The sequence below is a fragment of the Hirundo rustica genome, chromosome 5, assembly GCF_015227805.2.
Source record: "Hirundo rustica isolate bHirRus1 chromosome 5, bHirRus1.pri.v3, whole genome shotgun sequence".
In the NCBI taxonomy this organism is placed as follows: Eukaryota; Metazoa; Chordata; class Aves; order Passeriformes; family Hirundinidae; genus Hirundo; species Hirundo rustica.
Window position 1 is genome coordinate 42,159,522 of NC_053454.1, and position 60,948 is coordinate 42,220,469.

At 37.1% G+C, this 60,948-nt stretch overlaps 1 protein-coding gene across 3 annotated transcripts; it reads left to right on the forward strand.

Moving 5' to 3' along the window:
* The first annotated feature begins 25,053 nt into the window (after positions 1–25,053).
* On the forward strand, positions 25,054–59,862 carry GUCY1A1 (guanylate cyclase 1 soluble subunit alpha 1). 3 transcript variants are annotated; one of them, XM_058420818.1, is made up of 10 exons: positions 26,683–26,789; positions 26,877–27,035; positions 46,769–47,185; positions 49,843–49,904; positions 51,477–51,535; positions 52,323–53,032; positions 54,476–54,961; positions 55,445–55,588; positions 57,500–57,654; positions 58,812–59,862. In XM_058420818.1, the coding sequence occupies exons 3-10, from the start codon at positions 46,937–46,939 to the stop codon at positions 59,011–59,013; spliced, it is 2,067 nt and encodes a 688-aa protein (XP_058276801.1). In that variant the 5' UTR covers positions 26,683–26,789; positions 26,877–27,035; positions 46,769–46,936; the 3' UTR covers positions 59,014–59,862. The 3 variants fall into 3 exon arrangements, with proteins under 3 accessions (XP_039921675.1, XP_058276801.1, XP_039921676.1); XM_040065741.1 differs by lacking the exons at positions 26,683–26,789; positions 26,877–27,035 and adding an exon at positions 25,054–25,121; XM_040065742.2 differs by lacking the exons at positions 26,683–26,789; positions 26,877–27,035 and adding an exon at positions 36,229–36,317.
* The last annotated feature ends 1,086 nt before the right edge of the window (positions 59,863–60,948 follow it).

Below are 60,948 nucleotides of genomic sequence, written 5' to 3' on the forward strand. Positions count from 1 at the left end.
TAAAAAATCCAGTTGTAATCAAGAAACAATGTTTGCAAATCTTGAATAAACCATTTATACAGTTTAAACAAAAGTGGAAATCAACTCTGGCATTTTAGTGCCTTGCAGGATGATTTTTCTTTTTTAAGACAAATTATGGTTTCATAACTTCCCATAGTCCAGAGTACAGCAAGTATGTAAAATAAAATACACTTTCTGTTATTATTTTCAAGTTTATTCCACTGCAGACATGAACAAAAGACCAAAATACTGACATTGGGTTTAGAGGATGGCAGTGCAGGTAGCCATGGCAACAGAGAACTCTGTGTACTCCCTCTGAGGTACTTCCTGAATTTGACAGGTGATGTCAACATGCACCAAGTGACTGCTGCCATAGACACATTTTGTCAGTACCAAAGATGGTGAGATGAGTACTGACTCAGCTACAGCCCCCTGAGCAGCCCAGATGTACCAAAATCAAGGTGTTCTTCCAGGATTCACAGTCAGCTGTGCTGACTCTCCTGTGCACTCTGATGTTCAGGCAGAGAGTAATTTGCCCTAGCTTTACTGAAGGCAGTAGTTCATCCAGGAATGACAGTATAGAGGAAATAAATTAGACATTTTCTTCCATAACATGATACCTGTGGCACCACTGCAGATCTCCCCGTCACCCCTGAAAGTATTGAAGTGACAAATGTTAAACATTTGGAGGCAGTCAAATGAAATACAGTATTCCAATTCAAGTCAAACAATATGAAAATAGCTGCAGTGTTTTGATATTCTTGATGAAAAATGAAAAAAAACCACAGAAAAAGTAGTCTTCCTGAGCACAATTTTAATGCTGTGTTCTCTGGGTTTCATTAGGAAGGGCTATTTTTAACTGGTTAATATTATTTTAAATTTTTTTAAGTTGCATTGTTTGTGTACCTGACTGAATGGAAATTTATGTGAATATAAATTTGTCCTTGCTTAGACAAAGATTTTCTTGTATTTTGCCCTCATACAAAGACTTTATTTTGCATTTGTCCCTTCTCAGTGAATCACTGAATGGGTGATGTTGGAAAGGACCTCTGGAGATCATCTAGTCCAACTGTCCTGCTAAAGCAGGTTCACCAGGTTGTACAAGATTGCATCCAAACGGTATTCGAGTATCTCCACGGAAGAAGAGTCCACAGCCTTTCTGGGCAGCCTGCTCCAGTGCTGTCACCCTCAAAGGAAGGAATTTTTTCCTCATTTTCAGATGTAACATCCTCTGTTTCAGACTGTGCTCATCATCCCTTATCCTGCCACTGGGCACCCCTGGGAAGACTCTGGCCCCAATCTCTGAATAGCTGCCCTTAAAGTATTTGTATGCCTTGATAAAATCCCTTCTTCTTCAGTCAACTCTTTTGAAGGCTGAACAGGCCCAGCTCCCTCAGCTTTTCCTCCTAAGAAATGTGCTCCAGTCCCCTCATCTTCTTTGTGTTATGGTTAAACTTTCATGGTAAGACTTTTTCAGTGATCAGTCTGAGGGCGACTCCTTTCCCTTTCTGAGTTGTGTCCACTTAAAACAGTTTTGAGAAGGGGCAGGGAAGAGAAGTGCTGCAAGATTGAACTCTTATGTTAATACTTAAAATCATCCTGCACTCCAGTAAACTCTAACACATAAATTCTAAAAATTTGACAAATAGGAATGTTGTTTACTTGATACCAGGTGGTTTCCCAGGGGCACTGTGGAGTAGTTCTTATATTAATGATCTTTGAAGAAGGAAGATCTTCAGGTCAGTCATAGCTGTCAGTGTAAACAATGACCAATTTATTTTTAGGTCAGGGTTATTCTGACATGAGCCATATACTGATAGAAAATCACGTGATAGAAACAGAATACCAGGTTGGAAGATACCTCAAGGATCATTTGGTCCAATGCTTCTTGGCAAATTAAGAATAAGACCCAAGAACTGCCCTTGAACTTGCAACCCTAGATGAATACTAACACATTCAGAATTCCTTGCCCAGCCATATTTTCCTGATTTAAATTTAGTATATAAGAAAATGAAAATAATCGTAGTTCTATTTCTTAATGCTTGTGCATGTCATCTATTAGCAATATTACCAGGGGACCTGCCAATATTTTTTTTTTTCATTTTGCTATCTCTGAGGCCTGCTGTGAAATTACTCAATGTAAATAAAAGCTACGAATCACAAGAAAAAAGATTCAGAATGTACATAATTCAATATGTCTCATAGCCACAAATGTGCTATAGTGTTTCCCTTGCAGATTTTTAGCAATCACCATGAAATTTTCTACAGATTTATTAAGCAGATTGTTTCAGACAACTCAGTGTGTGTGTGTATTCCAGCTAATTGGGTGATAGTCCATAATTGTGATCAAATTCTGTTATCAGTATCCACTACAGACTCAGCAATAGTATATAATAGATATGATATAGTTATTTAGCTGTTAGTAGCTAAATATTTATTATATTTATTAGCTAATATATATTATTATATAGCTACTTAGCTATTATATTATTAGCTATTTATACAGCTATAGGCACAGAAATGTACTTGGCAATATTAAAATGTTAAAAAATATATGTGTATTACATGGAAATAAGTAAGTACACAGTTTTCTTAACCAAGTGACTTAAGGTGGGTTCTTGGAATTTTGTTTTATTTTCTTTCTAATCATTTTATGGACAAGTCATTTATTTTAAACAGTGGTCATTATCCTAAGCTGTAGCAGAACTGCAAGAGTTAAAAAAAAACAAAAATAGAAATGTTAAGTTCATTGTTATTTTCAGTTATTTGTCAAACTATATGAAGGATTTCAAAAGTTTGACCCTTTGGATCCCCTTCCATCTACACAAACTTCTAACCCAGTTTTTCAGTTCACAAAAAACATTTTTCTCTTCTGTTTTACTTGGCTTGAATTTCAATTGGAACTTCTCTTTCCCACAGTGTACTCTGAAATGTCAGATGAGAGAGAGAGAGATCAAGCATTTTCTTAATGGATGATGGAGTCAGCAGCAAAGGTCTGTGACTTGCTAACTTAGAGTCAGCACCCTCTTCTGTAGTGTATATCCTAATTCATCACCATGCTCTTCAGATTTGAAAGTACGTTTATAATGCACCCTCAGGAAGCATGCCTTGGCCAATGTGCTAAAGGAGGAGCGTGCACAGCAACCCTCACCCTTACTGTAGGACCTCCAGCCAGCCCTTGCAGGATAGCACAGAAAGGCACCCTGTACTGCAGCAAGTCACATAACCTATTTCTCATCAGATACATGGATTTCAAAAATACCAGCAAAATATTCTAAATCTTTGCACTGCCTGTTGGAAACACCTGATGAAAGAGCAGGCTTTGCATATTCTTTCAGTGTCATTGTATGTGAAGTTGAGGTTGGTTTATAATATAAACTGCTGAAAAGTAATGATGTGGTTCACTTTTAAAACTTGCAATAAAAGCAGCAAGTAATATGACAGAGTAAAATACTTTATGTTACTTTAGCCCAAGTAGTTTGTTTTGGTCTGATGCAAAGTTGTGCATCTTCTAAACAAAAGACAAAACTGAGGAAAAACAAGTTGCAGCTCTGTAAAAGCACCAAAATTATGGCTTGTATATATATTCCAGGAAAAGAGGATCTGACTACATCTTCACTGAACAGTAGTCTTCACTCTTTGGCTGCGAGAGAGTATTCAACCACACAGTTTCTGTTTTCAAGCATTGCTCTGGATGGCATGCATTTCTAGTGCTGTAGCTGCAACACTATCAAACTTGCTTTATCTTTCTCACTATAACTGTAAATGGGCTTGGACTATCAGCTAGCTGTTAATCTGCAGGAAATACCCTCTGACTTGGTCTGTGCTGTATGAATCTACAATACAGACAATTGATAATGCTTGCACATCTGTATCAACTGTGCCTATGACCTCTTTCGTTTTCTTGGCAAACAATAACACAAATTCTTGACACGTATCATAACTCATATTTCCCAAGCTGCTGTCAGCCAGTCTGCTAAGACTAAAACTGTGGTTTGGTAGAGTAGCTGACAAGTTGATGCCCATGCATAAGCACACAAAGTATGAAAGTAGAAAGCCAGTCCTGCGGGATGATGTGTGCTGTGCTCAGAGAGACGTTTTAGCATGTGTTTATCTCTGAATGCAAGTGCACCCTCATTATTTTTCTGAGCTGACTCAGATGTTTAATATCATGTATATGTTGACCAAGTTGGCAGAACTGAAGCCAGAATACTATGCATTTTGCAAGGCTGAGCCCAAGGGGCCTTTTATCTCAAAAAACAATGGTTGCTGATCATACTGCCAAGTCAGCCGTTCATTACTGCTACATGCTGAGTACCAGTCAGCTGCTGATATAAAGCACCGATAAAAAGCAGTGAGAATACAGATTTGCATTGAGATTATTTAATTTGTTGAAAAATTCTAGGCAGCAGTGCTAAGAACTTTGAACCAAATTATAACATTATAAGTTTATAAACTTTCAGTGACTTCATATATGCTGACTCCAGTGTTGCCACATGCTTCACTCTGAAAGCAAAATCTGGCTCTATGACAACTTAAAAAAGAAAAGAAAAAAAAAAAGGCTTTCAAACCAGTTTGTGGATAAATACTTTGTACCAAAGACACTTGTATTTCAAAAGAAATGAACTGCCACACTTTCTGTTTAGACAATATTTTTTCATATCAAGTCATCCTTAGGAAAACACCACATATTAGTATTAAAACATGGGAGTTTTTTTAAGATAAGAATTCTAAATAATCATGGCATACATAGCTATTTTCAGCCACTTGTTATGCTTATGGGGCACTTAACTAATTCGTCTTTACATTCTGATAGGAGAAAGTCTGTTAATGGAACTGAGACACTATAGCAACTGTTCAAATGGTTTATGTATAAAACATGCAGATGGGATGAACTCACCTAGATGATCACATCTGATTTTAAACTATGTTATTTACTCTCATTAGCATGATTATGCACAAGGTAATAGCTAAAGGGGGAAATCATACCACAGTGTTGACCAAAGGCTGATCAACTTTCATAGTTCTAAATGTTACTAACATCCCTGGTGTACTTTGGACCTGCTCCAGCTACCCTTTTCCCAAATGGTTCAGTTGACAGCACGAGCCAGGAACTGTCTCAGTGTTTGGTGTGCCTGTGATCACTTTCTGAGGGTAAAAGAGTTTAGATGCATGGATATGAATATGTATATCTCAAGGCCAGGTAAAATTCCATAGTCCATTAAAAATCACAGACACAGAGAATAATTTCAGTATGAATGGGCTTGTGGTAGTTACCTGGTCCAGACCCTTGCTCATGGTGGGGCTAATTTCAGCTAGATCATTGCTGAAGTCCCCTCTCACTGGAGTTTTCAATATCTCCAAAGATGGACACCCTGCTGCATCTCTTGACCACCTGCTGCACTGTTTGACCACACTCACTGGGAAGAGCTTTTTCCTTTCACTATCCTGTGTTTGATGATCTTGGTGAAGTTTGTGTTTGTTATCTTGATACTTTTTGCAGTCTGCACTGTGAAGATTCTGGCTCCATCTCCTGTATAAACTTCCATGAAATAATAAACCAGTGAGACCCTCATGAGCCTCCTCTTCTCCAGACTGAACAAACTTGGGTCTATCAGCTTTTCGCACTATGTGCTCCAGCCTGTCAAATGTTCTGGTGGCTTTACACTCCAGTTTTTCAATATCTATGGAAGCACTAAAGTGTGCTTTTCCCACTTTTTTTTTTTTTTTTTCACTTTTTTTTTTTTTTTTTTTTCCTTGCGAGCTGGAAAGGCTAATAGTTCCCATAAGATGGTGCCTGGGCAATTCCTCTGCAACATCCTCAGTCTAGGTTTGTGACAAGCAACAGACTTCCAGTTACTAGTGTGTAGGTAAATTAGCTCTAACATAACTGCAGTAGCACACACTCAAGATGATGATCAGCATCAATTTTCCCTATGAAATCACATTCAGGATATCCCAGCACAGAGCCATGCTGGCACTAGACTGGAAACTAGAAACACTATAGCAACCTTACCATTGAAGATAATCCAATAGGAATTTTAATGCACAAACCCTATGATGAAAAGGAGTATGTATTAATCCAAGCAGAAATCTTAACTAATGTGGCTTATTCCTCCCAGTATTCAGCATCCTCTTATACATAACTGGCAATTCTACATTGTACTACAATGTGCAGTGTTGACAGTCTTCAGCAGAGCCAACTGCCTTCACTGTGACTAGAGCCTGAAAATCTTCCTTGTCCTACCAGATGGCATAGTTTTTGCTCCTGACACAGAAATGAACTTATAGTTGGTCTTTAATATTTTAAAAGAAAAAGCATTTAACTTCCATTTTGAAATCTGTTTATCTTCTTTTTCGGTGCAGATAGTACCTTTGACAGCCCACTTCATATTAATCCTGACATCTTTGATGGTCTGATGGTCTGTTTCTACATGAAGAAATAGTATTTTTCTGCTATGCTGGCATTTCACATCCCACTGAGTTCAGAACAAAGGTGGTTTTGCTGTGTTGCTTGAATGTTAAGTTTAGAATAAGAGCTGACAATTTAAGACATGATTGATATACAGAATCTGCATCAGATTATTCAAAGAAAAAAGTTCTGTCCTGTTCAAATCCACAGTGTTTTCTAGACTGGTGCATTAAAAGATAAAGGTACTGCTGTCAATAAATCAAGATTGCGTGCTAGATAACACTAGTGTTAATTCTCTTATAACATTTAAAGGATGGTTATTAGGATTCTTTCTACTTCATCCACATCTGAAGCATGTAATTTTACTTCAAGGAGACAAAATCAATCTCAGGAGGTGGTAAATACAGGAAACTTGGAAGCTTTCTTTGTGCCCTCTTCTAACTCTGCATGGTCTCTACATGATGGCATCAGAAGGTTGTAGGATATGTCTGCCTGTACTTATTGGGATGGAGGACCAGGAGAGATGTAAAGCTGTAAAACCTGTTTTCTTGCTGTTACTCCAGCCAAAGACAATTCAACACCAGCTGAATTGCCAGTTCAAAGCTCATGCTTTAAAGCTTCTCTGCTCTACCATGTTATACAAAAGGAATATTATATTGTCTGCCTCACAACATATCTCACTGAGCTATTTTCTAATCCATTTCCCACAGCTTTGCTGGAGTAGTCATAGGGATTTGGTAGGTTTAATTTTTATTCCGTTGAAGCTATGCTTATTTGTTTATTTTTTTACTGTAATCAGCTAAGGCAGGTGTTGGGATTCAACGGTAACTATAATGACGGTTCATGTAAATGATACTGACGCGTGGTTTAGCATCATGCACTGGTAGGATCAGCTTTATTCCAGAAACTCAGTGCCTTTACTAAAGATAGGAAGTCTAATAGTTTATGTGAAAGGTATAATAATCATAAATGTTCCTAAATAGTATTAAAGATCATCCTCAATCAATTTTATGATATTAGTGCAATATTTACACATGTAAAAATTCTGCGTGTCAACAGTAACAAATACTGGTGCATCAGCCTTGAAACTACTATTAATTTTTTATTGTGTTCTATTGACTTAGTATTGTGTCACAGCATAAAAATCAAGTTCATCTTTAAGCTGTAAGTGGAAATGGAACAATGCTAGATTCAAGCCTCTTATGAAAAATCCTGCATATTCTGTTTCTTACTGTGCTGTCTCTATCAATGAGACATATCAGCATACAGCACTTGTAAACAGATCTGCTCAAAGCAACTATAAACAAACCAGACTGGGCATCTTCACCCTCACTGTATTGTGCAAATTTAATTTTGGTAGTGGGGTGTGGGGTTTTTTTGTTTGTTTTTTTTGTTTGTTTGTTTGTTTGGTTTTTTTTTTAAACTTTTTGAAGATATTTTCTCATATTGCAGGTTTACACTAAGCAGCAGGCTGAAAGAGCTATGTAAAGATAAAAACTCCATAAAAAGACATCGATGCAAATATTTTTATAATCTCCTGAGCGCTATGTCTCATGCTGGTGGCCCAAAAATACATGGCAAGAGTACACCACCCACATTGCAGCACTTCTCATGCACCAGGGTGGGGAACAGAGAATTATCCTTTAGTCATTCTGCCCATTTTGAGCAACTGACATTTGTGCCGTTGTAAAAAGAGAGAGCTTTCCTCTGCTGTGGGATAATGGATACTTTAATTTGCTGAAAACAGAGTTCATTTATAACCTGGCCTAAATGAGTTAGATAATGTTCTATACATAAACACATATACAGATATTTATAAACTATATACATAAATAGGAAAATATTTTAAGCTTCTATGTGTCTTCCCTGGTTTACAAGACCAAGTTAATTATGAAGCAACTATCAAAGACAACACTGATCCTGCAGCACTGCAAAAGCAAGAGAAACAGCTCCTAACCCTGTATGTTTATTTTGACAAGAATTGTGCTTGCCTCCTGTCCTCTCTTAAATCACTAGGCTAGTTCCCATAGAAAAGTTGTATCTGATTTTGGGAGTAAGTACCTTGCAAAACACATGCCCAATGTATTTGTATACATAGATTGTCACACTATGGATGAACAACAGGAAAACTGAATGATGTTACTGCAACAGATCCATCCAGCAGTATTTAGTGATTTAATGATTTGAATGCATTGCAGCCTAAAAAGGAATGCTCTATGTGTTCTTCTGCTGCACCCAAGAAGGGATATCAAGGCCCAGCTTTAATATGGTAAAGACAGGAGTTTGTGATGAAGCAGTTTTCCATTCTGATTACAAAAATCATCATTCATAACCTGCTGTTTTCCATTCCAGAAACTTTGTGGAAAGAAGAGATTTTCTGCTTAAAAGCAAGACATATAGAATGCTCCACTTTATTGTTTGTGTGAGATATACTCAGTATTTCAGAGAGCTTAGCCTAAAGCTTACAAAAGACTGCAGAAGGGTGATGTTCTTTCTATTCTTCTATTTTGCTCAACTGGCTTATCCTGCTTTTTGTTATGGGATGAAAAAACTTTCAGACAGACACATAAAAATCTAGCCATTCAAAACTGGGTCCTTAAAATGTATGTATAAACCCTATTTATAGATATATGGATCTACTCTAATGATATACTATTTCTGAACACTTGAAAAAATGGAAACAGACTTATATATGTATTTATGGAGTGTGAAAGTCAAAAATTTAAATTTTATCTAGCACACATGATTAAAAAAAAAAAAAAAAGTATATTCACATGGCTTTTAATCATCTTGATAGTTACCAAGACTTATCATCCAGGTAGTTTCTTAAATGAGTAAATTAAAAGATTTCCAAGAGCTGCAAAGCATTAAAGGAAAAGAAGGAAAGAAAACCTTGGAAAGCTACCAAGAGAAACAAAGAACACATGAAGAAAGACAGAATGGGTTCAAATTCATCTAGCAATTCATTAATCCCATATCTGAGTGGTGGGAAATACTCAGAAATAAAAAAATTCAAGTGGTTAACAAAGGAAAACAGCAGCTAAAAGGCTTAGTCCAATGTCATACAACCTGGGAATTTACCCTAATCTCTCTCTGATTTTGGAAAGTTTTCTCCCTTAAATAAATTGCATGATATATTTTGCAATAAATTTGTTTGTTTTTAAATGGCATGGAAAATTATTTTCTAACGCACATGCTTATTCAGTGGAGATTATGTGGTATTTGCTGAAACTTCATGTACTTTATTTCCCACTACTCTGAACCTTGATGTAAGTCAGAAGTCCAAAAATACAATTTTTTCATAAGTTCTTCTATTTCAGTTTTTATCATAAGTTTACTGTGCTGCAATTTCTAGCCTTCCTTCCTCTCTTTTATGCAGCTGTATTCAACAAGGCTCGACTTGTACATATATTATACTTAGTTATAACAATTGCTTCCTATAATCAGAGCAAATTACTTTTGCTGTAATTTTTCTTTTGAATCCGTACTAAGCTGCTGAACTTTTGTGTGTTAATCCATAGCAGGAAAGCATGAACATTTCTGACAGGTTTTCAGACTGAAGCAAACATTACCAAAACAAGCACAACACAATGTGTTCACAATTAATGAGTTTAACCAGGGCACTTTAATTTCTTATAGACAGAAATTTGAATGAATGCAAAGAAAAATAATTTAATTATAAATATACATGCAGTTGAGCATAATGGTGCCATCAATTTTTTAGTGGACTCCACATTACAGTCCGTGGGGGATCTGTTAAAATATTGATAGCAGGATATGGCCCATTATGGGGACACACATTGTGTTCTATTTCAAACAGAGAATTAATAAAGATTTGTTTCAGGAGGATGTAAGAAGGATAAACAGTAAGGCTTATTTCAGTATGTCACTGGACCATAGAAGGAAATCTGACCTATTGCCTTCCACTTTCTACTTTGCCTTGTAGCATGAAGTTTAGACATAGGAAAAGAAAAAAAAGAACAGTGTGAACTAAAATATTTGTGTTACAATATATATATTTTTCCCCCCTCCATTATATAATAAAAATTAGAGTCACCAGATGGACCCAGGTAGTCAAGGAAGTTAAATTCTTTTATTTCTTGCTTGCTTTTTTTCTCATACAGGTTCACCAGAATGGCAAAAGATTTCTCCATTGTTCTGAGAGAAGGAAATAAAAGCCTCCATTTTTTAACTCAACCTCCTCAAAGCCTTACAGAATGCATAACAGACACAAACACAGTATTTCCTATCTTTTGTCCTTTTCTTTCTTCCTTAGAAATAAATACCTTTTATAAATGCCCTCTAGTTAATACTTTGCAATGCTCAAAAGAGGAGGAGAATATAACACTGGTGGCAACTTACTATTTTGAATTTTTATGTGATACTCTGTTCTTATTTTTCACTGTGTTCTCACATAAAACATTCACTTCTCCCCCTAATTCATTTCCTCTACCTGGGAAAGGGAGAGAAACACAAATGTAATGAGGAGGCAGAGGATAATACAGACTGTCAAGCTGGCATAGTTCTTAGGACCAAACAATTCAGACTGACAGTCTCCTTCTGTTCGTTGTACACTTGGTTCAGCTGCCATTTTGAGGCAGCCAAAACAACCTTCTTGAGAGAAAAAGGAAATTTATCACCTTCTAGACAGGGATCTTAAAAACTTAGGAACAAATCCTTTATCTTCAGGTTTCATAGTTTTAGTAAAGTGGAAGCTTACATAACTTACTGTTACTTATTTTAGCAAGCACAGCCATATAGGAAGATACAGAGACAGGCAGCTGACAATGACGACATTTTGGCCGAAGGAAGTTTTTGGCTTTCCCTGTTAACAGGGCAGGGATATCTCTCAGAGCACTGATTTGGGGGCTTATAGCTCCCCTTACCCCCCAGAAGGGATAGAAATTTGGAGTGTATGTCCCAGGTGCCAAGCCTGATTTGAAGCTGAAAACAGTTTATGTCAGATCCCCTATGCAAGGGCAATTAGAATTGATAGGTCTTGGAAACATGTAGCACGTGTACAAATGCCAAAACAGCTCAAAATTGGGGAAATTATGCTAAACAATGATTAAAATAATCAGATTTAACTGAGCTATCAAAAAAAGGAAAGTAAGTTTATTGTTTTCTTTTTCTCCATCTTTCACCTGTGTTGTCCAAGTCCATACTACTACAGAAGTCTCATCCTGTCTCACTGATCTCTGTTTCATCAGGGCAGGAGTTGCAACCTTGAACCTGTTCAAGCATGGCAAATGAAGAAGCTCCAGCTGACTGCAGCTTTGTACAGAACTGAAGCCAGCAGTCTCAGGGTCATTGAGTGCCTGACAGAGCTGCATTAACACTTGGTGCAAGCAGGATGTCCCCTCCTTTTGCTAAACAGGTCAAGAAGTCAAGGGTTTTTTGGTGTTTTTTTTCTTTTTTTCTTTTTTTCTTTTCTTTTCTGTTCTTTTCTTTTCTTTTCTTTTCTTTTCTTTTCTTTTCTTTTCTTTTCTTTTCTTTTCTTTTCTTTTCTTTTCTTTTCTTTTCTTTTCTTTTCTTTTTTCTTTTCTTTTCTTTTCTTTCAATACAAGCCTTGACATAGTACTTAATCTTTGTTTACATGGAAAGATGGAAAGGTCTTTATATGAAGCTCTAGAGCTTTGCATCAGGCAATACTCCTTCAATGTCAGGTCATGTTTTGTGGACAGCATGAAAGAGTTCCAGCACTGAGATAGGGAATAAGGGAGAAGACTACCTGAAGGAGAAAGAGTTAATCTCAGAAATCCTTAACTTCAACTCCTAATAAGATCTATGGAAACTGGAGACTAATATTTCGTTCTACTCTCATCAACATTTTTACAGACATTAAAATGCATGTTAACTAACATAACAATAAATCAGTAAACAAACAAACAAACAAAAATTTGGATGGCAGAAATTTGTTTTCAAAAGTTTGTCTTCACAGAGAATATATCAAATAGCCAAAATAATTAATTTTGATTTTGGTTTGTAAAAAAAGCTAATTTCTCTAGCATTTTTAAACTTTTTTCCTTAATACTTACAGTAAAAAAAATAAAAAAAGCTATTGAATAAATACATATTTATTATCAAAGAGACAATCTTTCTTGTGTACCATTCATCTATCCCAGGAGTAGCACTACTGAAGTGAATGAAGAATGGTGTCCAGCAGAAATCAAATAGTGGGAGTAGATATTGAATTTACATGTTGCCTTACATCTGCCTTATCTGTGTATGTCATGACTGCCCTTGAAGCCAGCATGTCAGGATTGTGAAGAGAGTTTTGCACCTCAGCTTTCTACACTTCTTGCTTTCAGATAGAGTGATAATGGTAGTTGAGTGTGAAGCTAGGCTACTAACATGAGCTTAGTCCATAAGCTGCAGCCTTTTTCATGTACCAGAAATTTCTTTTTTTTTTTCCCCCCAAAAAGACAGATGGAAGTTATATATACACTGCATTTCATGTGCCTGCAATGCCCAGAACAGCTGCCCGAGAGAGATTAACACAAATGAATGGTCAGTCTTTATTACTTTCAGTATGTGGTGTCATTATCTGAGTTGAGGGCAGAAGAACAGATGCAAAGTTTTTAAGTAAGGATGTAAAGCTGCAGAAATGAAACAACAGCCAGGGTGAGCATTTAGTTGTGATTCGGCTCATTCTGTGTTATAGCTCTCAATACCCACTCCTACACATCACATCAGGAATATTAAAACACTTTGTGTATGCAATTCATTTAACAAAATACTGAGCAGTATCAGCATATGTACTTCAAATATGTTTCAAGTAATGCCACTTCATATGATAAATGCAAGTGTTTATCTACATTAGGGCCTGCAGAAATAAAAATATTTTCTTTGAAGTAACAAATAAATTAATTGTTCTGATATCATCTAGGGACAGGAAAGTTAAATTGTTTTAGACAATACCTGTCAACTCATTGCATAAAATAAGCTACATTCAATCCTGTGAAGTATTCCTGCGCATAGAAAAAAGCACATTACAATGTGCATATTTATTCTCATGCATAAAAGAAATGTAAACATTGCTCCAAGTCTGTCTCTGCATAGGAGAGTAAGACACAGTGAATCACCTTTTGGAAAACAGAATTCATAGGGAAAAATTGTTTTACTTGGAACCTAAGACACAATGTGCTGCACGATATTGCAATACATGATACTGTTGTCATGTTGTATCCTACTTCTTTGGAGGAAACAAGGGAGGAGACAAGAGTCTTTCACCTGGATAAGATGAGAAGAGAGATGTCTGTGAAGATGTGGATTGGAGGAGGAGAACGTTCGTCTGGTGGGTAGAAGCATTGAGAGGTCCAGGGCAAGGCAGGGCAAGGGAAACAGAGCAGCCAGGGATGAGGCCATCACAATCAGATTATCAATCCACTGCATTGTAAAAAAACCCCAGGATTTGTCCCAAATACACATCTGCATTTACTAAATTTTCACGACACAACTGAGTGTATTTCCCTAATCATGTTTAAAAAGTAGCTGCCTATGTGCCATTCCCTCAGGAAGTTAGAGATGGAGCTTTTCTAATATGTAAGAAGTTCAGTGACCATAAAAATGTATTAAGCAGCCATTTCTCAAAAACGTTTCAAAATGTCTATCCGTGTGTTAAACTACAGCAGGAAACAAAAATTACAATAAATACCCTTTATACATTGTATCTATATTTAATCTTTGCTTTCTTTTTTCTTTCTATGAAATTTTTTACATAGTTTCTCTGTGATATTCTCTGTGCTGGTGATATTTGACAGAGTCAATAGAGGAGACCAATGAGTAGAACTAAAAATAATCAGAATTATTTCTTGTCCTCCCTCCTTTTCACACTTCCCATTTTCTGTCAGTTGTGTTCAATTTCTACTTTTTCTGCTTCTAGTAAACCTGTGTCCTTTTAAATTCAGCCAAAGATCTGACAATGATACTTTTTTAATTTTTGTTTGTTTGTTTGTTTGTTTGTTTGTTTTTTGTTCTGGTATAACAGTGATAATAAGGATTCTACTGGATAAAAATTTCTGTTACCTAACAGAAACCAAAGCTATGACTCACACATTAGGTAATCAGTATTTTCCATAAAACCTAGTATTCTCTATAGGTAACACACAAAATTTTTAAATTTCAGAGATCAGGAGGCACATTCCTTATAAACAGCACTTATTTCTAAACTTTCTATGGTTTGTGATTTGATTGTTTTTCTTTTAGCCTGCAATATGGGCAACAAGAATTGCCACTAAAAGGCAATATGAATCATTTCAGAAAATTTATTTAAAATAAATTTCTTGTTGATTTAATATAGTAACTATTTGAAATGCAAAGTTCTGCTATTAATGCATGGCATTACTAAGAGATAATATATTTGGTGGCTACAATAATTAGCTCTTTTAATCCTACAGAAGCTTCAATGTAGAGCTTTGCAGTAGTCTGGCTTGGTGAAAGAGACTTGTATTGATCTCCTTCACTAACAAACCTTGTAATGCTACATTAAACCCGGTGTTTGTGGATAGACCTGAGAGAAATCCCTGGTATTACTGAGAATGAGTACATCAGTGCCACGCTTGGACCCAGGGCAGGAAGGTCCATTTGGATACTTTGAGATTCCTCCTGAAACCAATGAGTCATGTCAGCTGCTGCTCTACAGACCCTCAAAGAGAGGCTGGTACACAACTGCACACCACAGCCTAGTCTAGTAACCAATTTTAGAATTCTCCCATGTATTTCTACAACAGGACACCAACACCTGTTTTTCTAATATTAAGAAGAGGCTCTTTTGCATCACAAATGGTAAAAAAAACCACCTGCGGGATAGCAGCAGTTTATGCATAGAGGTGATTCATAAAACTGAAATAGAATTAAAGTAGATGGAGGGAAGTCGACCCCTGCCTAGAATTCCTATGCATATGAGTGGTGTGACCTTCAGATCTTTTTGTTATTGTCAGCTCTTTGATAACATTAAGATTAAAAGAAAGGAAAAAATGCAACAACATCTCAGTTTTGGCAATGCTAAAGGTGTGGCTGCTAGGAAAAAAGGATCATTATGGTAAATGTTCAGATTTTCAGCTCATTCATGAATGCAGCAAGTAGATAATTTTTTATCCATGAACATTTAGAAGCTGTTATAAATAATCCATCCATTATGGACTTGTCCAGAAACTGGATTGTCTATCTGTACATGTGGGTAAAGGAAGAAGAGCTTAGCTAAGTGTATGCTATACAAACAGGAAGGGCAGATTTTATCAGGCTTTTTCCTGAGTATAGGTAAGTATTGGGAATATACTATTTAAATGATAATCTGACTGTAGACATGTTTCCATCACACACAAGTCAGCTGGCTTGTAAAGTTGCCTAGTTCAATTTATATGCTTTTTTGTCAGAACAATCCCTTTTAGAAAGTCCAGATTCTTTTTTTTTTTTTTAATTATTTTGACTAATATCATTCAAGACATATGCATTTTTAGATTTCAATACAATGAAACATTTATGGCTTAATTCAATTTGCAATTCAATTACATATTAAAACCAGAAAAATTAAAATTAAATCACTGACAAGTTTATGTTGCTGCAGCTATTCAAACAGATGTACCATCACCTCCAGAACCTGTGAAGTTATGTTTCATTCTAAAGCTTACTAAAATAAGCAATTTTTTTTTTTTTTTTTTTTTTTTTTTTGGAAAGAATGGCAGGTAAGCAATCTTTTGAATCTTTACTCCCTGGTCCTAAAAAGTCTTCCTTATTTGGATGCATGTTGGAAAGGCTTATTAACAAGGTCTATTTTAGTCTTTTGAATGAAAAATCAAACTGAAGGAGACCAGGACAGAAAGACCAGGACCATAAAATGATCTTGATCTTTTTTTGTTTCTTTGTTTTTCCCTTAGCTTTTGATAGTTTGTTTTGTGGGGTATATTTGTGCTTTTCTTAATCATGAAAAATTTAAAAATTCACTTCTGAGGTTAGAAAAGCTTTTATAAAGAGAAAACCTTTAACATACCACCTACAAGTGATACTAGTTAAGCTACGGTGATATTTATAATTCCTTTCTAACTGAAAAATCCATAGCTTTGTAAATAACTCAGTCCACAGTGATGCTGCCCATGATAGCTATGAAGCATGCTCATTTCTTTAGAGGGAATATTAACCAACTTCCCAGACTTATTTATGTACCCAGACACCTAAACCAACTGGAAACAGCACAAACTCCTCCTGAATATCCAACAGAGGGTATTTCCATAATCCACATTTTCACTTTTAAAACAGATTTTAAAGTAATTTTTTGTTTGTTTGTTTCTTTACTTTTAATTCAGACTCATGGTAAAGGAGTTGTGGTTCTATTACAGGAAAAGTCATGGCGATGCTGATGGCAGCATGTGGGTGTGTAGGTTCACACAAAACCATGTATGTACTTTGTGGGGTTTTGGTTGCTAGTATAAAGTAAGTAATTTGAAATTATTCCAAAATATTAAAATGTACTTTTGACTCTGTTTCTCATTATCTTTCCACCTAAGGAGTTGCCTCAAGAAAATCATGTTAAACTTAGCGATACCAAATTAGTCCTTGGGGAAGTGATGAGGCTAACAGGTGCATATGATCTTTAGTGTTTGGGGAAGCATGCCTTTTACTCTGCTGGATGAAGGATATTTTTACTTCAGTTTTAAGGATTCATGATCCAGCTGTGCAAAACTCCTCTATCACAGTGCTCTAACTTTCAAGGCCTTTTTCATAAACTAGTTATTATAAGAATAGCAAAATCAAAAAGCACTTTAGAAGCTTTTTAATTTCTCCCCATCAACTTTAAGAGTATTATTTTGGACAGAACAAGTCTAGGCAGAGCAGGCACATACCTACTAATGTCTATCTTGAAGCAAGAGGAGTGGCACTTGGTGTAATCTAGCAATGAAAATTTTGATAGAACAGCTAGTATGTATGGACTTGGAAATTTGGGGGCAAAAGAATAAAATCACTCAGTGGTGCTGCTCTTTTATTAAATTCACTTTTTTAAAAAAATTATTCTTATATATATTTTCATCTTTTGCCAGGTAGGTTTTTAGCTACCTTTCAGAACTTGGCTTCTTTTCTCTTTTTCTTATTCTGTTTCTAGTCATTGTATTAAGTCAATTTCAGATTTCATTCTTTTGTTGTCTTATTATCATATTTAGTCATTCAAAACTGAGAGCATGCTACTTTGTACTGACTTAATACAAAGAATCTACTCATAGACATATTCCATGGAAAGGTCTACAGAACAAAAGGAGTGTCAGGCTCATTATAGGACAATATGCTCTGCAAGGAACTAATTCTGTGTTATGAATACAAGCGAGAGGCGAAGGGATAATGACAAATGCTCACATTAACATAAAATAGACGGTTTCTGCCAAGATGTGGAAAAAATTACTTTAGGAAGTTTTAGAATGAGGAAAAGACACCCATATTTTTGGGGGGAGGCAGTGAGAAATCAACATTTTATTTTGCAGGAAGTCAATGCAAAATATGCTTAATATGTCAAATTCAGGTGATACACTTTCATCTATAGTCAGTCTTGAGCTAGTTAATATGTGACTGTTCTTACACCATCAGTGCTCAGCTGACACAATGCACTGGATTTCACAAAGATTATTGGAATACCTCTTTCCTGGTGTTATTTCATAAAAAGTCCTCTACTTTTGCTGTGGAGAGAGACATGAGGGGCAGTTCCTTTGTCTGTAAGTCAGTCCATTTCTATCTATAAATGTTTTATTCCTTCCCATGGAAGGCAGAAGGAAATAAGAAGCAATAAAAGAAGAGGAAAGCTACCTGACAGTAGCCTTCACTATTTCTGGGAAAAAGGAATGAGGGATGAGGAGCAGGAAAGTAAAAAGGAAAAAAAGAAAGATATGACAGGCAGGAGGGATAAAAAAAAATACAGGAAGCACCTTGATAGTGCAGTTTCTATTTGTTTGAGTGCTTCCAGAGAAGAAAATAGGGCTGCCTGCATGTGTGTAATCCTGTAAATCCTGTAAGAAAGAGGTTCCTCCTTCGGTATTTTTCTATTTTTTTTTCCTAAAAAAACCCACAAACAAACACAAAAATCCAAACCAAACCAACAAAACAAAACAAAATCCCAACATGAAAAAGACTGATTTTTTTTTTTTTTTCTCCCAGTGAATTTTGAGCTAGGTTTGCATTATCTAATCATGATTTTTCTGACTAGATAACTGGAGGTTAATGATGTCACTGTAGCTTTGTATTTATTTGCATTTACTAATATCAAACACGGTTTAATAGGGTGGTGGAGGGGAGGGGTTGTGGGCTTTTTTATGACTAATTAGAAAGCCAGCTCCAATCAGTTCTTAGCAGTAGGATGAGCCTATTCAAAATTTCTAGAATTCAGTAGCAACTGCTGAGAGCTAGATTCTGATGATTATAATACCTTGGCTCTGTAAGGAGCCCATTATATTTTAACTCTGTGAGAACCATGCTAAGATGTTGCAAACCAAAATGATCCAGGAATAAAAACTGATAAGAAAAACCCATACCTACAGTAAAGTCAGTAAGCATTTGCCACAGTGAGTAATTAGAATAATAGAGAAATATTTAGCTATACAAACCAACATTTGCAAAACAGAGGTCAAACAAATTTTATTTTCAAATTATGTTCTTGCTTTTCCAGTGATGACAATTCAGTACTGTATTCCATTTTCTTTGGACACAGTAGGATTTGCGGAAGTGTCCCTTTAATTACTCACAATAGTTCCCCACAAAATCAAGGACAGATACAGATGTTTGCATCTAAACAAAGTATCTAAAGGAAACTTCATTAACTTATTCAAGAATATTTTCATGAGCAATTATTTCTATAGAAAATTGAGAATGTGTATAGGAACTAGGATGTTAGCATATATTTGTCCTCTCACAGCACGCAAACAAGTAAAAAATGGCTGGAATCCATAATACTTAACACAATGCAAACAGAACCTTCTTAACAAAAAGCAAATGAGCAATTTTTATAATTACATAATTACAATATCTAATTTAGAAGATCAGAGACCAAAACATTGAATTAGAACTACTTTTATGCACAAAAATTATACTTGAGCTTATTTTCAATATTGCTAAAACGGCATATCATTTGAATGCCTCAAATGGGATTGCCAATTTGTGCACAGGTTTTTTTCTTCTCACATCATTTTAACAGCTGAATTAAGCTCATATTCAGCGACTGTGAGGAAAGCGTAGCAGAGAAAGTCCACAGCAGTGAACTACAGTATATAAATCAAACATTCCCTGAAACGGAGCTTATTGATGAATAAATACCAAAACTTTTGCTAGATTTGAATTCTAACGCTTACAGGAATCAATTTGCTAATGTGATTATAAAATGTGAAAAAGGCTAAAACATGTTGCAGCACACATGCACGGGTTGGCTCCCCACACTCCTAATTCTCTGAGCTCCGTGCTCCCTTTCAAAGCACTCTGCAGCTGCTTTCCTGCTGCCAGCCTGCCCGCCTGCCTGCCTAGCTTCCTTTAATGGAAGGCAAGCCACGGTGGGAAAGAAGCCATTTGCAGTGCTTGTCCATGACAAAGTTAGGGTGTTGCCAGGCCACATACCTGCAGCAGGGAACTGAAGAGTTATTCAGGATCATACATCATAAGCACAGACAATGTTTAGTACAACACAGGACAAAGATTTCATAACAACTCACTTAGGACAGGAAGGATGCCATAACAATTTAAATTAGAGGAGGATGCAAAGATTTTTCAATTGCCCAAGATAGAGCTTGAATTTAAAGCTGATAGTTTCCTAAATGAGAATTCATAAATGAAATAATTTTATTATCTGGCCAAATATCACTGCTTCCTTGCCTAAAAAGAGGTGACTTGATCAGTACAAACAAGCATTACACCCATCTATCAACTAAAAATAAGAATGTTGGGCAAGAAAGCAAATCCAGCTGGAAGATGTTTCCACAGGAAGTGTGACTGCCTCTATCTTCCAATGAAAATGAAAACCGAGAATCCTATTTATCTGTCGGTGCTGTTACAAGTTTTGTAACATCCCTGTGACTTTTCGTGGTAATTTACGATGGGAACTTCACAAAATTGTATTTCTGTACACAAGATACACACATACTGTTAGAGCACATGTAGTAAATCTAATCTGCCCTCCAGGAAACAGCAGTTTACCAAGAAAGCTTGCAACAGAAACAAAAATCCTTTTGATCCTCAGAAAGCTTGTGCTCCGGGACAGCTTGCTTGCAGGTGTATGAAGTCCATGAAAGAAGAGGGAACCTGTACTTTTATTAATTCACTGAAAAAACTCTTCTTCAAGGCAGACTTGAAACTGCACAGAACTTTCTTTGTTGAAAATACAGACATTAATCCTGATAAATACTCAGATCTGACTGATCATAGCTAAGTAACTGTAGAGAAATTATGTGTACTATTCAAAAAATGAGTCTTTCAGTGAAAAAGACTGAAGGTAAAACATCTAACACTGGTACCCTTTTGATGTGTTTTCAAACATGAGCATGAGACACCTTCCTGAAGAAGGAATTTATGAGCCTTAAGTAAGAGTCATTTCTACCTGAGAGGGTTTAATATTGACCAGAAAGGGACATATTGAGTTAGATGTGGATAAATCACTGAAACCTCTTCTGAATTTGATGTAATTTGGTGAGATGCCTTTAGACACATCAGTGGTAGCATGTCTTCCACAGTGTTTTCAACTTCCTATAGCAAGAACAAGGGAATCCATAAAAGAGGACTAACCAGGTGGCAGAGATATCAAAACCACACAATTAGTCTCAGTTCAGATGTTTTTAATGTAGTACAAGACTAAATTAACTCTTCAACTAGCATCACACCTTTTGGCACCTAGATTGATCTTAGGAGGCTCTTGAAATGGCAGAGTGAATGATACAGAGTTTTTAAAGTTTTTCAAATTTTCATCCATCTTCAAGCTTAATTCTCATTTCCTATTGTGTAAACCCCAATTTGATTACTAGTGCCATGGATTAGGTGACTGTCATCTTTCTGTGATGTGTGCACCTCCTCTGCACTGGAGTGGAAAGGTGATGTGCTTCTCATGGGAGACTCCAACAAATTGGAGTGCCTTTACATGGCAATCCTGAAAATACATCATTACACAGTGGGGTAGAAATTACAATTACAAACAAGAAGCATGGTGCAAAAAGGAAACAAACAAACAAACAAACACACAAGCAAACAAGCTATAAAGCCAAGCATTATAGTTAAGGCAAGAATCAAGTTTGTCCATGCCTTGGAAGAAGATGCACAGCAAAGCAACATCACCCCTGGGTTCAATAATCCACCAATCCACCAGTAAGCCAGGGAATCCACGAGAACTCTGACCAGATTGACTTCATTTGTGAAAACATAAATGAGCACTACAGCCAGTCAGACTTCTACCTGGAGCACTGCACATTTGCAGCAGTGCTATTTCTGGTGTCAGTGATAAGTGCAAATAGGATCATTTTAGGCTGTCATAAACGTTATATGGCCTGCATTAGGGAGAGCACAGCCAGCAGGTAGAGCAAGGTAATGCTCCCCTGCTACTCAGTACTGGTGAAGCTCATCTGAATTTCTGAGTCTAAGCCTGAGCTCCCCAGTACGAGGGAGGGACATGGACTTACTGCAGCAAGTGCAGCAAAGGGCTGCTAAAATGGTTAAGGGACAGCAGCATCTGATGTACAAGGAGAGGAGGAGAGACAGCTGTGACTGTTTGGACTGAAGAAGGGGAGGTTCCTGGAGATCTTATCCACATGTATAAATATCTAATGGAAGAGAAAAGAATAGGGAGCTGAACTCTTCCCAGTGGCATCTTGTGTAAAGACAGGAGGATGTGTATTTCACAAATTGAAATACAGGAAATTCCTTTTTAATATAGGAAAATAACTTTCCTTCTTTTTTTTCTTTTTCTGTGAAGTTTGTCAAACACTGCAATGTGATGTTTAAAGATATTGTGCAGTCTTCATCTTTGAAGACACTAGAAATTTGGCTGGACATCATAGTGAACAATGTGTTCTAGTTGACTCTGCTGTGAGCAGCAGGGTTGGATTAGCTCAAGTCCAGAGGTAACTTCCAACCTTGTTCTTTCTGCCATTCTGTTATCTGCCAGCATCTCCAGCCCCATGGTGCTGGTGCCTGAAGCCATCCAGGCTGAGCCATCAGCTGCTCAGCACTACAGCTCGGAGCTCAGCTTTCTGTATTTTCAGACATTTCAGTTGCCATGGGGGAGATGATACATTTGAGAGGTGCTTCTTTGAAGACATCTGATTTGAGAACTTGAATTAAATACAGCAGATGCCAGTAAATGGCAGTTTAGGAGTGTTAATTATGCTCTGAATTATGATGCCCTTATATTTGATTATACAGATATCTTAGCACCATTATATATAATACAATCTTTCAATCTTACTGGTCAAAAATATGGACTTCATTTTATGGGAGAAAAATAAAAAAAATATTGCCATCTTTAAGTGTGACATAAGTGTTCCTTAAATAAAACTTGATATCTTTTTTGGTATTTGTAGGATCTTACAGATCTTATGGAAGGAATTTATCTAATCTAATTTTGTTTGGAGAACTAACTTTTCAATGACTAAAGTAAAATGAATACTGCCTTGTATTAATACTCCAATTAATATAACATGAAATACTATTCTCTTCTTTCAATTACTCACTGCAAAGATCCTATTCATAAACATGTTCTATGTTTTTATTTGGTGCAAGTTTGCAAGTCATTACTAGTACATGCATAACAATTGTTGTGAACAGTGGCTTTCCAAGAACTATAGGAGACTTTTGTGTGCTGATGATTCAGTTCCTCACCAAAAGTCCAAATTTGCATTCTTCACCCTGGTCACAGCAGATTTACACTGTCGTGATCATCGTATGTAAATCTGGACGGCACATCCTGGAATAGGAATTCTCTGTGCAACAGAAGCTCTTACTCCTTATGGTACAGAAACCTGATAATGGAATTCACTTATATCAATTGCTCAGAAGCTGTTTCGATTTTTTTTTTTTCCCCCCCTCAGAAATGTCTGGTTCTCAGAGGCAAGAAAAGTGAGACTGAAAAGCAAGAATTAGGGTAGTTTGCAAATCAGGGCAAACATTAGCAGGGCAACACCTTGCCTTGAGATTATTTTTTGTTTTTGAAGGCAAGATCTTCAATGCATTATATATTAATACAGTAAATTTATGATGTACACAATGCCCTACGCTACTTATCACACAAGTTTCATATTGCTTGTCAACAACTTCAGACAACTTCAAGTTGGGCTTTGGCAGATTATTTTCATTAGACTAACTGGCGGCTGAAGGAATTAATCACTTCTTTAGCTGACATTTCTCTTAACATGCAGGCAGGGAAGCATAGTGTGAAGTAGTTATATTTATTAAACCATCTTTCAGTTCTCATGGTCAGGGAAGCAACAAAACATTCACACATTAAGTTTGATACCTTCTCTTGCATGAAGTTGGTCTGTTCAAAACCACTTGGAGATGTGCTCCTTTTGTTTTGGTTGATTTTGTCACTTGATTCCACACAAGCTTATTAAGATACAACAGTCAGTGAGCCACAAGAAATAATACCCCTCTTCTCTTGCTCCTCCAAACTCATCCTTCAGCTTCCAACAGTTGTTTTTCCTGGTGAAATTTTCTGTTTGCTTCCATGTGACTTGATAAGGCAACTGTTCCTACTGTAAACTCAGTCACTGTTAGTAGTCCAAGACCAACAAAATTATTTATCATCCTGGGCTTCCAAAAACTATCCATTGATTCCATCCAGTGAAAATACCATGAAAATGCTTTGGTAATGATTTAAAAATTGTTACCTTATCATTCTGGTCTCATGCAAGAATTAAGAGCACGATTTCAGACCTGGGCAACTCTACAAGGAGTGTTCTATGAATTTGTGTTCTAAATCGAAGTTCGCCATCTGACACGCTAATGTTGTGTAAATGATTCTTCTTTTTTTTTTTTTTTTTTTTTTTTTTTGTGTGCTTATTTGGAAAAGCGTTTCCCTTCTTTCACTGCTGAGGTATTAGCTGAAATAGTAGCACTCCAAGGCTACAGTAAAAATGGTATATAACACACATTACAAGGAATATTACTAGCAACAAGTAAATATAAGCCGTGGTAGAGAAAAATCGAGTAAGACAAATATGGCAGCACACGTTTTCAAACAGAAGGGTGTGTGGAAGTGTACCGGTGTGGCAAAGACGTCAGTAACCACAGCGCCTTGCCCCCCCACGACACAGGTTCCTACAGGCGCGGAAGCCGCAGACAGAAGCTCCCGACCGCGCAGACTGACATTTCTCGAAGCCCAAACCCGCGGGGGCCGCAAGGCGAGGGGTCACTGGCGAGGGCAGCGAGGAGCCCGTGCCCTGCTCAGAGCCACTGGCCATCCCCGCGCGGGGGCCGCTCCGCTCCGCTCCGCTCGGCGGGACGGGCACGGCTCTGCCCGGCCCGGCCCATCCCAGCCCGGCCCGACCCGGCCCGGCCCGGCGGGGCCATCGCACCGCCCCCGGCCGCCGCCCCCGCCCCGCCGCCGCCCTGATTGGGCCCGCGGGGAGGCCCCTCCCGCCGGGCCCCGCCGCCGCCGCGCCGCGCCCGCTCCCCAAATACACCTTGGCGGCGCCGGGGAGCGGCAGCGGCGCCTGCCCAGAGCCCCGCGGCGGGGCTGCGGCCGCGGGCACCCCGCGCCATGGTGAGTGACGGAGCAGGCAGGGAGGGAGGCACGGAGGGAGCGAGCTGCGCCCCGGGCGCGGAGAGGGGCGGCGGGGACCCTGGACAGCGCTGGGACGGGGCGCCCGGCCGTGACCGCGGGGCGCTCGGGGCGCGGCCGGGGCCGGGGCTGGGGCTCTCCGGCCCGGCGGTGATCGGTGCCGAGCCCCAGGAGGGGGAAGCTCTGTCCCCTCAGCGCCCCGAGCCAGATACGGGCGTGAGCGGAACAGGCATCGATTCGGGGCTGGAAGCGCTCGGGGAGCCCGCTGAGAGCTCCTGCCGCGAGGGGTACTCCGGCCGCCTTTGTGCATTGTGAGGCTTTCTAAGAATTCGCGAACTGCTGATGCTCGTCAAGCTAATTAAACCCATTCAAGCTGGTGGTACTGCGTTATGCTTAGGTAAGGTTTCTTATCCGGTTTTCAGAGCAATTTTTATCATTCCACCTCGTGAATTAGACACAAACCTGATATTTCATCACATATTTGATGTTCTAACAATAACTTCATCTCTGCGTCTGCTATTCCAATAATTTCTTTTTCCTAGGAAGAATAAATGAACCCCGTGTGTTGCATTCATGAGGATTAGCAGTTTTCCAGTCATTTTTCTCCCCTTCTTTCCATTTCCCAAGACTTTAGGCTCGTAATCCCTTTTCTAAGTGAATAGGTTTGTTTCTGTGGCTAAAGATCAATGACCGTTACTAGCCTACACTTAGTATTCTCTTTATAAAATCATTACTATCTATAATCATGAGACACTTGAAAAGTTTATCTTTCATATATAAAGGAGTGCTTTTATACATCCTTTATACATCTTTTATGCATTTTATGTCCTGTCTCAAGCTTGACCTATTGCTGCTTCTAAAATGGCTCTATTTTCAGAGCATGTCACTTATTCTGTGGATGTAGTAAGGTAGCTTTCTAAGTTTGAAGGATGATTAAACAGTGAAAAAGTCATAAGCAAGGATTCAGTGTGTCTGTAATGCTGTATTTGTGCTTTTCACTTCCACTGGACTACAGGTTACACTGTGCTGCATGTAGGTTGCCCAAAGAGTGATGGTCAGGCATTTGCTGTTTGGAATACTAGTAGGAAAACCAAAATCTTAATTCACTCAGATTTTCCATTATGAAGTCTGATAATACAGAGCTACAGAAAAATGTAGCAGAGGAATTTTTCATAGCAAGTGTAAGAGTTTAATTATATTTGTATGAATAGAACAAAGTGTTTTACTTATTTGGAAGTGGTCTAATCTTAGAAATTTTCCTAAGACAAAAGTCCCAGTGGAGCCACTCCCTTTTCTTGTAGTTAGAATTAAGATGATTTGTTTCCAACCTACAAAAAATAGTCATAAGGAAACATACACTTTAAATCATATAAATGGGTTTACTACTTTTCTAGGGTCAGGAACAAAAGGTGGTGACAGTCTGTACTGGAAAGAGATTCCTGTAACAGACTATTTTACATAATTAATCAGAGAAGATAAGCAATTCAGGCATCCAGAGAATGTGTGCAAATGTGTTACAGATGTTCTTTTTGTAGGGAAGAGAATCATAGAGAAGTTTCTTGCTCGGATTGTGTTGCTCTGGGGTGCTACATACGGCCATACGTTCTGATGACTGCTCTTTGCCAGTAGCAAGAGCCTCGCATGAACCAGGTGATTCAGCACGAGGAGTACTGTAGCAGTGAAATAAAAATTTGTGCTCCCATTCTCAAAAAAACCCAAAAACCTTTTCTGAAATAGTGCTCATCCAAAGCAGACAGGAAAAGTTTGGAAGAAAAGAGAAGGAAAGCACATATTGAGGTTTCCTGGTTGTACTTCCTTTTTCTGTGGAAATATGTAGCTTGCAGCTATTGTGAGTCATGACAATGCAAGATCATCAGGCAAACATTGGAGGACAAGGTAAGGAATTTACTTCTACAGTGTTTTTTGACTCTCTTTGACATCAATAAAATGTCTCACCAAGGCCTCCTCATCCTCTCTTCCACTGGTTCACTTGCTGAGTACTCACCTAAATTAATCACATTTTTGGTGAAACACTAAAAATGAGAAGTCAGGGTCTGTAAAAGCAAGTACACAAGTTGAGTATATTTGTCTTAGTGGGATTAATGCTTTATTTTAAAAAAAAAATCTATCCTTAGCCTACTATGACAGTATGTTTCAAAACAGATCCCATACTGAAATCAAAACATAAGTAAGAGTTGATAATAAAATCTAATATGCCAAATATCAGTGGTAGTCAGAACCTGGTTATGTCATGCCATAAAAGATAAAATATCAGTGCTATTATGAGTGTGAATGCCATCTGTTTAAAATAAAAAAAAAAAAAATACCAAGACTCAAAATAAGTAATCCAAGAAGGCAAGATAGAGTTTGTAGCAAACACAGCTATTTAAATAAATATTTCTTTTTAAATTGAATGAGTTGTTAACAAAAAATACTGTAACTTGTATCGTACTTTAAAAAAAAACAAACCCAAAACTAAAAATCAAGCACCTCAGTAATCTAAGCAAACATGTTCTAAATTACTGACAAGGCAATATGCGTAACGAGGCTGATTTTGTATCTATATTTTGTACCTACTCTGTAGACTAGCATCGGGTTTTAATTTTTCTTTATAAAAGTAATCACTTAAGGAAAGTTCTGTATAGGTAAAAAGAAATCTTATTTTAAAAAAATTACTGGAAACTACAGGACATGATTTAAAATATTTTGTTGTAATGTTATTTAGAAGTCATTACATTTCAGATTGCACACTTTATTAGCAAATGATATTTGGGCTATTGGAGAGCTGCCATTAGAGTTTCTTTGCTGGAATTTTCCTTGCACGTTTTTTATTATTTAGTTTTTAAAGACCTTTATTGCCTACATGTCTTTTAAAATTTACTGCATTTACGTAGATGTTTGCCATTGCAGTTAAGATTTTTAACATTTGAAATTAAATTAGGTCCAAATCTCATATTTGACATTACTTTGAATATTCTTTCTAGGATGTCTTCACCATTTTAGGTATGGCTGTGTGATGTTTGTATATTGTATGGCTGGCTGTATGTGTGATGTATGTTCAGTGTGTCTTGCGTCAATAGGTGTATGACAAGTAGAAATTCAAGATTATCATTAAACATATTATATTTTTAAGTCAGTTCAAGGTGTTGGTTTTTGTTCAACAAACCCACACTGTTCAGGGCAGAATGTTAGTATCTGTTTAATTTTAAAATTACAATAGGGGTGGAAGCATGTGCTTAAATGGACTAGGGCTTCTAGCTATGATGTAAACAACAAATTAAATTTTTCTAATAAAGGCAGCAAAATTTGCTAGAAACAGCAGATGTTTAAAAGTTTTTTTGTTTATAGATTCACATGCTTTGGAACAATTGAAAAAAAAGTTAATATTTATAATGAAGCCTTCTACTTGTACCATAGGTACTGACTGCAGCTCATTTGGTAACACACTGTTCTTCCATTTTTTCGGTTGTCCTACTTGGATGATAGCAGTTGTAGGTCAGTGCTAGGAAGTGGCTCACCACACAGGATATTTGTTTTTGTAGATATGGTGTCTAGAGCAAGCTGACATCTACTCCCTTTTTGTAGGAGTTCACGTTTCACTGCTCTCCGTTGTTCTGCTGCTTCGTGGCCTAAGCCAGAGCAAATACAATCCGTCCGGATTAATTTTACTTCACCACAGAGCGGCCTCACCACGTCCTGTCCATTGTTCCAGACCCCAAGCACCTCTATGAGCTTCAGGCCCTCCACAGTCCTTAAGAGGATCCCACCCTATTCAAAGTATAGAATTTTGTGATATTCACTTCCACTTGTTTTTAGTTCATGTTTCGTATTACACGAAATAGTTTTGTATAATAGATAAATTATAGTTTTGTTAAGTGGAATAGATGCCCTTGCTGAGAATATTACTGCTTTCAGATTTAATTGTATTTTAACTGACATTCTCATTTGATTCAAATGCCTCCTTCCACAGTTCAGACCTTCACTGCTACTTTTAAGCACTCTCCCAGCTACTTGAACTTGGCAGTATTGTGGTACACATTATTCTTGATTTTACTGCTCTGACTCTTTAAATTAGTTCCTTTGTATTACTTAAAGTCAATTTGTGAATTGATTTTCTTCTTGCATATTCAATATTCACACTCAAAGTAGCTGTTCCAAGAGAATGGTGCCCTGCTAGCAGAAGCATTCAAACGAGCCTCATCGTGCAAGTCAGCCCCAGGAGCGTTATTCTTTACAGGGAGCACACTAAGCCCAGATGATAACCAAGCTGTGCCTTTACAAGTCATTCCTGAGAGGGTATTTCTTTCATGAGAGCCCCTGTCTGTACTTTCTCTGCATAAGTATCTGCTTGTGAACAGAATGCTGTGCTGTCCCTGCTTGAGTGACAAGGCCATTTTTCTCCACCCTGAGGCAAGGGGGAAAATGCCTGGAGTGTTGCACAACTGCTGGGGGGCTGTGGGCACAGAGCTGTCTGGAACTGTCCCTTGGGATGGTTTGGCTGTGCCTTGCACTTCACGCATGGCTATGCCCATTGATTGTTTCAGCTAAGTCCATATAGAAAATAGGTCAGCCATGCAGTGGCTCTGGAAGAGAGCTTTAATTGTGTGGTTGTAGTCTAGTAACAGGATGTGTGTATCATCTTGGAGGAGACTGGAACCACTTCCAAAGATGTTATCAAGCATCATGGAATCAAGCCCTTAGACAGCTATTTGTATTAGAGAGCTGCAGGGAATATCCCATGCAAGTCATCCAATTGCCTCCCTGTGAATAAAGTTAAATTTCCTGTTAGAAAACAGCGTGCTAAAATTCTTTGATTATTTTCCCCTACACAAATGAAAATTGAAAGAAACACGCATTTATGAAGTGAATCTGTTCCTCATCCCAGTTCTGAGTTATTCAGAACAAAAATATATCATGATTTTGTGGAAAATATATTTTGTGGGAATCCTCCTGGTGTAATTCTAGAATGTTACTGATTCCAGAGAGAGCAGTAAAACATAGTTTCTGTGATGCCATGTACAGTAGTTGCTGCTAAAATCTCCACTTTCAATGAATAATTACGCAGAAACAAGTTTCTCAATAGTATATTAGTCAGAAGTGTGTTGTACAATGATGACTGCCTTTCTAATGCTGACCAAGGGAAAAGAGGGTTCAATTTCGTTTTAACCTTGCATTTCACTTGGCACTTGATACAGATGCAGACTGACAAAAATTGTTCAGGGAAAGCTGATTGCCCTCCTCGGCAAATACAGAAACTCTTCACACACAAAAGAGCATTAGTAAAAGCCTGAATACAGCAGAGGAACACCTCAGAAATATTTCTTGTTTGTTATTGGGAAAAATTGGGATTTTATGTTTGCTCATAATGATTTCTATGATTTGAAAACACAAATACAATATACTCAGGTGCTGCCTTCTGGTTAATAGGGAGTGGCATCTGCTTACAAGAGTAGCTGTGTTTCTCCCTAGCCCTGACTGCAGGCATCCAGGAGCCTAAAATACTCATTGCAGTTCCTGTTTTAAATAGAACTGCTAAAAATGGCAAAATTTCCATGTCTTTGGAGAAAGCATGTATCAATCTAACTTTAAATTTCCTTTTTTGTTGTTTTTGCCAAAATTGTCTTAGTTGTCTCTTGTCTCTTTGTACTGGCAAGCTGAAAGTGCAAAACCATTTGCCTTCGTCATGAGAAAAGTCTTTGGTGGACTGATAAATTTTTGAAATTTTAGTGAAAATAGAGCCTTTAGTCCATAGAACTCACAAGGCATATTTAGAGATAGGGTTTTAGAATTTCCCCATGGAAAGAATGGTATAAAGAGAGAGTCTTGTGGCTTAAGTAACTTAGCAAGGCTTTTGGTCAATGGGGAACTGATTTTTTTTTTCCTCAAAACTTTCAGAAAATCATGACAGAAATAATTACAGTTAATTAGAGGTTGAGTTAAATGGTTATTCTGATCCAGTTAAAGGTTCCCAAACAAGTTACATGATATTAAAAACCAGTCAAGGGGCAATGTGTTTCCTTTAAGGAATTATGAAGCCTTCAGAAATAACAGAATGACATTATACCTGCTGTGTGTTAGCCATGAAGATTTAGTGTGAGGATACCTTCCTTGTTCTGCTTGTACGTTTAGCATCTGAACCCTTTTATGAATCCTGTCTGCAAAATCTATTAGAATTTTACTGTGTAAAGTGTTTTCATCTCATTGTTGCTTTTAAAATCTGGCTGCCAATTTTTATAAGGTCAAACATGACTTTTCTAAATCACTCAGAACTACTAAACTGCCCAACAAACTTGTGCAATCTCTTCACTTGTGCTAAGACATCTGGGTTCACTTCTTAACTCGGCTGCAGTCTTTCCTTTGTGACCTCCTTATTTCCCCACTTATAAAGGAGGCATTGTTATGCTCCTTTCATATCCCATTTTTCTGTCTTAGCTGTTCAGAGGGCAAACCCTTCAGGTCAGACATCATCTTTTGCTCTATATTTCAGTATGGCCCTGCTCCTAATTGGAGTCTTCTGGGTTAAAATAATCCAGTGATTGGCCTACCAGCAGCAATAGAGAGAGAGCAGAATGCAGTGTATCAGTGGCACTATTTCTCTGCTAAGCAACCTGCCCAAGGATGAACTCACAGAGGGTTAAATACCAGCATTTAGGTGTAAACAAAAGTTCTGTAAGAATTTTCACATGCTGTGATCTTGCTGACTAAATTGTGAAACCTTCATGAATGTTAGAAGATAACGAAATACTTCCCTTTGCAGACAAAACCATTTGGTTGTGTGGTGGCAATGAAATAACAGAGATCAGTCTTCATCTCAAGTTAGGCACAGTTTGCAAAACCTTTTGATGTGCTCATGAGGCAGATACCACATTTGTAGTGCGACACTGAAAATCTGTCCCTGATCTGAAAGTTAGTATCAGCTTCGATCAGGTTCACACTTCGCCCTATATGTCACATGCTCCAGATCTGTGGGAGAGGCATCATGATTGTCAAGTATATGTGGAAAAAGTCATTGACCATAACAATAGTAAATCTTACAACCAACAGAGGCATGGCTAGTCACAGTTTGAAGTGTGCAGCTATACCATGGATGAGATGGAGGTAGGCATCGTGTCACTGACTGTTCTCATAGCAGATTAGAGACTGGCACTCAGAAATGCCAGTAAAAACTGGCTGTAATGGTCACTTAATATAGGAAATGTGGTTTCATGATATCTTCCTTTGAGTTGCTCTTTGAAAATTATTTGCAGTTCTAAGTAGTAGTAAGTTCTAAGCAAAAATGGGTTCAAATGATAGAAGGGAATTAAAAGGAAAAAGTATCTTTTCAAATAGTCTTTGAAGCAGTGAAGAGCAAGGAGTACTGATAAGGTACAGGGTTATGATTTACCCATAGCAAAAACTAAAATAGAACATCTATCCCTGCCTGCGTTGTGGGCAGAATTTTGTTAGCAATAAATTGATATATAGAAATATAATAGGATGAACTGAAATAACAGAATGGTAGTGGCAGAAAAGCATCGAATGGAGTTAATGTGTTAAAGAAAACCATGCCAGATTTTATTGCCATTGTTGTAAATCACTGATCTATTTAATGCTGGAATAAATATGCAAAAAATAAAAGGCAGTTATATGGGTTTATGTAACAAATACTCAGTGTTTTCTTTCCCAACTGTTACACTATAGTAATGGAAAACACTCATAATCTTTAGTAAAATATTAATAACTGCTTTCCAATTTTTAAACTCTAGGTTTGGCACTCCGTCTTTTAGCAATGAAGCTGTTTTACTTAGGAATGCAAACCTAATGTCAGTTCAACATAGTGTGGGCATCATGGGATTTAGATGCCTGTTATAAACAGAGTTGAAAACCCAGAGCAAAGGTTTACAAGATGAATATGCTGCAAAGATACTTGTGATACTGTGAGAACTTAATTTCTACATTGTCACAAGATACTTGTAAAAGTTAGTGCTTGTGTCTCATTAAAGCTTGTCAGGTACAAGTATTTAAAATAAGTGTTTTGTATTTTCCACATCATGAAAGTGTAAGCAGAAATGTCAAATATCTCTGACCCCATATAATGGAAGACTATACACAGTGCAGCAGACTTTCTTTCCTCCCTGAGTTATTTTTACCTGTTGAGAGTGCACTCTGCAAGATTTGTGGTGCTTCAAAATGCTCTAGAATGCCAAAATGCTTAAAAAATGTTGTCTTCATCTTGGCAGGAAATTCCTTGTGAAGGAGATACTACTTTTCTTTATCCTTAAACGTAGGTCTCTGCTTTACATCCTCTAGGAACTCATGTATCTCATTCCCTCTCTCTGCCCCAGCTATTCTCACGGCTTTTCAGCCTTCACTTCCTCGGGAAAGGGTGAAATTGCTATGTAGTATCCTTTTCCTGTGCATGTGAAAAAGTACAGAGGTGGAACCTATTATCTGTTACATGATTTCTTTTTTCAAGGGTCCACTGAACAATAATTTTAACTGTCCAGTCAAAGGAGGATATCTCTTCAAGATAATATTCAAATGACATTCCAAACCTATTTGAAGTACTCCTCTGAATACATATGCACTCGCTATGGCCGGAACATGATTTTGATTCACTTTTAGGTTTTCTGCCCCAGTTCACTGGCCAGTTGCTCTTCTCTTTCCCCTCTGAAACAGCTGAACTGTGTTCTTTGCTGCTTGGAGCGATTAGTCATAGCACTAGTATGCAACACAGCAAGTTGGAGACATCCTGTTATATGGCTCCATATTTGAAATTAACTTAGTTTCCTAATATAATGAAAGAAAACAGGTGTTCAGTGGTGGATTTCCATTTTACAGATTTTAAAAAACCAGCACATACAGAATGGTTATTTGTTAACATTTTGGTGGGAAATTGTACTTTGAAGGATCTTTGGTGTGGTACATCCCCTACACTTAAAGTGAGCCTTAGGTCTCTTAGTGTTGAGACAAAGATGTTTATCAATACAATTTAATTTTAGTTAGGATTCTCAACAAAGTAAATCTGAGATTACTCTGTTGCTACTTTTCTTTGTCTGTTGCTCCTGTTTGGGAGCTCCTCCAGACCAAGATGCTCAGCTGTGTTCTGTACTCATTTTGCCTTGAGGATTGAAGCCCAAAGCCTCCTAGCACTGAACCATAAATTGCCACACCTTGAACTAAGAACTGGATGCCTGTACAGTTCCTTACTTTCTGTGGTGGCAGTGGGAGGAAGGTCTGCTTGTGGTTATTGCTTACAGCTTACAGCTTACTTATTGCTTACTGTCCATTCCATTACAAATAGTTTTGCTCTATTGCTCTGTATTTACTTATTTCTTATGGATTATTTGATCCTCATGTTCTTCTTTGGGTTTCCTTCTGTTCTTTCCTCTTTGATCCTTTATTCTGTCTGTATCTCCCTTTGTTTTATCTTTCACATAATAAAAAACAGCACACACTCAGCACATACTACAAAATAAATTAGAAAAAATAGAAAAACTTCAATCTGAGAAATGGAGACAAACTCTGATATTTCAGACTTCAGTAAGAATACTGCGAGGTTAACATCGTTGCAGCCATCGCAGTTAGACAGGTTGTGAAGTGAAGAAATGTGGGTGATTCTAGGTACCCTGCCTAGAATAACTCCAGGAGGATTACCCTGTGATTCATGCAATGCACAATATCTGTATTTAACCAGTGAGAGAAAAACCTGAGGACCTTGCACAAGAAGTCACAAAAAAAGCAGCAGAAAAATTACAGTTAAAATACGTTTAATTTGCCTCAATAATCAAACCCTGAATTTGTACCTTGAATTAGAGGCTGGCGATTGATACATCTGATCAAAGTTTCTGCATTGTTCTTTGTTAACCTTTTCTTGGATTCATCAGTATCTCTTAATCTTTTTCATCTCTGATCATCTGAAACACTGCCACAGAAATTGGTGAATTTCAGTGGAGTTTGCAAGCATTGCAAGCTAAGCATCTCTTTCTGTGCCAGTCTGTAACCAGCACTCTGGAACAAAAATATCCAGAACTGAAACAGAGTTTCAAAAAGCTGGATATTATTTTTGTTCTATTTGCATATTCAACTTTGATATTGTTACAAGAGCCTGAAATTCATTAGCTAATGTCCTTTAATCTGTATAATGCATAGCTTGAAACATACTAAATCTTTCTAAATGTATTTGTTCTAACTGGAGGAGTGGCACTCCTGACCAAGGTGTCTACTCTTTGGTATGTTTTAGCTATAAGGATGTATCTTTTTAAAAATCTTTGTTTATTACTAGTGAGGGTTTGGAAATATAGCATTATGAATCATTTATTTTCCTTGGCCTTCCTCAATGATCCTCTGATTTTCACTGCGTCTATTATTAAAACAAGAAGCTACATTTTAATTACTTGAAAAGTTCCTTTTAAAAAGGAGCTCACATTTCTGTCTCAATAGCCTGCTATGGTTTAGATACATCAAAGCTGAATCTCCCATAAATATTTTCAGCTTACTTTTCCACAGGGCCACATTTTGCCCTCACTCTTTATCTCAAACTGCCGCCAGGGCCAAGGGGAAGTTATTACAAAATACATGGTGAATGTGGCAGTTAGCTCTGAGTTAATTTTGCATTCCTTCTCCCTGCTGGTCTCATTTACATGTGCTGACTTTTCCTGTGCAAAAGTAATCTGAAAAACTGTGCAATTTGATTTCTTTCACATGCTTAAAAGAAGAGTTGAATAAATGGAACGGAAGGATTTGAAAGATGTCATAACTTTAGCAATTGCACTGGAGACAATAAAAAGCATCACAGATTGAACATTCAACAGAAAGCCAAAATCTGCTTTTGGATTTATTTAATCTTTAGTTTTGTTACACACGTGGTATACACTAACAACAGGCTAGTGTTAGCCATTAAGTGCTTATTTGTTGTGATTAACAAGATTAATTTCTCTTAATACCACATGTACAAGCTCAATATTTCACAAAAGCTCTCATCTTTACTTAGTTCATAATTTTAGTGAAAAAAGAAGCCCGTGTTTTTAAAGGCAATATAAATTCACATATTTGCCTAGCTTTCTCTGCTTCAAATGCATATCTGCTGTATTTTACAGAAGAGTATTAGAAAGCACCTAAACAAGATACTCAGAGAAGTATTGTAACGTATTCCCAGAGCATTCAGACTCTCTGGATGTGCTGATAATCTTTTCAAAGGTAAGATGCGCTGCTTTTGTGTACTCAAATATTTTTTAGAAAAGCAGATTTTGAAGGAGGTGGGCTATGAATAACTAAATGTGCCTGTTGCATTGTGTGCAAAATGACAGGCCAGTCAGCGAAATAAAAAAGGAAGGTGCTAATTTACAGTGCACATGGGCTAAATCAGCAATTCCAATTATTTTTAAACATGTTTTGTATCAGAAACCATTTGTAGGCATTTAATCAAAAAGGAAGTTGCCTCCTTGTCCTGCTCTGCAAATACCATGGAAGAGAACAACTGGGAAAGTCGCTGATTTCTCTGCTTCTTCAGAGATGCTTTTTTTTTGCAGGAACCTAGCTAAAGCAGAATCAGTATCTGTATGATGGCTATGAAAACACCCATTCAGCCATCTATTTGGGTTGATTTTATATATTCAATCATTATGCTTTTTCAGAAAAAGTACAAGGACATGACCTCAGTGCACAGGACAAACCATTTTTGGCAATTAGAAGTTCACGTAATTGCATTCCTATGCATAGTTTTTAACCTTTCTGTAATCTCAAATGACCTCAGTTCTGTGATTATTGCATCCACACATTTAGCTGCAAAAACCCCACATTAAAAAGCCAAGGTCATATTTTGGTTCAAAAATAAGAAAGCATGCAAATCTGTATTTCAGTGACAGCAGTGACAGACCTTTTGAGTTTAATCCTATTCCTGCTATATCCAGAAATCTGCTATTGACTTCAACAGGGGTTGGCATGAGTGCTTAGCTATGAATAAATATGAAAGGTAGTTGTCAATGATTTTCAGCATGAAAATGATTTTGTAGACATTGTAAACAGAAGTGACAGGTGGCAAATAACCAGTCAGAAAACTCTGCAACTGAAATCTGCTAATGAAACACTTCTCCTTCTACAGACCTAGTTTTCAGGCACTTCTCTAAGATCTGTGAACTTCATGGAAATTTCTAGTACTTGTATTTATAAACTTCTATTACTTTTATTTATAAAACTTGCTGTTCATTATAATTGAAAGCTGTGAACACAAAGGGAATATTTAACTATATGCACTGTCATTAGACACTACAATCAATGCTTTATATTGCTCTATCATGCTCCAGTATATTTGAGAAAATAATATTTATGCAAATAAATGTGTGTGTCAGATGCATCAACAGTTACATCAACTTTAGCAAGAATACGTGCTAATACAAATCTCAGCCAGATAAATGTCTTTCAAGAAGTAGGGGAAATTTTTTATCATCTCTGAAAGATGCTTCACAGTTAATCCAGACCATGGTGCTCAAACGAGAAGTTACTTCATGCTTTAGAAATTTGGAGTTGTTAAACAGTTTGTTGTTCCATTTACTAAAAAAGAGATGCAGCAATGCTGGCTAAGTCATGAATACTAGCTAAAGATTTCACTAATGGTATAGGATAAAAGGTTATTAGATTCCATGTTTATCACAAAATAATTGCTATTATTTTCTAGTTTATTTGCTCATTAAAAGCATTTTTGATCTATGAAATAATTGAAAATCAGATTTTGCAGACATTTAAAGTTGAAGGTCAACTTAAATGAGTGAACTGCTATGCATTGATAAATTTGGGAGATTGAGCTGTAAGTAGGTTTGTGGAAGGAATCAGTAAGCACAACAATTAACAATGACTTCATGTTCTAGACTGTCAGTGCTTCTCCTTTTGTGGATTCTTATTAAGTTCCATTGGCTATAGGCCACACTTTGAATTTTATGTTTAACTTCTGCTGAGTGTCATGACCTCAGGATGAGTTTTAATTCTTGAAAAGACGACATACATTTATTTTTCTTGGCTTTTCTCTTTCAAGTTTTATGGAAGTATTGTACTTCCAGGGACTGCAAATGCAGATTGTGCTGTATTGAAAAATATATTCCTTAAAAGTGTGAGAATAATTTCCAGATGCTTTGGATTGCTTGCCCTCACTACAGCAGCTCCTCTCCTTCAAATGCTTCCTCACCTGGGCACCCCGACCACTCAAGGTCTCATCAGTTATGTCAGTTCAGTATCACGATTTCTCAAAAAAACCCCAAAAACGAAACACAAACCCAAAACTTGAATAATGCGTCATGGTTACGTACAGCAGGTTTCTAGTTTTTGTTGAGGTGCCTTTATCTCTGCCTCAGTAAAAATGGCCGTGAGCAGTGCGGCTCCAGCACTCCTGCAGTGTAAGGAGCCGTGGCTCTCAGGCGTATCTCCGTGGGGAGATGCTCAGTGGGGCTCCAGCCATGCTGCGGGCCAGCGGCGAGGGCGTGCGGATGTGCCGCAGCCGAGGGCTGCCATTTCATCCTGAGCGTGCGACGGAGGGAGCAGAGGATCAGGTGCTGTGAGCCTGCCTGCTGGGCTTGCTGGGGAGTCTTTTCACAGAGGTTTTGACTCACAGGAAGAGAATATTTTTCCCACGCTGTCTTCTCAGCATGCCTCCCTGTTATTTGGTCCTAGCACAGGAAAATATTTACCCTACAAAAGTACTTAATGTGATACTTAAAATGGCAAATAAGTATTTTGTCAGCAGCATTTGGGAATCGGTCCTTCCTTTAGCTACGTGCCAAAACAGGGGTGTAGTAATTAAGGTTCCCCCTGCGCGCTTAATTGAAACCAGAGATGTGGCTGCAATATAACTTTCACATCTGGAGTCTGGGCGTCTCCCAGGGGTATATTTGCTTCAGACCATTACAGGGAAATGAGTCAGTCACAAAACCAGTATAAGAAATCCAGTGGTACTTTAAAATGAGGATTTTGCCCTGTCTTCAAGAATATTAATTTCAATATTAAGACATAATGTTTGGTGTTATTACACAAATGCTAGTATTTTAAAGCAGCAGAAATGTCTGTCTCATGACCTTAAAATAAGACCTATTAGTAGTTCTGATGTTGACATGTATTCTGTGAAACTAATTTTCAAGGCAGATGACAAGATAGAGAAGTAGATAATTCGTTTTTTTCTCAGAAAACAAAGGTCATTATTTTCTTCATCTCCTGGCTTGATAGCTGTCTAATGTTGCAAATCTATTCAACTTGGAGCACAGAGGAAACGCTTGATTGTGTTTCTCTGCTTCTTAAAACAATTTATACAGAAAAAAATGGTAGAAAGGTGAGGAAATTCCACATTATGTGGTGGGAAAGATTTCTTGTTTGTGAGGTCTAGATTTTTGGTTTGCCTTAAGCAGTCATGTAGTCATATAGGACAGTCACTGGGATGAGTTAAACAATGAATTTGGATTTACTAATTCAATTTACCATTTAAAATGTTTGTACTGTTGAAACAATGATTGATTGGTGTTATTCGTATTATTTTATCATAGCTGCTTTACTGCCTTTTACTTTGTTTGGTAATCACTGTAATTCCAATTATTCTGTGAGTTCTGTGGTGTGCTGTGGTATTTCCTCATGATCAAAAGTACGCTGTGACTTACAGAAAAATTTTAACTGTATTTTTATTAGAAATAGCCCTAAACAGAGGATGAGAACACTGGAACTGGGCTTGCGCAGCCCACAGTGGCAATCTTAGTGCTTTGGAGGAAAAAATGGTGAAAGACTACTCCTAAAAACCTATCAGAAAGACAGATCATAATCAGGACTGACTTGGAAGAAAGGAGGGTGAAAATTTTGGGTGAACAAGCAGAAGAGTTAATGTCTGGCAAAGCATATTCTTTTTGGGAGCTGGAGTGGAATTTGAGTTTGCTGATTCTAGTTATTCCTTGGGCACCAGTAAGTTACTGTGAAGTTCACTGTCCCATGTCATGTCTCATCCTGATCTGTAGAGAGGATTACAACCTTTTCATCAGTTACTGCCTTTGCTCAGGTAGCAGAAATATGAACTGTGAAAAAGCCTAGAATCTTTCAGGAAAGAAAAGTACTACTCTGTAAATTAAAGCCCGTGTCTACACAGGGTGGTAATGATTTAGGATTGAATGGTCATGTAGATTAAGGTGTTTCTAGATCTCAACTCCTTGGCTTTGCAATATCCAAACAAATTAATGCTTTGGAGGTATATATACCCAGAACATGTTTAAACTAACAATGAAGCAAACAATGATTTAAAAAGTTTAATTTATTTGTACAGGATTTAATAAGACTGATAAACACTTGATTGGACTTCTTGAACTATGATCTTATATATTGATGTGGACTTGAGATGTTTTCTCTTACTATTTTGGAACCCTCCTTAAGATCCTTGGGAACAGACCAATCACCAGGGCTTTGATTTTGTTGCTACCCACAGCACTTGAACTAGAAAAAATAATATGCAAATATTTTACTTCATATTACTGAGACAAAATGATAATATTTATTTATTTTAGCTATGTTTGTTAGCTGATATGCACAGCAGCTGAAACAGAAATGAGCTGCTGTGGATAGGGAGGGTGCTGGGTCCTAACCTGTCTCACTAGAAGCTGGTTGTGTTTTGCCCGTGCATAAAAAGAACAGTTCCTGCCTTGCTCTCTTCAGAGGCACTTATTGGCAAGGGGCAAAAGACAAAGATTTCTGAACCCCATAGAAGTTAGAGCTGAGGGGGAATAGCAAGCCCCTTTCTTACATAAAGGCAGAAGTTAACATCTGCTTCTGTGAAGGCAAAGGCTTTCACACCACTCCTGCAAGGGCTGCAATCAGTCTTGTACTAGAGAAAGTTAGATTCAGTCAGTGACATCTTGACTGTTACAAAACAAACTAATGTTTTAAAAATTATTGCTCAACATGCAGCAGTTCAACTAACAAAGTGATATGTATGATTTAAAATAAAAAAAATGACATACCATAATACCATATTTTGTCTTACTCTGAGTGAAGGACTCTACTTGTTGTAAGAGAAAAGTATTTAATGTTGCTTTTAATTTTTGTGCCCTGTCCATAAATTAAGATTATTAACTACCTTTAGCTACTGTTGAGAAGTGATATTGCTTAATTCTTATAAATGGCTGTGTTAATATTAGGGGTTCACTGTATGATTGATTAGTTGATCTGTATTGCATGACACTGTCAAGAAATGTTACAATAAATGAAGTATTCAGAAGCAGATAGTAAAAATAAACACACAGGAACACATTTTGACTGTGAGACAAGTATAGATGTAAACTTAGAATGAAATGTTTGTACAGAGCATTTTGAGCACTGTTAAGTTATTCTGCAGCTATGACTATACTATGTAAAGTCGTCTTAATTTTTCTGAGTGGCCCAGTGCCATGTTGTACTCAGACAATAAACGGTTGCTTGTAGTTTGATCTCACAGCAGACTACTTAGTTTTAATTTTCAATTTGTTTCCCAGGGAACTATGACAATTAATATGGCAGAGATGGAGAATTCACATTAGACACTGCTGCTCCTCTGGGATGAGCTCTCTCAAACCATGTTTGGAGAGGAATCAAAACCAGAAACTTTTTCATATTTCTTTTATTGTTGTTATGGTCAAAAAATGTCTAAAGACATGGTGAACAGTGGGAAGGCTGGTGTTCCTCATTCCTGAAACACATCTGCAGATGTTTGACTTAACCTGTGATGTGTGGTATCATCTCTGTCATACCTTTTTAAGGCCCATTATACTGCTGAAATTCCTTCTGTAATCTCCATACTGTGGATCCATTATCTTTCTCCTGTCAGACCCTTAACACCACTGTCTAATTACTATATGAATGAGACAGATTTTCATGCAATACAATAGACTTTTTTCCTGAACATTACTTAAATTAAGTACAAGATGCACTTAGGATACCACATGCAAACTTGATGTTTTTATAAAAGAAGACCTAGTCTGTGCATAGAGGTTTTTCAGTATTTAAATCCTCTGAAGTGTCATGGAATTAGGTTTTCTACTTTGTTTATTTAAAGATGTGATTTAGGGGGCTTTGTCATTGCAGAAGTCAGGGAGAGTTTTGAACTGACCGCTGCTTGAAAATTGTTGTGCCTGCTAAATGGATAATGGTTTTGAATGGGGATCTCTGTTATCAAAGAACCGTACAGCTTGTTTCTGGGAAAACAAGAACTTCAGGATGCTTAGAAAATGGTTCTTCAGAAAATTTTCTTTAGGAACTGTGTCTTCATTATTTGGACTCAACAGATCTGATACTGGTTTTGTACAACAGTATTATTGCTAGAAACATCATGGACATCCACATTCTTGTAAATCAATGATGATGTGTTCATAAATAGCAACTGGTAGGAGCCCAGGGTCATGGTGAGATCAATGGCAAAGATTCCAGTCCCTACCCGGGCAGGAAGAGGCTGAGTGTAGGTGTCCTGCAGCACAAAGGATGGCGTCACAAAAAGAAGCTGCAGACACAATTGCTGCATGTCCAGCAGCATTGTCGACTTGGGGTTCTTCACATCAGCACCCATTTTGCCCCTGAAAAAGCCTTGTCCCATGACCATCTTCTGGGGCCCCTTCTTCCCACTTGGCAGCTTCTAGGGTCTTTTCAGGTGTAAAACAATGCAGAACTGATTCTGCCTGCCTGGATATTTTTCCTATCGCAATAAATGTAATTTAATAAAGATACAGTATGCTAGCATGGAAGTGAACCCCAAATAGTTCCATAGTTCCAGATTATTGTTTTGTGAAAACAGATAAATAATTTCATGAGCAGGGGAAAAAACAGAACAAAACAAAAAAATCCCCAACCCCCCCCCCCCAAAAACCAACCTAACAAAAAACCACAGACAAACAAACCCCCTCCCAAACAAAACAAAACAAAAAAAACAGAAAACCCATGAAAACCATTGGTAGTCACTGAAGATCACTTTGTTCTTAGGTTAGTGCAATAATTGCAGTAACTATTTTTTGTTATCTAATTTAGCTATTAATTCATTCTTACATTTCTTACTGAGAAACTCTTTTTTTAAGACTGTTTAAATAGCAGCATATATAATTGTAATGTTGCATTCCCTGGGAGATGTTTTAAATGTTGAATTCTGTATTTTTTAATCAAAATATACTTCAGAGAGTTTTTTTTTTTTCCTTTCAAAGTGCTGATATACTTAAGAAGTTTTAGTAGTTATTTTATAAATTCAAAATTTATCTTGAAATTTAAAGCCCAAACTCAGCAAAGCATGTGAGTATATATGTAAGATCCATCAGAGCCATAATTTTTTTTTAGCTTTGACAATGATGCATGTCTATATATATGTTTACTCCAGTATACAGATCAGTCCAATTACAGAAAATATTGTTCTTTTCTGCTTTCCTTTCTTAGGATATTAATATTGGGTATGTAATGGCTTCTGAATAAAAATATCTATACATATATATGTAAAAATGATGCTTGCAGTATGAAGTATTATGTATATTTATGTATTTGGAGTATGGGTCTTGCTTTAAATTTTTCACTGCCTTATTTGCTACCCAGTGTTATTCAGCAATAAAAAATGAAGTATTGCTGATGTCCATGCAGCAGAAACAAATGTGTCTCCACGCAAAAACTGAAATCAGAATTATTAAATGTTATGTAAACATTCTTCAGCCTCTTATTCTTAGCATTGTGTTTATTGATTCTTAAAATAAGACGTTAATTTTGATAGATGTCCCCTAGAACCTGGCCTGACACCATCAGTATTACAGCAGACTTTAAAAGGGGCTTTTCTGCCAAATATTTTTTTCAGCAGCAGGTCCAGTCAAAGTAGCTCCTGCCTATTTCTCCTTTTATCTGTGCCATTTGTGCTGAGTCTGCAGCACTCCTCTGCTTTGCCATTCATTCCAGCTGTTTCAGAAGCAGCAGCTGATAACCTGTATCAGGGAATTAGTTATTTTTAACCCTGATACAGTTGCTGTGTGACCCCAAATGCCCTTAGGGTGTCTCAGGGCCAGAAAGAAATGGTGTAATGCACAGGCTTATTAAAGCCCTAGTGCCTTTGAGAGAAGTAGTTGTTGTATCTCCAGAGAGAAAAATGTAATACTTAGCTGTTTCCAGAGTCACCAAAAGCTCTCGAGGATTATTTTTAAAGAGTATTATATGAGGATGAGAGGATCTGATTCAATGAGATACAGTCAATAGAAAATCAAAGAGTCTTTTTCAAACTAACTGGAATAAATCATCTTCACTAAACTGTGTCCCTAAGTGCCACATCTACATGTCTTTTAAATACCTCCAAGGATGATGATTCTACTGCTTCCCTGGGCAGTCTGTTCCAAATTTTGAGCGCCCTTTCTTTGAAGAAATGTTTCTTAATATCTAGTCTAAACCTCCCTTGTTAAAACTGGAGGCTGGTTCTTCTCATTTTGACGCTTGTTACCTGAGAGAAGAGACTGACCCTCACCTTCATTTTAGAAGCAGTAAAGTCTTTGCTGAGCCTTTTTTTCTTCAGGATAAACACACCAAACTTCCCCAGCTGCTCCTCATAAAAGTTGTACCCCAGACCATTCACCAGCTCTCTTGCCCTTCTCTGGACATGCTCTAGCACCTCAATATCCTTTTAGTGAGGGGCCCAGAACTGGAGGCAGGGTTCAAGATGTGATCTCACCATTGCTGAGTACAGAGGGACAATCACAGCCTGGGTCCTGCTGGTCACACTATTCCTGATCCAGGCCAGGATGCCATTGGCCTTTTTGGCCACTTGGGCACATGCTGGCTCATGTTTAGCTGCTGTCAGCCAGCACCCCCACCACCTGGTCCTCTTCTGCCAGGCAATTTTCCAGTCGTTCTCCCTCAGCCTGTAGTGCTGCATGGGGCTGTTGTGACTCAAGGGCAGGAACAATCACTTGGTCTTATTGAACCTCATATGACTGGTCTCAGTGCATAGATCCATCTTATCCAAATCCCTCTGCAGCAGATCAGCATTCCCACCCAGCTTTGTGCTGCCTGCAAACTGACTGAGGGTGCACTCAATCCCCTTGTCCAGGTCATTGATAAAGATATTAAACAGGTCTGGCCCCAGCACTGAGCCCTGGGGAACCCCACTGGTGACTGGCTGCCAATTGGATTGGCATTCACCAACACTCTCTTAGTCATCCAGTTTAGTCATCCAGCCAGTTCTTTGTTTGGCAAAGGATATACTTGTGAAAGCCATGAGCAGCCAGTTTCTCCAGAATGTTGTGGGAAATGGTGTCAAAGGCTTTGTTTCAGTCTGGGTAGGCATGATCCTTTTCCTTCATCCACTAAGCAGGTCACCTTGTCATAGAAGGAGAGCAGACTTGTCAGGCAGGACCTGCCTTTCCTAAACCCATGCTGGCTGCACCTCATCCTCTGGTTGTCCTGCATGTGTTGTGTGATGGCACTCAAGATGATCTGCTCCATGACCTTCCCTGGCTCAGTGAGCCTGACTGAAGTCAGGCTGTCGGGTCATATCCTCCCTCTGACTTCTTGTGGGTGGACATTATCTTAACTAACCTCCTGTCAACCTCCCCAGTTAGCCAAGACTGCTGGTAAATAATGGAAGATGATTTGGTGAGCTCTTCTGCCAGTTCCCTTTAGACCCTTGGGTGGATCCCATGGACTTGAGTATCTTAAGTTGTCTAGCTGGTCACTGACCATTTTCTCCTGGTTTATAGGAGCATTATTCTGCTCTCTGTCTTCCAGCACAGGGTCTTGGTATCCTGGGGGCAAATGTCCTCGCTGTTAAAGACTGAGGCAAAGAAGGGACCAAGTACCTCAGCCTTTTCCTTGTCCTTTGCCACTATGTTTCCTCCTGCATCCAGTAAAGGATGGAGATTCTCCTTAGCCCTCCTTTTGTTGCTGAGGTATTTGTAAAAACATTTTTATGTTTTACAGCAGTAGTCGGATTAAGTTCTAGCTGGACTTTGGCCCTGTAACAAATGGACCATTATTAAAATTAAAAGTACAGCCTCTTTTTTTTTTTTTTTTTTTTTTAATGTGCTGTTTGGAAAATAACACCTTCAAAAGCATAAAAATCCCTTAGTGTTTCCAAGCAACTGCAGTTGTGTGGTCAAATTCCCAAGATGTGAGTTGTCACCAGTCAGTTGTTTTTACAAGAAACTCTAACCTTTGATCTTGGATGGTTTACTGTTTAAGTTAGTGTACACACACTAACTTAAGTCATATGTTTCTCTATTACATAAAGGATATCTTGGACATCAAGTAAGTTTAGATTTAAGTATTCATAACTAATCTGTTTCATTGTGATAGATGAGATAGTTTTTAATAGCTGCTTATAAAGAATCAAAAAGTTTTCCTCATTGGAATTCCACTCTTTCAGAAACCTCATCCATCAGTGTCACCAAATGTGTTGGGTAAGACAAGTCCACTGCCTTAATCACTTGAATCCCAAATCATTCAAAACTTGACATGCATGCAACTTGAATTACCTGAAGCACTGCAGTCAATAGATACTGCATGCTTAAAATGGGACAAGAGTAAGTACTTTCCTGAGCTAAGTCCTCAAAAAGCCATTATTTTAATGTACTTAAGATAAAATTGGCACATCATGTGAATTTAAAAGAAAAAAATAAATGTTTGTGATTCTTTTTTCCTTTCTTGTTTTGCAGGGGCACAATTTTTTTTCCTGGGATGATTTATAGCTACCAATTACCTTCCACAGTGGTTGCCTTATCAACTTATTATTCTGGCATCTTTTGCTCTTGTTGGTAAACAGAAGAGAACTATTAAATGCAGAGCTAAGTACTCCTAATCTCAAGAGAGAGACTTGGTACAGTATGTTCTGTACAAAACTGAAAGACTTGAAGATCACAGGAGAATGTCCTTTCTCCTTACTGACTCAAGGTCACATTGCTGAGGAACATGACAAAGACTGCACAGAAAACAGCTCTAGAGCAGCTTTGCCCATCTGCAAAGAAGTCCATGAAAAAGATGGTCAAGGCGACCTTCCACAAAGGAAAACGAGCAGAAGTAGAGTGTACCTGCACACACTAACTGAAAGCATCTGCAAACTAATCTTTCCTGAGGTAAATAGATACTAAATGCTAATAAAACTTTAATAGCATTTAACTATAAATGTTAAAGAAGCATTCTATGCCTGCCTTTAGATTTAAGCCTTTAGAAAGTTGCTTTGACTTAAAAGTTTGTGTTCTTATGTAGTTCTCTGTAGTTTAAAACTACCTTCCATTCCTTCTGGATATAATTTTGCCACACTGTGGTGTTGTACACACCATCCCCTCCACTGAATTTCCGTTATTTTTGCGTTGTATTTGCAACCTTCCACTGATCTTTTTAATTGTTCTTTTTAAATCCATCTATTTTTGTACCATTTTTTACATCGAGATATAGTAATACAAGTTCTTCCTCATTACCTAATTATGTAAATTACGTGGTCATCTCATCAGTTCATCTAACTGAATCCAAACTGCTAAGTGCATTAGTCATTATCACAAAAAAATTAAAATAGATGTTTCCATCTGCTGTGATACTAACCTCCTGTCATACTATTTTTAAAACCATTACTGTTCGTGTTTACCACAAAGATATTCTTATGTCTCTGCTCAACTTAACTGAAAACAGGCCCAGTGCAGGTTTGCTTGAGTGGAGATGAATACCATGGTTTATCTCTGTAAAAAGAACACGAAAATTGCAGCTCCATAACATCCAACTCTTGGCCTTGTCTCAAATTCAGTGGGAAGTTTGAAGGAACAGGCTGACATATTGGTACTACAAATAGCAAATGGACAATTCTGTACACTCGTTTACTTACAATTCCTTTACTTTGACATTCAGTGTACCTTAATACTTAAAGTGCTGGAGTTTTGGGAAATCTATTTGCAGATCTGGTTATGCAGCTCTTTATTTATTACCCATTCACTAAACCTCTACATAATTAAGTTTTGAAAAACTTCCTTTTTACCTCTGCTGCATTTATACACAACGTATAATTCAGAATGGAATGCATCCCATTAAATCTTTAAACTGATATCTAAATTTATAAAGAAAAATACTTGTAATCCAAAAATGAACTGGCAGAGCACCCTTTCCAGGGTGTCATAATTGCTGTATTGCTTTTCTAGTATATAGTTGTTGGGATTTTTAATAACTGCTATTTTTTTCTCTTTAAAGAGTAGTATAAATGTATACAGTTGCCTATTACATAATTATCATAGGATAGTTCATCAGCTGGGACAAAGCTTGGCAAAGTGAAGATTTTATGACCATGTACCCTAGGAACCACTGAAATTCAAGGTTATCATTGTTACTATTTACAATTATTCAAGTCATATTCATTAGGACTTTGTCCAAGTCTTTTCTCATGCTGATTTGGGGTCAAGCCCTAAGCATCTTCCTAATCTTATTTTCCCATGAAAGGGCTTTGCTTGTTTAGAAACATATTTTTCATTGCTTAGATAATTTACCTTACTTAAATGTCGTTGAGTAACATCATCTTCTTTCCAACTGGAAGCTCCAAAATGGGGCTGCATCGTGACCCCTATTGATTCATGAACTTCTCATGGAAACAGAGAGTTATGCATGGAAGTCCAGGACAAAGTGCATCCGGACAACTTTTTGATTAAATTTGAGATACAATGTAGTGCATGTTGTTGTTTAATTTACTTGTTTCTTTACAGAAATATGAAGACCACTGCTCGTTTATAAGTAATGGATTCGATGGCATTCCACTTACTGTATCAGTTTTTACACAGACGTAATTTATGTTGTGTTCATATACATGGTATATGGTATACATAGATATGCATATGAGTATCTAATTTGCTTTAGATTTTTCCTTGGAAAACATTTCCAGAATATATTGCCTTTTTTTCACATGATATTTTCTTTGTGCAAACTTTCCTCCTGGAAATACAAAAAGTAAGTATGCAGTAAAAGCTGCTAGTTTCTTCAGGGAATGAGGACCAAAGAAAAGCCAGGCCACAGGAAGCCTCACAGCTGAATTCTGTCAGGCCAGTATAGTGTTATTCTATGACCCTGTCTGTATGGGAAATTTGGGGGTTGAATATCAGAGACAACATACATATGATAGCTTTACTGGCCCTAGCAATTTGAAATATGCATATTTGGAAAATGTTCTATCTGTTCCAACTAGGAACTGCAGAAGAGATACGGAATCATGGGATTGAAGTATTTTAAGGCAAATATTCATTATGCTCTAAAGTGTCTTTTATTAGAGAATCCTTTTATAAAGGCTACCTACAGTGACTAGATTTTCATATGGAGGATGTTTGGGGTCGTGGCATACACAGCAAAAATTATTCTTTTTCTTTAAAATAATTTTGTATTCATGGAACTTAGTGGTTTTTTTGGGAGTGGCGTTTGTAATAATAGAAAGCTGTATTACTTATACTTATTTCTTACCACCACTGTCTTTACTGCCATCTGAAAACCTGGAGGTAAAAAACATCATGTATTTAAAATACACAACCCCTTGTGCATGTGAACTGAGGGGCTTAATTATAGTGGTGCTGAAGCTGAAGAGATGAACATAAAGTAAACCTCATAACCACAGAAGTGACATGCTTTTTCTAACAACAATACTGTCTTGAAAAAAAGTTGTTAGTCGCAAGGATGGCAAAGTAATTCTGTGTATAGGAATGTTATCTCATGATTAAAATTTCAGCAATGACATCGATACATGTGACATACTTATTTTTTTCCCTAGTTTGAAAGGCTAAATCTTGCACTGCAGAGAACACTTGCAAAACACAGAGTAAAAGAAAACAGGTATGTAAGTGTAATGGGCTTGTAACTAACTTCACTGCAAGAATGTTTTTTCAGACAGGAATAGGGTGGTGACTGGGAGTCAAGACTTTTGGAATTTATATTCAATTACCTTGTCAAATTTGTGTGTAACATTTCATGTAATGTAAGCTAGTATTGATTTAGTTTATTTTAAAATATTCACAAATATTTACATCACTCACAAAGTTGACTTAATGGGCGAATTGTACAGGGAAACAGGTGAAGACTTCAGAGGAGTTTAGAGACTGCTTGGCATAGATGGAATAATAGATATGGTTGTATATGGATATAGCCCAGTGTTTCTAAGATCCCAGGGAAAGAGTTTTAAATATGATCAGTATTATACAAAAGAATTTGGTTTCTGATGCAGTGAATACTCATACATTACAGTCAGATGTTTTCCTGAGCTGACTTGGCTTCTGGTTTCTCTTTCTGAAGAACTCAGCTCAATTTTCAGCACTTCTTAGTACTAATCCAGTATTAATAATTTGAGCCTTGTAGGAAGTAAGAATTTATTAGCATCTCATGATACACTGAGGATTCAGTTTATTGAATGCATTTGAAAATACAAGCCCATCAGTTTAAATCTGCTTTCTGAAGTGAAGAAAAATAATCAAGTTGGAAACTACACTGTTGCTCACCATGATAAGAATAGATAATTGCAGTGTATCTTTTAAATTATACTTGATATTTTTAAAGCACTTTACATACATTGACTGAACCAAAGATAGCGGGTCAGATGTGCTTTGCAGTTGCTGACTGGCTTATTGCTATGAATGTTTTCCCATTCTTTAATTATGTGTTGCTTCCCTGGAGTATTAGTTGAAAAGAAAAAATTACTGTGATATTCTGAAGGAGGCAATAATGCAAATGTAAATCAAAATGTCTGTATTGCTTTTGCATATAAGTATACCTATGATATGCCAAGTGAAGAAATTCGGAAGACGTATCAGGAGTTTATTGCTTGTATGGAGGTTAATCTAAGCTATATGTCATTCTCATGACTTTGAGTCAGACATTCAGTTTGACATTTATTGTCCTCAGAGAACTCAGAGGGCTGCAGTTTTGTGTCAAATATCTGCATTACTACCAATGAACAAGTAATTTTGAAGTTAATAGTTGTTATTTGCATTTCTTCTCAAAGCAGAAATACATTCTCACCTCTTTTGAACTAAATGCAGTGTAATGCCAAAAAAGTGCTTGAGTATAAATTCCAATTATATTATGCAGTATGTTAGGAAATGTAGTTTTGTCTTCAAGAAGAAAAACTGCAAGCCAAACAAAAATCCAGGGCTGTTACAATGACAGGCAATAGCATTTGACCAAAATCCATAATTGGAGCTCAGACCAAAATTTTAATTTATCAGAAATGCACAGAATAATCTAAAATCCTACCAAGACCCTCTTTTGAATTAATTAAAAACTTTCTATTTGATCAGCAGAACTGGGTCTATACACTTTAAAGACAAGGTTGGTAACTTCTGTACTTACTATTTTTGCCACATTTATCTTGATAATTTAGGGGCTTTATTTATATTTTTATGGTCTTTGCAGAAAAAGTGGTGATAGAGAAGATTTTGAAAAAATAATCAGTGATCATGCTAATGCAGCAGGTAATGTAAGCTTCTTTAATAATATATTTATATAAATAAATAGTTTATTTTCTATAAATATGTAATAATATATATAAATTAGTCTTGTTACTAATATGTTACTTCATATTCTGAAGGCTGTTCTGTGTCAGCAGAGAACTCTATAATTTGTAATATGTAACTCTGCCTACATCTGTAATAGTAAATTAACATTTCCTGGAACTGAAATATGGTCTTCTGTACACTTAAACTGTTGCAGTGGTCCAGGCACACAGCTGGTCTGCTGGTCTGTGCGAGACAATACTTTCTCAAATGATTCCCAGTAACAGTTGGGGAAATGGAACATTCCCAACAGTCAGTTTGCATGCAGCTATCCGGCTAAAACGAATTTACTAGCAAAGATGTGAGTCATTCAGTGCTCCAGAATATTCCCAGGGTCATTGGATGTACTGGATTACGCATACTACTTATATCTGCAGATCCTATTTTATTCTTATGTTAGCTTTTAACTTCTTATTTTACTCTCTTATATCAATCTAAGGGAGTTGTGTTAAATCTTGTGCCAAAACTTGCATCCATGTTGTCTACAAAGACACTGAATCTTGGGTCTTTCTAAACTACAACCAATTGTCCCCCCATTTCCAGGCCTTATTTCCAGGACTCCTAAATGAGAGTGCCCTTAGGGGTCAATGCTGCACCAGGGGAGGAAATTGATAGCATGTTTTGGCCTAGGTTGAAAAAAATGTGGAGCTTAGCCTGTGATTCAGGATGATGAGATCAGTTCTGACTAAAATGTGGTTCTGTGCAGGTGTTCCCGTGGAGTCCCTACGGGAGTCTCTTGGTGAAGAGCTATTCAAAATATGCTATGAAGAGGATGAGCACATATTAGGGGTTATTGGAGGTACTCTTAAGGACTTCTTGAATAGTTTCACTACTCTGCTGAAGCAGAGTGGCCACAGCCAAGAAGCAGGAAAAAAGGACAGACTTGAAGATGCCTCCATATTATGCCTGGAGAAAGATCAAGACTTCTTAAATGTTTATTATTTCTTTCCTAAGAAAATTACAAGTCTTATTCTACCTGGTATCATTAAAGCAGCAGCTCATATTTTGTATGAAACTGAGGTGGAAGTGATGCTCATGCCTCCTTGTTTCCATAATGACTGCACTGAGTTTGCTAATCAGCCTTATTTGTTGTATTCTATACAAGTCAAAAGTACAAAACCTTCCTTATCTCCATGTAAACCACAGTCTTCACTTGTGATTCCTGCCTCTGTGTTCTGTAAAACTTTCCCATTTCATTTTATGTTTGACAAGGATATGTCAGTTCTTCAAATTGGAAATGGGATAAGAAGACTTTTGACCAGGAGAGAATTTCAAGCTAAGCCAAACTTTGAAGAGTATTTTGAAATTCTTACCCCCAAAGTAAGCTGCACTTTTAGTGGAATAATGACAATGCTAAATATGCAGTTTACTGTACGAGTTAGAAGATGGGATAATACTGATACGAAACCGTCCATGGTAAGAGACTTTTTATCACCATTACTTCTATGAGGAATTTGTTTTCTTCAAGTGGAGTTAAAATATCCACAAAACATGATACATTTTGCATTTTCTACATCCAAACATCTGATACAACTGTATAATAGTGATTTAATTAGGGTAGTCAAATGTAATTTGGATTCTGAAGCCAATGTTCAGTTAAAACTCTGCTTTAGGACTTTCACACAAGTAAAATCTGACTGAAAATTTGATTTTATTTGAATAATTTGAAATACTGAGATAAAGCCAGTGATATGCCATGCTGTTGAGACTAAGGGCATCTTCAGCACAAAGACAGTGGCAGGAAATGTGCCCCTGAGACATTTGGGAACAGCTCTAGGCTTTAGGAAAATAAAATGATGTTTTCTGTGATCATTCAGCCTTTGGTGTTTTGGTATCTTTGGTACTCTGATGTTTTCATCAATCACCAAAGATACAATCACCAAAGATTCCACTTAGTTTCAACTGATGGGATTACAACTGTCTTTGCTGAAGCTGGGTCTGCGACAAACGACCTGGGACAGTAAAAAAATTGAGTATTCAATGACTGTTTTTATTCATTCCTGGTGCCAGCTGAATTCCAGCTCATATGCACCTGAGGCACTCTGGGATGAATTAGCAGTTCAGACTCAACACTCCAAAGACATAAATGAAGAATGGTAAAAAAGTTATACCCAGTTACTAATGTGGCTACTATTAAAAGCTGTAGCTACTTCATTTCAGATCCATTTCTGCACTAGAATGATGACGAGGGGTGGTGGAGTCGGCTTTGATTTTGCATATACTTGCATATGCAAGTGTCTATTAGTAAGGAACAGATTTTATTGAAAAAGTGGTCCTTCAAAGCCATGTTAAGCTAAGCTCTGCAGCACCTTTCACCTTACAGAACTAACTACAGAAGGGACATAAAAACACTTCACACAAAATATTTTTATTAAAACTGGATATTCCTGCCATTTTTGCCCTTAATTTTAAATTGAAGTGAATACTGAACATCTTATGATAAAACTGAAGCAGATTTTCTCACTTTATCTTATGGAGAAAGTGGTGCATTACCTAATTATTAGTATAAATTCAGAGGCCATAGTAGGAACACATTTTATCAATTGCTGAAAATGCACAAAAATTTTTTTTTTGGTTTTCTTTTCTCCCTAAGATAAACTGATACTCAGACATAATTAGGTGTTTATCCTGAAGCTGGAGTCCTCTTGAACCAGAGGATTGAATAAAAATGAACTTACTTGATGGCTCTGTGATTCAGCACCCCATGTTTCCCCTAAGCAACTAAATGAAAATGTAAGAATTATGGACCAGTCTTGATATTCTTATATTTTAGCAAAATGTATTTTCTCTAAAACTTCTTGCTTCTAGACTATTGCCATACATGTTTTGCATGAATTCTTGTTTCTTTAACTGTTTCAGGTAATGGATCTTAAAGGCCAAATGATCTATATATTTGAATCCAGTGCCATTCTGTTCTTGGGATCTCCCTGTGTGGACAGACTAGAAGATTTTACAGGACGAGGATTGTACCTCTCTGATATTCCCATTCACAATGCTTTAAGAGATGTTGTTCTGATAGGAGAGCAGGCCAGAGCCCAGGATGGACTGAAGAAGAGGTTAGGAAAGCTAAAAGCAACCCTTGAGCAGGCCCATCAAGCACTTGAAGAAGAGAAGAAGAAGACTGTAGATCTTCTGTTTTCAATTTTTCCTGGAGAGGTTGCTCAGCAGCTGTGGCAGGGACAAGTTGTACAAGCCAAGAAATTTAATAACGTCACAATGCTTTTTTCTGACATTGTTGGATTCACTGCAATCTGTTCCCAATGCTCACCTATGCAGGTTATCACCATGCTTAATGAGCTTTATACTCGATTTGATTACCAATGTGGAGAGCTAGATGTCTACAAGGTACACAATTCATTGCTTTTCTGTGGGATTCTGGGGCAGGAAAAGAAATTAAGATTGAGATAGAAAATAATAGAGATCCAAATATTATTTTGCCATAAACCTTTTCAAATGAAAGACAAAATAAATCACAAAACAAACAAACAAACAAGTCAACATAAACAGTTGTTCAATCAGCCAAGAAAGAAATCCATCAAAACTTAAGAGTTAATTTAAAAAATTAATTTCAATGACAGTGCTGTGACTCTGGAGTAAATAGGTGTTTAATGTGGCTGGGAGTGCCTGTTTATTACCCAGCAATAAATAAAAGTTGTGCAATTTTTCCTTTTGCATGATACTGCAGGATTTGTCTGGTACTTAAATAATTTTACAGCAAAACTAAGACTTGTCAAGAATTGTATGTAACTACAATTCTTACTGAAGTCATACTGGTTTTTTTATATTTATCAACAGTCTAAGAGTAACAAACAAATATGCCTGTTTTAGGTTGAGACTATTGGAGATGCCTACTGTGTTGCTGGAGGCTTACACAAAGAAAGTGAAACACATGCTGTTCAAATAGCTCTGATGGCCCTGAAGATGATGGAACTGTCAGACGAGGTGGTGTCTCCCCATGGAGAGCCTATCAAGGTCATATATTTTATTGTGTTTTTGTTTAGTTGCTTTCTGGGATTTTGTTTGAAGGAAATTTCACTTCATTGCATTAACTTCGAGAATTTGGGGAATCGAGTGACTGTGGCTGGAGAAGCTGACCTTTTTCAATCTATGGATGAGAGTTTTGTGGAGCAATAAAGGTGAAATAGAGATCTGAAAATCAACCCAAAAGACAAATGCACTGAAGTCAACAGGTGTAATCTGACATGCTGAAGTTCCGGTCTCAGTAGCAATAAAACTGTCAATGGCATGGAATATTCTCTTTTCTAAGGAAATGACTAATCCTCTTTCCAAATTAGACTTCCAAGTCTTTTGACGCAGAAGCTATGAATATGAATGCCCAAAGACGTTCTGATTGTAGTAATCCACACATCTTTAAAGGATTCCATTGCTGTTTTAGCTTCACAGTCAGATACTAAACTACCATAAGATAATGGTGTTAATGCTGTCAAAGCGACTGTTAAATTCAGTGGTAATTATATTTATGGCTTCCTTTCAGTGAGAACTTACACATGTACTGAAATTTTCATATACGATTATCTCGTACTGAGAAAGAAAAAGAAAGGCCTGTGTGCATGAAAAATTATGTGGAACTTCGCTGTAGTTCAAATGACCTGGAATGGCATCCTGATATTTTTAATAGAGGTGTCTCAGTTCATCATGTCTTTCAATTGCTAATTTTTAAACATTTATCTTTTCATTAGTTCCTCCAGAAAGCTAATAGGTTTTTTTTTGTTTTTTTTTTTTTTTTTTTTTTGTTGTTGTTGTTGTTGTTGTTGTTGTTGTTGTTGTTGTTTTTTGTTTTTTGTTTAATTTTGGATTAAGGAATATTTATATACCAAGACAAAGAAAATGATTATTAAGAGGATTATATGCTCCACATTTATCCCAGAGAACAGCATTGTATTATTGTATTATAAATAGATGTTGTTCTTTTTGTATTTTGCAGTATATCAAATTAAGTTACCCTTAAAAAATCTGGAAACATCCTGGCAAAATTATAACAAGTTTATAATTTACATGCAAATGCTACTATCACATTTTTAAAATTATTTTAAAATAAGGAGAAAAAAGTTGTGTTGTGTAAGTACCTAACAGAAGCTTCGTAGAAGGAAACTATCTTTATAATGAAAGCATGCATCTATTTTAAGTAAATGCTTCATGAAAACATTGGCTATTGTGCAAAGCAATAAAGATTCCACACAATCTACTGTCATTTTACATAACAATTGCCAAGAAAAAAAGGTGTGACCGCAAATGGCATACTTTGAATCAGACTTACATTTCAATGCATGTATTTCAGCCATCATGTGGGTGGATTTTGGTTTTGTTACAGGTTTTTCTGCTTTTACACTCAAAGTTAGGAACTGCAACTTCTTCATAATGGTATGATACTCTCTTGATATGTAAAGAGTAGTATGCAGAGCAGACGTACAAGCTTTCTGACATCATGCCATTATTTGGTCAGAAGGCTGTTCTGAAGAAAACACCTCTACGCCTGTTTAATGTACATGAGAGAAAGAACATAGCTCGAAAAAAAACAAAAAAACCAAAACCCCTAAACACCAAAAAGAACCATAAAAAGTAGCATCAGCTAAATGAGAGTCAAAAATTTGAGTATGACCTCAGTTCACAGCAGTTCACAGTCATATTTTGATATGGTAGGATTACTGACTAAAAATGTAGTGCAAGATAAACTTCAGCTAATTCCTTCTCCATGAGCAGTAATGGCCAGAGTACAGATATTTTAAGGAGACTGCTAACCCTGTTAACTTTAGTAGCTCATTCTTTTTTTTTTTTTTTTTTTTAATTGAGAACAATTCATAAAATTTACTTTACTAGTTCTTTTTTTACCTAATAATGCTGTTTTCTTTCTTTTGTTTAAAGATGCGTATTGGCCTTCATTCTGGATCCGTCTTTGCTGGAGTTGTTGGGGTTAAAATGCCTCGTTATTGCCTTTTTGGAAATAATGTAACCCTTGCCAATAAGTTTGAGTCTTGCAGTATACCTAGAAAAATAAATGTCAGCCCAACAACTTACAGGTACAGTGCAGTATGTAAAATGTGCACCTGCAGTAGTCACTATAGTAGTCTTATCTTCCTATTGATTTTTTGGCTGGGTAAAGTAAGCAAAATTATAATTTTTTTTTTAAACTTTTTAAGGAAGCTCTGCTACCCTCACTGTAGCCTGGACTGTCGTCTGTTGTTCCTACTCAGCTTGTACCCACTGCCACATATCTGATAATGCCTTGTGGCAAGGTTCTGCATCCAACATCAGACAGAGAATTTGGCACAGGATCCTTCCTGACATCCCCTGCAGCATGTGTTATGTGATATAGATGGTGCCAAGCTTTAGATGATCTTGGATTGGTGACTTAGAAAAAGTGGCACAGGTATTAGAGCACAGAGAAAGTAACCCTTTGATCATGCATTCTGAAAACACAGAGCATTAGCATCACTAGTGCTTATGTATGTCAACATAAGCAGTGCTGGCCAACAGTGATTGTTTTTCCATTCCACTCATATGGAAAATCGTTTTGAATCATACCTCTAGAAAACAGGCAATTTGATTAATGGGTGAACTATGGTTGTTGTGGAGTTTCTTTTCTTCTTCTGATTGAACGAGGTGTTAACTGTTCACCTCCTTTTTGTTTGTTTTTTTTTTTAATTTATTCACCAATTCTAAAGACACATTGATAACATGGTACCTTGCACAATCCTGTATATTGCAGTAGTTGTTTGAAAGCTTTGGTACGAGTTATCAACATTTATCCTTACAGATTAGCAGTCTGTTTCAATCTGTGAAAAAGCAAATAATATTAGAATTGATAAGAGGGTGTGAATAGTTTAATTAATAAGGTTCACATAACTCCATTCTTTGAAATATTAATTATGGTGCATTTGATGTGTGGATGTGAGCTAGCTTTCAGCCCTAAATAATTTTTGAAAATATTTACAACAAACATAGTACCTACATGCAAAACACTGACAAGAAATAAAAGAGGCCATACTGCTACTTGCACTGTTGCACATGTTAATAGGTTATCAAGCTTACCAAGTAAACATAATTTTTTATATTTCCAGTAAATACCTATAAAAATTAAATTGGATTCTCTGTGCCATACATGAAGGATTATTGAATATCTGCACTTATTAGTGACTGATTGATTTTTAATCAAGATGATTCATTTTTGTTCTAGGTTGTTAAAGGAATACCCAGGTTTTGTGTTCACACCACGATCAAGAGAGGAGCTTCCACCAAATTTTCCAAGTGATATCCCTGGAATTTGCTATTTTCTGGATGCTTATATTCAAGGAACAAACTCACAGACTTGGTTTCAAAAGAGAGATTTGGGAGATGGCAATGCCAATTTTTTTGGTGAGGAAACAGGAATAGACTAAATTGTATGTTCACAAATGTATAGAATAAATTTATAAATATTTGGATTTTTTTTTTTTTGTATAAATTGAAAATTTTTAAAACTGTATGAAACATGAAAGCACTTTAGATTGTTAACACCTGAAAGCCAGTATTAAAATTTCAGGAAGTATGTCACTGACTACTTTTTATTTTTCCTTTGCATAAGGAACATAGTCGCTAAAGTAATGTCGCAACGTCACTGTTGGAAATGCTACTATAAACTGTATTTTCCCTGTGGTAATTTGTAAGTGCTGCAGTTCTCTCTATACTGAGAATCCTAGATGTATTGTATATGCAGTTTGTCAGGAAATGTAATGTGCAAGTGATGCAGCCACATGCAGTGTTGTGAGCTGGTGCTTATCAATGACTATGAAAATGTATTTTCTTAGAGATTCCAGAAGAAAATGTCCATTAAAATATTGTCATTGCCATCACATTCTCCTTCCAGTGCATCATTTGGGCCCCATCCTAGAAGGGTGCTGACCATCTTCTCACACTGACTGGTCAAAGTATGAGGGTGTTCAGCATTTTCTGGATCAGGCTGCTAATTGTAGCTAATACATAGGCATAGCAGAGTTGTTGCTTACTGTTTCATGAACTTATTTTGTGTATAAAATGAATATAGATTAAAATACTGTATAATCACATACTAACATCTCTGTAATCATCAAACTATTTTAGTCCTTAGGGTTTTTAAAGTACTTAAAAATAATAATATCCACTTGTTATTATGTATTACAGCAATAAATGTTTTCTTTTTGTTGTCATTTAAACTTGAAATGTTTTAACAGAAGTGTAATAAAATATGCTTTGGAATGTTTGCTTAGAAATGGAATTCCAGTCAGGCTGTATGAAATGGAAGCACACAAGCTTAAAGCTCTGATCCTTATTCAAGGCTGCAGTGCGGGTGTGATGTGCTATGGAAATGCCCATCACATGCTCACTCTAAAGTTGCCAGGAGAATTTTCAGGTGAACAAAAATGGTTTTAAACGTATGAACACTTTTTTACAAAGACTAATACTACTACTATGCTTTTCTGATGCGGCTGATAGAATATGAGTGGAGAATTCTAAAGGCTTTGCCTCTGGAATTGGCAGAATAGAGTTAGTTAAGAGTTCTGAGTTTAGGATTCTGCATCTAACTAACAGATACATCTGCTCAGAAATTTCTCTGTGCTGTACAGTTTGATCTCTACTGCAGGCTGGAGAAGTACACAGCTTATACACATACTACTACTCCCAGTTGTACCAGGTATTAGTAATTATTATTCTAACCTCTTCAGCTCCTGGGGTTTGGCATATCAAGCCATAAAAGTCTCTTCAAACCACTTACCACTAAATCAGATTTTGCTCTCTTAATATTTACAGGGAGCAATTACATTAGACTAAGGTGTTATTTTGTTCATTTTCTGATTTTGACTGGTATATTCTGAAGCTCAATAAACCATTTTATCCTACTAGGTTTTGGCAGATACTCATATATGTACTATCATATATGAGTATCTACCAAAATCTAGTAGGATAAGTCCTGAATCTTGAGGAAAGACCTTAGAAGATACTAGAATTAAGAACATTTTTAAAGCCGTATTTCAATTCAGGTTTCCTGTAAGGAGCATTTGAACAAAACTTGAACTATTGAATCCTTTTTGAGACTACTATATCCATCCAAGATGCTTAGAAATAGTTCTGTGGCACAAAAATGGAACCAGAAAGTCTGTGTATTATAAACAAGCACACCTCTCTTGCACTCACATACACACACAAATATACAAGCACATGTATTTGTAACACTTTAGACTGCAGCGTTTCAAGGAGACAAGAACTATGCAAATCTTGGAGACTGATCTTTCCAATATTATATTGGTCAGACAATTCTATTCTATTGGGAGAACTATCCAGAGGTTACTAGTACTCCC

Bases quoted from the DNA above. Each gene is read 5' to 3' on its own strand.
- GUCY1A1 (XM_040065741.1), top strand. From the start codon at position 46,937: ATGTTCTGTACAAAACTGAAAGACTTGAAGATCACAGGAGAATGTCCT. The intron at 55,589-57,499 runs GTCATATATTTT...TTTTGTTTAAAG, and splicing joins CCCATGGAGAGCCTATCAAG to ATGCGTATTGGCCTTCATTC. The intron at 57,655-58,811 runs GTACAGTGCAGT...TTTTTGTTCTAG, and splicing joins GTCAGCCCAACAACTTACAG to GTTGTTAAAGGAATACCCAG.